At 50.8% G+C, this 71,070-nt stretch overlaps 2 protein-coding genes across 2 annotated transcripts in view; both read left to right on the top strand.

The window, feature by feature from the left end:
* The first annotated feature begins 1,596 nt into the window (after positions 1–1,596).
* On the top strand, positions 1,597–45,383 carry LOC145353724 (high affinity cGMP-specific 3',5'-cyclic phosphodiesterase 9A-like). The gene is made up of 17 exons (XM_080204491.1): positions 1,597–1,665; positions 4,440–4,510; positions 8,092–8,169; positions 9,581–9,621; positions 20,126–20,180; positions 24,879–24,949; positions 25,640–25,721; positions 26,931–27,012; positions 27,885–27,959; positions 30,828–30,914; positions 32,167–32,271; positions 33,855–33,937; positions 34,898–35,054; positions 36,069–36,182; positions 41,188–41,292; positions 42,172–42,300; positions 45,249–45,383. The coding sequence occupies exons 1-17, from the start codon at positions 1,597–1,599 to the stop codon at positions 45,381–45,383; spliced, it is 1,539 nt and encodes a 512-aa protein (XP_080060617.1).
* A 24,567-nt stretch (positions 45,384–69,950) lies between these two features.
* LOC145354070 (B-cell receptor CD22-like) overlaps positions 69,951–71,070 on the top strand; it is a 64,959-nt gene continuing 63,839 nt past the window's right edge. The window contains exon 1 of the mRNA XM_080205204.1: positions 69,951–70,096. Within this exon, the coding sequence (XP_080061330.1) occupies positions 70,092–70,096 (5 nt within the window). The 5' untranslated portion in view covers positions 69,951–70,091. The remainder of the gene's footprint in view (positions 70,097–71,070) is intronic.

Genomic DNA, 71,070 nt, shown 5'->3' on the forward strand with positions numbered 1-71,070 from the left:
CATGGTGATGGGAGTATTGCCCAGGAAACTCCAAACAAATGGAAGCCTTTGTAGGTACTAAATCTCCCATAATGGTGCTCATGGCTACAGCATTCGCTATTCTGACACTATGCTCTGACCAAGCGAATGACTGTTCCCGACTTGAAATAAGCCTCAGGCATTCCCACCATCTCATGTCCAACATGGAGGAGGTGTGTTACATGACTTCCTCCGCAGCCCCAGCTGCATGGCAATCTTGTCTGTTGGAACTGAATTCCGGCAGTTACTGTGTGACCTCTCAACGTGAGCGAACTCTGGGCAACTGCCTGCGCTGTCTCCCATCAAGCTGGTGCCAGCAGTAAACTCTGACCCCCAGCAAACGTGACGGAAACATGGAGCTCATGTCCACCCCCGCTGACCAACTCAGTCTACGTGACACGTCCTGCTGTGGGAAATCAACTCTGCAGGAGCAATACTGTGGACTCCTAGTTTGGTTTCTGGATAAGTGTCAAATTGATACTTGTGTTTCTATTATGGTCGCGCCCTGAACATTCTTTGCTTTTCCTTATTCTCTCCATTGATTGATCGAGTGTAAAAAGGGAGTGAACATTGCGAAACTCCCCTCCAGTGTTTGGGCATGTGTAAGAATAAATGCATCTTTTTATTTTCACCTTGCCTTGTGTTCAGCTGTGCAAGTTAAAGTTTATTTATTTGTGTCACAAGTAGGCTTACATTAACACTGCAGTGCAGTTACTGTGAAATTCCCCTTGTCGCCGCACTCTGGCACTTGTTTGGGTCAACGCACCCTAACCAGCACGTCTTTCAGACTGTGGGAGGAAACCACACAGACATGGGGAGAACACGCAGACTCCACACAGTCAGTGACCTGAGCCGAGAATTGAACCCAGATCCCTGGTGTTATTACCTGAGGATCAGCACATTTCCAAATTTAAAAGTTAGGGAAAATATGCTGATGTTTACAAGTGGTAGAAATAAGATTAAGGAAAACACTGCAGAGACAGCTGGGAATCCAGGGAAATTTAATGCAAACACTCCCCCATGTCTGTGACACATCACTGTCGCTGGGTCTAAATCCTGGAACTCCCTCCCTAACAGCACTATGGGTGCACCTACACCACATGGGGATGGCAGCAGGTTCGAGATGGCAGCTCCCCACCACCTTCTGAAGGGGGCAATTAGGGATGGGGAGTGAATGCTGGGCCTGGTCAGGGACGCCATCATAATTCAACCTCCAGTATTTTGTTCAGTATTATGATGTTTCACTCGAAGGGTAACAGTTAAAGTGGATTTAGTGAGATGCTGATTGCTAACAGAGTCTGGGATGCACACGGCCCTTTAGAGAACACTCGAACCGTCTTTTCAGATGGAGTGACTGATCTAATTGCCTCCTCCCCATTGCATTGATGGTGATGTTACTGAGGTAATCAGTCTGAGCCAATCTGTTGTGAAGGAGTGTTCTTCATTGAGGACTGTGCTTGAAAGACAGAGTGTGAGAGAGAGAGACACTCACACGATAATTCTCGCTCACTCTCCCAACTACCCAGAACATCAGACAATCTCAAATCTAAAACACAAGCTGATCTGCTGTTTGCAGTCATGGGCTCTGCTTCATCAGCTGCCCGTCCAAAAGTCATTCACCTGGACATTGACGGAAAGATCCAGAAGGTGAGTTCATTGTGCAGTTGTTGCTCTTTCTGTCTCGCTGCCCTCCTGACAACCTTGAGCAATGCCATGTAGGTTAATGATTGGACAGGAAGAAGGATGTTCATTAATGCCTTCATTGTTTGAACAAACAATCGCTGCTGTTCCTGGTACTGAGGACAGTTTCTGTCGATCTAGTTCCCACAACCCCAGAAGGACAAAGAGAGAGGCTTTACTCTGTATCTAACCCCGTGCTGTACCTGTCCTGGGAGTGTTTGATGGGGGGACAGTGTAGAGGGAGCTTTACTCTATATCTAACCCCGTGCTGTCCCTGTCCTGGGAGTGTTTGATGGGGGGACAGTGTAGAGGGAGCTTTACTCTATATCTAACCCCGTGCTGTCCCTGTCCTGGGAGTGTTTGATGGGGACAGTGTAGAGGGAGCTTTACTCTGTATCTAACCCCATGCTGTACTTGTCCTGGGAGTGTTTGATGGGGGGACAGTGTAGAGGGAGCTTTACTCTGTATCTAACCCCGTGCTGTCCCTGTCCTGGGAGTGTTTGATGGGGACAGTGTAGAGGGAGCATTACTCTGTATCTAACCCCGTGCTGTACCTGTCCTGGGAGTGTTTGATGGGGGGACAGTGTAGAGGGAGCTTTACTCTGTATCTAACCCTGTGCTGTACCTGTCCTGGGAGTGTTTGATGAGGACAGCGTTTGTGTTTAGTTTTGTATCTAAAGATGGAAAGTTTGAAGCAGAGATTCACCTGTAACTGGTTGACCTTCACTCAGGTCAATGACAGGGATGTTGATCCTCTCCCCGCTGACGTCACCTCAGTAATCAGCAGTTTTAAAACACTTGGTGCTCACACAATACAGATTTTAATCAGCTTCATGGAAAGGGCTTGTGATTAGTCATAAATAGAAACCGTCTTAAGGTGAAAGCTCATCTCAGGCTAAACCAACCAGATCAGTGATCAGCAATCACAACAAGCGCTGAGGATTCAATCATTTTACAGTGCACTCCCTGCACACTTACTAATGAAGTCAGTTACTGTCATGGCGTACTCGTTCAGGCTGGTCGCAGAGTTTTTAAATACTGACCAGTTCACTGACTCCAAGCAGCCCCGATTCCTCAGACCAACACTGCACGACTCTCTTTGATGGATTCTCCTGCTTCAGTTTTTGTTTGTAAGCCGGGAGCAGGAGCACAACCTTGTGGTCTGATTTACCAAAGTGTGGGCGAGTGATAGAGTGGTAGGCATGTTTGATATTTATGTTGTAATGGCCTTGGATGTTTGGGCCTCTGGTGGAACGGGAGGTGTGTTGGTGGTAACTTGGTAGTACACTCTTGAGCTTAGCCTGATTGAAGTCCCCAGCCACGATGAACAAGACCTCAGGATGTTTCATCTCAAGGCTACTTGGAGTGGTGTATATTTTGTCCAGCAGAATCTTCACATCCACATGGGGTGGGATGTAAACTGCCATCAGGATAACGGAGGTGAACTCCCGCGGAAGGTAGCAGGGGTGGCATTTTTGGCATCAAGTATTCTAGGCATGGGGAGCAGAAACGAGGCACCACGAGGTATTGATTCGGAAGCAGATGCCGTCTCCCCTAGCCGTGCCTCAGGCCAATGTGCGGACCATTCAATGATTCACTAATCCCCTTTAGGGAAGCAAATCTACCGTCCTTACCCAAATCTGGCCTACATGTGACGATAGTAGTCATGACGTGGATATGCCGGCTGGACTTAAACCTGGTGTTGTCAGACTTTTTACTACATGTGACTCCAGAGCTATAGCAATGAGGTTGACTCTCAACTGCCCTCAGGCAACCAGGGATGGGTAATAAATGCTGGCCCAACCTGTGACGCCAATATCCCATGAATTAATTAAAAAAAAACAATGTCCAGGTTTGGGTTGACAAGTGGCAAGTAACATTCGCACCACGCAAATGTCAGGCAATGACCATCACCAACATGCGACACGAACCATCACCCCTTAACATTCAGTGGCATTACCATCACTGAAAGCTCCCCAGATTAACGTCCTGGGGGTTACCACTGTCCAGAAACTGAACTGGACCCAGCCATATAAATACTGTGGCTCCCAGAGCAGGTCAGAGGCTGGGAATCCTGCGGGGAGTAACTCACCTCCTGACTCCCAAAGCCTGACACCGTCTACAAGGCACAAGTCAGGAGTGTGATGGAATACTCCCCACTTGCCTGGATGGGTGCAGCTCCAACAACACTCGAGAAGCTCAACACCATCCAGGACAAAGCAGCCCCGCTCGATCGACACGCTAACCACAAACACTCACTCCCTCCACCACCAATGCACAGTGACAGCCGTGTGTACCATCTACAAGATGCACTGCAGCAACTCGCCAAGGCTCCTTCGGCAGCACCTTCCAAACCCACCACCTCTACCATCTAGAAGGACAAGGGCAGCAGATGCCTGGGAACACCCCCCACCTGGAGGTTCCCCTCCGAGTCACTCACCATCCTGACTTGGAAATATATCGGCCATTCCTTCACTGTTGCTGGGGTCAGAATCCTAGAACTCCCTCCCTAACAGCACTGTGGGTGTATCTACACCACACGGGGATGGCGGCTCACTCACCACCTTCTCAATGGGCAATTAGGAATGGGGTGGGGGGGGCAGGTAGATAGTGGGTCCGGTCGGCGATGGCTAAATAGAACATATAATCAACTGGCTGAGCAAGGCAGCCAGGTTCGGGAATTTCTGTGTGACCGTTTTCTCCTGTGAATGGCTTTAACATCATTTTCTGGATTGTTCCAGGTGATCTTCAGCAGCCTCTCAAGCCCCTCTGACGTGCGGGAGACCCTGTCTGTAGCAGCTGGTGCACTGAGGTCAGTCCAGCTTCCATTCATCAACTTACCCAATGTGTAGAAGCCTCTGGAAATGTGACCTCTCAGGCAAAGGATTCCACGTGCCCCAGCATGACTCATGGGACTGCAGCCCCCGTCATGCCCGGGGACTGATACCGCATCCTTCTTTCCAACACATTCCTCTCCCTATCTCTGTAACCTCCTCCAACCCCTACACCCCTCCCTATCTCTGTAACCTCCTCCAGCCCCTACACCCCTCCCTATCTCTGTAACCTCCTCCAGCCCTTACAATCTTCCCTGTCTCTGTAACCTCCGACAGTCCCGACAACCCTCCCTATCTCTGTAACCTCCTCCATCTCCTACAACCCTCCCTATCACTGTATCCTCCTCCAATCCCAAGAACGCTCCCTATCTCTATAACATCCTACAACCTCCACTGAAGAAGTGCTGCACTGTCAGAGGGTCAGTATTGAGGGAGTGCCGCACTGTCAGAGGGTCAGTGCTGAATGAGTGCCGCACTGTCAGAGGGTCAGTGCTGAGGGAGTGCTGCACTGTCAGAGGGTCAGTGCTGAATGAGTGCCGCACTGTCAGAGGGTCAGTGCTGAGGGAATGCCGCACTGTCAGAGGGTCAGTGCTGAGGGAGTGCCGCACTGTCGGAGGGTCAGTGCTGAGGGAGTGCTACACTGTCAGAGGGTCAGTACTGAGGGAGCGCCGCACTGTCAGAGGGTCAGTGCTGAGGGAGTGCCGCACTGTCAGAGGGTCAGTGCTGAGGGAGTGCCGCACTGTCAGAGGGTCAGTACTGAGGGAGCGCCGCATTGTCAGAGGGTCAGTGCTGAGGGAGTGCCGCACTGTCAGAGGGTCAGTGCTGAGGGAGTGCCGCACTGTCAGAGGGTCAGTACTGAGGGAGTGCCGCACTGTCAGAGGGTCAGTGCTGAGGGAGTGCCGCACTGTCAGAGGGTCAGTGCTGAGGGAGTGCCGCACTGTCAGAGGGTCAGTGCTGAGGGAGTGCTGCACTGTCAGAGGGTCAGTGCTGAATGAGTGCCGCACTGTCAGAGGGTCAGTACTGAGGGAGCGCCGCACTGTCAGAGGGTCAGTGCTGAGGGAATGCCGCACTGTCAGAGGGTCAGTGCTGAGGGAGTGCCGCACTGTCAGAGGGTCAGTACTGAGGGAGGGCTTCAGTGTCAGAGGGTCAGTGCTGAGGGAGTGCTGCACTGTTAGAGGGTCAGTGCTGAGGGAGTGCCGCACTGTCAGAGGGTCAGTACTGAGGGAGTGCTGCAGTGTCAGAGGGTCAGTGCTGAAGGAGTGCCGCACTGTCAGAGGGTCAGTGCTGAGGGAGTGCTGCACTGTCAGCGGGTCAGTACTGAGGGAGTGCTGCACTGTCAGAGGGTCAGTGCTGAGGGAGCATCACACTGTCAGAGGGTCAGTACTGAGGGAGTGCTGCACTGTCAGAGGGTCGGTACTGAGGGAGTGCCGCACTGTCAGAGGGTCAGTACTGAGGGAGTGCTGCACTGTTGGAGATATTGCCTTTCAGGATGAGACATTACTAGTGTGGCATGATTGCACAGCAGTTGGCATTGCTGCCTCACATCGCCAGGTACCCAAGTTTGATTCCCGAGTTTGGTCACTGTCTGTGCAGAGTTTGCACGTTCTTCCCATGTCTGCATGGGTTTCCTCTGGGTGCTCCAGGTTTCCTCCAACAGTCTGAAAGTCAGGTTAGGGACATTGGCATGCTAAATTCTCCTTCAGTGTACCCGAACAGGTGGTGGAGTGTAGTAACTTGGGGGATTTTCACAGCAACTTCATTGCAGTGTTAATGTAAACCTGCTTGTGACACTAATAAATAGGCGTTACAACTTTTACACCGAGGTTCTGTCTCAGGGTGGGTGTAAAAGAATCCTTGGCCACTATTTGGAAGGTAGTGTGTGTTGTGGTTGGGGGGGGAGGAATAATTAACCCTGAGGCCAATATTAATCGACAACCTAATCGACTGAAAAACAGCTGTTCTGGAACAGCATTACTTTGGGATCTTGCTGTGCATTGTTTTGCTGCCACATTCTCAACATCACAACAGTGACCCCACTTCAGACACAGTGGCTGTAAGGGTCTGTGGGATGTTGCGAAGGGGTGGCGGGTGCTAGGGGAATGCATAGAACATAGAACATTCCAGCGCAGTACAGGCCCTTCGGCCCTCGATGTTGCGCCGACCAGTGGAACCAATCTAATGACCCTCTAACCTAAACTATTCCAATATTATCCATATGCCTAGCCACTGACCATTTGAACGCCCTTAAAGTTGGCGAGTCCACAACTGCTGCAGGCAGGGCATTCCACGCCCTTACTACCCTCTGAGTAAAGAACCTACCTCTGACATCCGTCCTATAACTACCACCCCTTAATTTAAAGCTATGTCCCCTCGTGTTAGCCGTCACCGTCCGAGGAAAAAGGCTCTCACTGTCCACCCTATCCAATCCTCTGATCATCTTCTCTGCCTCAATTAGGTCACCTCGTAACCTTCTTCTCTCCAATGAAAATAACCTCAAGTCCCTCAGCCTTTCCTCATGAGACCTTCCCACCATACCAGGCAACATCCTGGTAAACCTCCTCTGCACCCTTTCCAATGCCTCCACATCTTTCTTATAATGCGGCAACCAGAACTGTACGCAATACTCCAAGTGCGGCCGCACCAGAGTTTTGTACAGTTGTAACATGACCTCATGGCTCCGAAATTCAATCCCTTTACCAATAAAAGCTAACAAACCGTACGCCTTCTTAACAACCTTATCAACCTGGGTGCCAACTTTCAGGGAGCTATGCACATGTACCCCGAGATCTCTCTGCTCGTCAACACTGCTAAGAGTCCCTCCATTCGCCCTACTCCTGTTACTCTTTCCAAAGTGAATCACCTCACACTTTTCTGTATTAAACTCCATTTGCCACCTCTTGGCCCAGCTCTGCAGCTTATCTATGTGCCTTTGCAAACTATAACATGCATCCTCACTGTCTACAACTCCTCCGACTTTGGTGTCGTCAGCAAATTTACTAATCCATCCTTCAACACCCTCATCTAGGTCATTTATAAAAATGACAAACAGCAGTGGCCCCAAAACAGATCCTTGAGGTACACCACTTGTAACTGAACTCCAGGTTGAATATTTCCCATCAACCACCACCCTCTGTCTTCTATCAGCTAGCCAATTCCTGATCCAAACTGCTAAATCACCCTCAATCCCATGCATCTGCAATTTCTGCAGTAGCCTACCATGGGGAACCTTATCAAACGCTTTGCTAAAATCCGTATTCACCATGTCAACTGCCTTACCCTTATCCACCTCTTTGGTCACCTTCTCAAAAAACTCGATAAGGTTTGTGAGGCATGACCTATCCTTCACAAAACTGTGTTGACTATCCCTAATCAATTTATTTCTCTCCAGATGATTATAAATCCTATCCCTTATAATTCTTTCCAAAACTTTGCCCACAACAAAAGTAAAGCTCACTGGTCTATAATTCCCAGGATGGCCTCTACTCCCCTTCTTGAACAAGGGGACAACATTTGCTATTCCTCCAGGATCTCTCTCTCAGTTCTCGCCTTGTTCCAACAGGGGGGAGGTGGTCTCCTTGGTCGATCAGGTGGGAAACCCTGTCAGCATTAACCCCGAGATGCCGGCCAACTCCGAGAGGTGAGTGTTACCATGGAAACAGACTCGTGGGGTATGGAGTGTTGGAAGATCAAAGCAGATATCTAGCCAATTCCTCTTAGGAATGTTAGCTCAGAATGGAGTCACCGATAGAGGGAAGAGTGTACATGGGGGTGTGGGACGGGGAGAGTGTACATGGCAGGGTGGGAGGGGGAGAGTGTACATGGCGGGGTGGGAGGGGGAGGGTGTACATGGGGGTGTGGGAGGGGGAGAGTGTACGGGGGGGGTGGGAGGGGGAGAGGGTACATGGGGGGGGTGGGAGGGGGAGAGGGTACATGGGGGTGTGGGGGGGGAGAGTGTACGGGGGGGGTGGGAGGGGGAGAGGGTACATGGGGGGGGTGGGAGGGGGAGAGGGTACATGGGGGTGTGGGGGGGGAGAGGGTACATGGGGGTGTAGGGGGAGAGGGTACATGGGGGTGTGGGGGGGGAGAGGGTACATGGGGGTGTGGGGGGGGAGAGGGTACATGGGGGTGTGGGAGGGGGAGAGTGTACATGGGGATGTGGGAGGGGGAGAGGGTACATGGGGTGTGGGAGGGGGAGAATGAACATGGGGGTTGGGAAGGGGAGAGGGTACATGGGGGTGTGGGGGGGGAGAGGGTACATGGGGGTGTGGGAGGGGGAGAGTGTACATGGGGATGTGGGACGGGGGAGAGGGTACATGGAGCGTGGGAGGGGGAGAGTGTGTACATGGGGGCATGGGACAGGGAGAGTGTACATGGGGGTTGGGGGGTAGTGTATATGGAGTGTGGGAGGGGGAGATGTGCCTGGGGGCATGGGAGGGGGAGAGTGTACATGGGGGCGTGGGAGGGGGCAAGTGTGCATGGGGGCATGGGAGGGGGAGAGTATGTACATGAAGGTGTGGGGGGAGTGTGAATGGGGGTGTGGGATGGGGGAGTGTACGTGGGTGTGTGGGAGAGGGGGAGTGTGTACATGGGGGTGTGGGAGGGGGAGAGGGTACATGGAGGTGTGGGAGGGGGAGATGTGCATGGGAGTGTGGAAGAGGGAGAGTGTGTACATGGGGGTACGGGAGGGGGAGCATGGACATGGGGGTGAGGGAGGGGGAATGGGAGGACAGAGTCAGTGATGAGGAAGAAGGTACATGGGGGTGTGGGAGGGGGTTAATTGGGTGGGGGGAGTGAAAGATGGGGGAGAGGGTGTGTGCATGGGGGTCAATGGGCAGACTCAGTGATGGGGGAGAGGATAGCTGGGGGTGTGGGAGGGGTAGATGGGTGGATAGAGTCAGTGATGGGAGAGAGTGCACATGGGTGTGTGGGAGGGGGAGAGGGTACATAGAGGTGTGGGGGGGGAGATGTACATGGGAGTGTGGGATGAGGTTAAATTGCATTGAGTGATTTTTTTGCGAAAGCACTAATTCCATCGCTATTTTTTGCAGTTTTCCATATAAGGTCATCGTTGTAAGTGAGGGGGAAGCTGGTAAGAGATATTCACTCAATATAAACTGTTCGACAGTGTGCAGATTGAGCAGACAACACCAATCTGAACCTGAGCAGAATGATTAGTAGAAGTGAAGCTTCGACCTGAGGTTGATTAGGGTCATAAACGAGACTCACACTGCCCGACTAGAGAGAGAACTGCACTGTACCAGGGTCGGTGCTGAAGGAGGGCCGGACTGCCAGAGGGTCAGTGCTGAGGGAGTGCCACGCTGCCAGAGGGTCAGCGCTGAGGGAGTGCCGCACTGTCAGAGGACCAGTGCAGAGGGAGTGCCGCACTGTCAGAGGGTCAGTGCATAGGGACTGCCGCACTGTCAGAGGGTCAGTGATGAGGGAGTGCCGCTCTGTCAGAGGACCAGTGCAGAGGGAGTGCCGCACTGTCAGAGGACCAGTGCAGAGGGAGTGCTGCACTGCCAGAGGGTCAGTGCTGAGGGAGGGCCGCACTGCCAGAGGGTCAGTGCTGAGGGAGTGCCGCACTGTCAGAGGACCAGTGCAGAGGGAGTGCCGCACTGTCAGAGGGTCAGTGCTGAGGGAGTGCCGCACTGTCAGAGGACCAGTGCAGAGGGAGTGCCGCACTGTCAGAGGGTCAGTGCTGAGGGAGGGCTGCAATTCCAGAGGGTCAGTGCTGAGGGAGTGCCGCACTGTCAGAGGACCAGTGCTGAGCGAGTGCCACACTGTCAGAGGGCCAGTGCTGAGGAAGTGCCGCACTGTCAGAGGGTCAGTGCTGAGGGAGTGCCGCACTGTCAGAGGACCAGTACTGAGGGAGTGCCGCACTGTCAGAGGGTCAGTGCTGAGGGAGTGCCGCACTGTCAGAGGACCAGTACTGAGGGAGTGCCGCACTGTCAGAGGACCAGTGCAGAGGGAGTGCTGCACTGTCAGAGGACCAGTGCTGTGGGAGTGCCGCACTGTCAGAGGGTCAGTGCAGAGGGAGTGCCGCACTGTCAGAGGGTCAGTGCTGAGGGAGTGCTGCACAGTCAGAGGGTCAGTACTGAGGGAGTGCCGTACTGTCAGAGGGACAGTGCTGAGGGAGTGCCGCACTGTCAGAGGGTCAGTGCTGAGGGAGTGCCGCACTGTCAGAGGGTCAGTGCTGAGGGAGTGCCACACTGTCAGAGGGTCAGTACTGAGGGAGTGCCGCACTGTCAGAGGGTCAGTGCAGAGGGAGTGCCGCACTGTCAGAGGACCAGTGCAGAGGGAGTGCCGCACTGCCAGAGGGTCAGTGCTGAGGGAGGGGCCGCACTGCCAGAGGGTCAGTGCTGAGGGAGTGCCACGCTGCCAGAGGGTCAGTGCTGAGGGAGTGCCGCACTGTCAGAGGACCAGTGCAGAGGGAGTGACGCACTGTCAGAGGGTCAGTGCAGAGGGACTGCCGCACTGTCAGAGGGTCAGTGCTGAGGGAGTGCCGCACTGTCAGAGGACCAGTGCAGAGGGAGTGCCGCACTGGCAGAGGACCAGTTCAGAGGGAGTGCTGCACTGCCAGAGGGTCAGTGCTGAGGGAGGGCCGCACTGCCAGAGGGTCAGTGCTGAGGGAGTGCCGCACTGTCAGAGGACCAGTGCAGAGGGAGTGCCGCACTGTCAGAGGGTCAGTGCTGAGGGAGGGCTGCACTGCCAGAGGGTCAGTGCTGAGGGAGTGCCGCACTGTCAGAGGACCAGTGCTGAGGGAGTGCCGCACTGTCAGAGGGTCAGTGCTGAGGGAGTGCCGTACTGTCAGAGGGACAGTGCTGAGGGAGTGCCGCACTGTCAGAGGGTCAGTGCTGAGGGAGTGCTGCACTGTCAGAGGGACAGTGCTGATGGAGCGCCGCGCTGTCAGAGGGTCAGTGCTGAGGGAGTGCCGCACTGTCTGAGGGTCAGTGCTGAGGGAGTGCCGCACTGTCAGAGGGACAGTGCTGAGGGAGTGCCGCACTGTCAGAGGGTCAGTGCTGAGGGAGTGCCGCACTGTCAGAGGGTCAGTACTGAGGGAGTGCCGCACTGTCAGAGGACCAGTGCAGAGGGAGTGCCGCACTGCCAGAGGGTCAGTGCTGAGGGAGGGCCGCACTGCCAGAGGGTCAGTGCTGAGGGAGTGCCGCACTGTCAGAGGACCAGTGCAGAGGGAGTGCCGCACTGTCAGAGGGTCAGTGCTGAGGGAGGGCTGCACTGCCAGAGGGTCAGTGCTGAGGGAGTGCCGCACTGTCAGGGGGTCAGTGCTGAGGGAGTGCCGCACTGTCAGAGGACCAGTGCAGAGGGAGTGCCGCACTGTCAGAGGACCAGTGCAGAGGGAGTGCCGCACTGTCAGAGGGTCAGTGCTGAGGGAGGGCTGCACTGCCAGAGGGTCAGTGCTGAGGGAGTGCCGCGCTGTCAGAGGACCAGTGCAGAGGGAGTGCCGCACTGCCAGAGGGTCAGTGCTGAGGGAGGGCCGCACTGCCAGAGGGTCAGTGCTGAGGGAGTGCCACGCTGCCAGAGGGTCAGTGCTGAGGGAGTGCCGCACTGTCAGAGGACCAGTGCAGAGGGAGTGACGCACTGTCAGAGGGTCAGTGCAGAGGGACTGCCGCACTGTCAGAGGGTCAGTGCTGAGGGAGTGCCGCACTGTCAGAGGACCAGTGCAGAGGGAGTGCCGCACTGTCAGACGACCAGTTCAGAGGGAGTGCTGCACTGCCAGAGGGTCAGTGCTGAGGGAGGGCTGCACTGCCAGAGGGTCAGTGCTGAGGGAGTGCCGCACTGTCAGAGGACCAGTGCAGAGGGAGTGCCGCACTGTCAGAGGGTCAGTGCTGAGGGAGTGCCACACTGTCAGAAGACCAGTGCAGAGGGAGTGCCGCACTGTCAGAGGGTCAGTGCTGAGGGAGGGCTGCACTGCCAGAGGGTCAGTGCTGAGGGAGTGCCGCACTGTCAGAGGACCAGTGCTGAGGGAGTGCCGCACTGTCAGAGGGTCAGTGCTGAGGGAGTGCCGCACTGTCAGAGGACCAGTACTGAGGGAGTGCCGCACTGTCAGAGGACCAGTGCAGAGGGAGTGCTGCACTGTCAGAGGGCCAGTGCTGTGGGAGTGCCGCACTGTCAGAGGGTCAGTGCAGAGGGAGTGCCGCACTGTCAGAGGGTCAGTGCTGAGGGAGTGCTGCACAGTCAGAGGGACAGTGCTGAGGGAGTGCCGCACTGTCAGAGGGTCAGTGCTGAGGGAGTGCCGCACTGTCAGAGGGACAGTGCTGATGGAGCGCCGCACTGTCAGAGGGTCAGTGCTGAGGGAGCGCCGCACTGTCAGAGGGTCAGTGCTGAGGGAGTGCCGCACTGTCAGAGGGACAGTGCTGAGGGAGTGCCGCACTGTCAGAGGGTCAGTGCTGAGGGAGTGCCGCACTGTCAGGGGGTCAGTACTGAGGGAGTGCTGCACTGTCAGAGGGTCAGTGCAGAGGGGGTGCCACACTGTCAGAGGGTCAGTACTGAGGGAGTGCCGCACTGTCAGAGGTCAGTGCAGAGGGAGTGCCGCACTGTCAGAGGACCAGTGCAGAGGGAGTGCCGCACTGCCAGAGGGTCAGTGCTGAGGGAGGGCCGCACTGTCAGAGGGTCAGTGCTGAGGGAGTGCCACGCTGCCAGAGGGTCAGTGCTGAGGGAGTGCCGCACTGTCAGAGGGACAGTGCTGATGGAGCGCCGCACTGTCAGAGGGTCAGTGCTGAGGGAGCGCCGCACTGTCAGAGGGTCAGTGCTGAGGGAGTGCTGCACTGTCAGAGGGACAGTGCTGAGGGAGTGCCGCACTGTCAGAGGGTCAGTGCTGAGGGAGTGCCACACTGTCAGAGGGTCAGTACTGAGGGAGTGCCGCACTGTCAGAGGGTCAGTGCAGAGGGAGTGCCGCACTGTCAGAGGACCAGTGCAGAGGGAGTGCCGCACTGCCAGAGGGTCAGGGCTGAGGGAGGGCCGCACTGCCAGAGGGTCAGTGCTGAGGGAGTGCCACGCTGCCAGAGGGTCAGTGCTGAGGGAGTGCCGCACTGTCAGAGGACCAGTGCAGAGGGAGTGACGCACTGTCAGAGGGTCAGTGCAGAGGGACTGCCGCACTGTCAGAGGGTCAGTGCTGAGGGAGTGCCGCACTGTCAGAGGACCAGTGCAGAGGGAGTGCCGCACTGTCAGAGGACCAGTTCAGAGGGAGTGCTGCACTGCCAGAGGGTCAGTGCTGAGGAAGGGCCGCACTGCCAGAGGGTCAGTGCTGAGGGAGTGCCGCACTGTCAGAGGAGCAGTGCAGAGGGAGTGCCGCACTGTCAGAGGGTCAGTGCTGAGGGAGTGCCGCACTGTCAGAGGACCAGTGCAGAGGGAGTGCCGCACTGTCAGAGGGTCAGTGCTGAGGGAGGGCTGCACTGCCAGAGGGTCAGTGCTGAGGGAGTGCCGCACTGTCAGAGGACCAGTGCTGAGGGAGTGCCGCACTGTCAGAGGGTCAGTGCTGAGGGAGTGCCGCACTGTCAGAGGACCAGTGCAGAGGGAGTGCCGCACTGTCAGAGGACCAGTGCAGAGGGAGTGCTGCAATGTCAGAGGGCCAGTGCTGTGGGAGTGCCGCACTGACAGAGGGTCAGTGCAGAGGGAGTGCCGCACTGTCAGAGGGTCAGTGCTGAGGGAGTGCTGCACAGTCAGAGGGTCAGTGCTGAGGGAGTGCCGTACTGTCAGAGGGACAGTGCTGAGGGAGTGCCGCACTGTCAGAGGGTCAGTGCTGAGGGAGTGCTGCACTGTCAGAGGGACAGTGCTGAGGGAGTGCCGCACTGCCAGAGGGTCAGTGCAGAGGGAGTGCCGCACTGTCAGAGGGTCAGTGCTGAGGGAGGGCTGCACTGCCAGAGGGTCAGTGCTGAGGGAGTGCCGCACTGTCAGAGGACCAGTGCAGAGGGAGTGCCGCACTGTCAGAGGGTCAGTGCTGAGGGAGTGCCGCACTGTCAGAGGACCAGTGCAGAGGGAGTGCCGCACTGTCAGAGGGTCAGTGCTGAGGGAGGGCTGCACTGCCAGAGGGTCAGTGCTGAGGGAGTGCCGCACTGTCAGAGGACCAGTGCTGAGGGAGTGCCGCACTGTCAGAGGGTCAGTGCTGAGGGAGTGCCGCACTGTCAGAGGACCAGTGCAGAGGGAGTGCCGCACTGTCAGAGGACCAGTGCAGAGGGAGTGCTGCAATGTCAGAGGGCCAGTGCTGTGGGAGTGCCGCACTGACAGAGGGTCAGTGCAGAGGGAGTGCCGCACTGTCAGAGGGTCAGTGCTGAGGGAGTGCTGCACAGTCAGAGGGTCAGTACTGAGGGAGTGCCGTACTGTCAGAGGGACAGTGCTGAGGGAGTGCCGCACTGTCAGAGGGTCAGTGCTGAGGGAGTGCTGCACTGTCAGAGGGACAGTGCTGATGGAGCGCCGCACTGTCAGAGGGTCAGTGCTGAGGGAGTGCCGCACTGTCTGAGGGTCAGTGCTGAGGGAGTGCCGCACTGTCAGAGGGACAGTGCTGAGGGAGTGCCGCACTGTCAGAGGGTCAGTGCTGAGGGAGTGCCGCACTGTCAGAGGGTCAGTACTGAGGGAGTGCCGCACTGTCAGAGGACCAGTGCAGAGGGAGTGCCGCACTGCCAGAGGGTCAGTGCTGAGGGAGGGCCGCACTGCCAGAGGGTCAGTGCTGAGGGAGTGCCGCACTGTCAGAGGACCAGTGCAGAGGGAGTGCCGCACTGTCAGAGGGTCAGTGCTGAGGGAGGGCTGCACTGCCAGAGGGTCAGTGCTGAGGGAGTGCCGCACTGTCAGGGGGTCAGTGCTGAGGGAGTGCCGCACTGTCAGAGGACCAGTGCAGAGGGAGTGCCGCACTGTCAGAGGACCAGTGCAGAGGGAGTGCCGCACTGTCAGAGGGTCAGTGCTGAGGGAGGGCTGCACTGCCAGAGGGTCAGTGCTGAGGGAGTGCCGCGCTGTCAGAGGACCAGTGCAGAGGGAGTGCCGCACTGCCAGAGGGTCAGTGCTGAGGGAGGGCCGCACTGCCAGAGGGTCAGTGCTGAGGGAGTGCCACGCTGCCAGAGGGTCAGTGCTGAGGGAGTGCCGCACTGTCAGAGGACCAGTGCAGAGGGAGTGACGCACTGTCAGAGGGTCAGTGCAGAGGGACTGCCGCACTGTCAGAGGGTCAGTGCTGAGGGAGTGCCGCACTGTCAGAGGACCAGTGCAGAGGGAGTGCCGCACTGTCAGAGGACCAGTTCAGAGAGAGTGCTGCTCTGCCAGAGGGTCAGTGCTGAGGGAGGGCTGCACTGCCAGAGGGTCAGTGCTGAGGGAGTGCCGCACTGTCAGAGGACCAGTGCAGAGGGAGTGCCGCACTGTCAGAGGGTCAGTGCTGAGGGAGTGCCGCACTGTCAGAGGACCAGTGCAGAGGGAGTGCCGCACTGTCAGAGGATCAGTGCTGAGGGAGGGCTGCACTGCCAGAGGGTCAGTGCTGAGGGAGTGCCGCACTGTCAGAGGACCAGTGCTGAGGGAGTGCCGCACTGTCAGAGGGTCAGTGCTGAGGGAGTGCCGCACTGTCAGAGGACCAGTACTGAGGGAGTGCCGCAGTGTCAGAGGACCAGTGCAGAGGGAGTGCTGCACTGTCAGAGGGCCAGTGCTGTGGGAGTGCCGCACTGTCAGAGGGTCAGTGCAGAGGGAGTGCCGCACTGTCAGAGGGTCAGTGCTGAGGGAGTGCTGCACGGTCAGAGGGTCAGTACTGAGGGAGTGCCGTACTGTCAGAGGGACAGTGCTGAGGGAGTGCCGCACTGTCAGAGGGTCAGTGCTGAGGGAGTGCTGCACTGTCAGAGGGACAGTGCTGATGGAGCGCCGCACTGTCAGAGGGTCAGTGCTGAGGGAGTGCCGCACTGTCTGAGGGTCAGTGCTGAGGGAGTGCCGCACTGTCAGAGGGACAGTGCTGAGGGAGTGCCACACTGTCAGAGGGTCAGTGCTGAGGGAGTGCCGCACTGTCAGAGGGTCAGTACTGAGGGAGTGCCGCACTGTCAGAGGACCAGTGCAGAGGGAGTGCCGCACTGCCAGAGGGTCAGTGCTGAGGGAGGGCCGCACTGCCAGAGGGTCAGTGCTGAGGGAGTGCCGCACTGTCAGAGGACCAGTGCAGAGGGAGTGCCGCACTGTCAGAGGGTCAGTGCTGAGGGAGGGCTGCACTGCCAGAGGGTCAGTGCTGAGGGAGTGCCGCACTGTCAGGGGGTCAGTGCTGAGGGAGTGCCGCACTGTCAGAGGACCAGTGCAGAGGGAGTGCCGCACTGTCAGAGGACCAGTGCAGTGGGAGTGCCGCACTGTCAGAGGGTCAGTGCTGAGGGAGGGCTGCACTGCCAGAGGGTCAGTGCTGAGGGAGTGCCGCGCTGTCAGAGGACCAGTGCAAAGGGAGTGCCGCACTGTCAGAGGACCAGTGCAGAGGGAGTGCCGCACTGTCAGAGGGTCAGTGCAGAGGGAGTGCCGCACTGTCAGAGGACCAGTGCAGAGGGAGTGCCGCACTGTCAGAGGGTCAATGCAGAGGGAGTGCCGCACTGTCAGAGGACCAGTGCAGAGGGAGTGCCGCACTGTCAGAGGGTCAGTACTGAGGGAGTGCCGCACTGTCAGAGGGTCAGTGCTGAGGGAGTGCCGCACTGTCAGAGGGTCAGTGCTGAGGGAGTGCCGCACTGTCAGAGAGTCAGTGCTGAGGGAGTGCTGCACTGTTCATTCCTCGGCACTATATAAAGAATATGACACCGTAGAAAACTTGCAAAACATTTACAGAGAACAGCAGCTGTTTATTGGTCTCCAGGGGGACTGAGCAGGCCAGAGCTCATTTCTCTAGAAAAAAGAAGGCTGGGGGGGTGTGGTGGTGACCCAATCGAGTGCATTAAAATTCTGAAAGGTTTCGATTAGGTCAATGTGGAGATGTTTCCTCTTGTGTCGGGGAGGGACCAGAATGAGGGGGCCATCAATATGTGACAGTCACTAAATTTAAGTTTATGTTTCTTTATTAGTGCCACAAGTAGGCCTACATTAGTACTGTGAAAGTCTAGGGGATTGCCCCTCTCTGGTGCCTGTTGGGATACATTATGGGAGAATTTAGCAATCCACCTAACCAGCACGTGTTTCAGACTTTGGAAGGAAACAGGAGCATCCGGAGGAAACCCATGCAGACATGGGGACAACATGCATACTCCACACAGACAGTGACACAAGCTAGGATTCAAATTCGGGTACCTGGCGCTGTGACACCATGATGTGGATATGCCGGCGTTGGACTGGAGTAAACACAGTAAAAGTCTGACAACACCAGGTTTTAGTCCAACCGATTTATTTGATAGTAAACTCACAAGCTTTTGGGGTTAGCCCCTTTGTCAGGTGAATGGAGAGTTCTGGCCTCAGACAGAGCATATAAAGCACAGACAGTTTAGAGATTACTGATTAGAATGCAAATCTTTACACCTAACCTGCTGTTCAAGACCTGAAGTGGCTGACAGTGTGTGTGGAAGGAGCACTGATCACAGGTTACAGAGATGTGTATTGTCTCCAGACAGTACAGTAAGTGAGGTTTTGCAAACCCAGGCAAGTCACGGGGGTTACAGATAGTGCGACATGAACCCAAGATCCCTGTTGAGACCATCCTCATGTGTGCGGAACTTGGCTATCAGTCTCTGCTCAGCGACTCTGCGCTGTTGTGTGTCGTGAAGGCCGCCTTGGAGAATGCTTATCCGAAGATCAGAGGCCCCACCATCAGACTCACCATGGACTATTCCCCAGAATCAGTTGCATTCTTGGACACACGCATCTCCATCAAGGACGGTCACCTCAGCACCTCACTGTACCGCAAGCCCACAGACAATCTCACAATGCTCCACTTCTCCAGCTTCCACCCTAAACATGTTAAAGAAACCATTCCCTATGGACAAGCCCTCCGTATACACAGGATTTGCTCAGATGAGGAGGATCGTGACAGACACCTCCAGACGCTGAAAGATGCCCTCTTAAGAACAGGATATGGCGCTCGACTCATAGATCGACAGTTCCGATGCGCCACAGCAAAAAACCGCATCGAACTCCTCAGAAGACAAACACGGGACACAGTGGACAGAGTACCCTTCGTCGTCCAGCACTTCCCCAGAGCGGAGAAGCTACGACATCTTCTCCGGAGTCTTCAACATATCATTGATGAAGACGAACATCTCGCCAGGGCCATCCCCACACCCCCACTTCTTGCCTTCAGACAACCACACAACCTCAAACAGACCATTGTTCGCAGCAAACTACCCAGCCTTCAGGAGAACAGTGACCACAACACCACACAACCTTGCCACAGCAACCTCTGCAAGACATGCCGGATCATCGACATGGATACCATCATCACACGTGAGAATACCATCCACCAGGTACACGGTAAATACTCTTGCAACTCGGCCAACATTGTCTACCTGATACGTTGCAAGAAAGGATGTCCTGAAACATGGTACATTGGGGAGACCATGCAGACGCTACGACAACGGATGAATGAACATCGCTCAACAATCACCAGGCAAGACTGTTCCCTTCCTGTTGGCGAACACTTCAGTGGTCACGGGCATTCAGCCTCTGACCTTCGGGTAAGCATTCTCCAAGGCGGCCTTCACGACACACGACAGCGCAGAGTTGCTGAACAGAGACTGATAGCCAAGTTCCGCACACATGAGGACGGTCTCAACAGGGATCTTGGGTTCATGTCGCACTATCTGTAACCCCCGTGACTTGCCTGGGTTTGCAAAACCTCACTTGCTGTCCTGTCTGGAGACAATACACATCTCTTTAACCTGTGATCAGTGCTCCTTCCACACACATTGTCGGCCACTTCAGGATTTGAACAGCAGGTTAGGTGTAAAGATTTGCATTCTAATCAGTGATCTGTAAACTGTCTGTGCTTTATATGCTCTGTCTGAGGCCAGAACTCTCCATTCACCTGACGAAGGGGCTAACCCGAAAGCTTGTGAGTTTACTATCAAATAAATCGGTTGGACTAAAACCTGGTGTTGTCAGACTTTTTGCTGTGATACCATGCAGTGCCCTAATAAATCCAATGGGGAATTTAGGAGAAACGTCTTCTCCCAGAGAGTGGGGAGAATGTGGGAGACACTCCCACGGGGAGTGGGGAGAATGTGGGAGACACTTCCACGGGGGGTGGGGAGAATTTGTGACTCGGTCCCACGGGAAGTGGGGAGAATGTGCGATTCGCTCCCATAGGGAATGGTTGAGGTGAATAGTATCAATGCGTTTAAGGGGGGAAGCTGGATAAGTACATGGGGGGCGGGAAATTAATCGAAGGAGATGGTGATGGAAGGAGATGGAGAGGGGAGGTAGAGAGGAGGCTGGTGTGGGACAGGAACACCGGCACAGAGCAGAGAGGCTGAATGGCCTGTTTCTGTGGTTTCCAACCAGTGTGATTCTCACCCCTGACCACATTTGGTCAGTGCTGGGCTTCTGTTTCCTGTGTGCACCTAGTAAGTGATTGAGAAATTCTTCAGAGAGCGCGCCTATCTCTCTCTCTCTGTCTGTCTCCCCTCTCTAACCACAAGCATTTTTATGTCTCGGTTTCACAGGCCATGAGAAACTTCTGCAAAATCTTTTTGTCGAGATTGCCCAGCATCTTTGCAGGTAAGGACATCGAGCAACATTGGAACATCGGGGAACACAGAGGAATGTCCAGGCTCCCTGCCATCATCTTGTCCTCCAAAGTTCTTCACACAAACCTCATTCTCCCCCACACCCCATGGGAGCGAGTCCCACATTCTCCCCCACTCCCCGTGGGAGCGAGTCCCACATTCTCCCCCACTCCCCGTGGGAGCGAGTTCCACATTCTCCCCACTTCCCGCGGGAGCGAGTCCCACATTCTCCCCACTCCCCGTGGGAGCGAGTCCCACATTCTCCCCACTCCCCGTGGGAGCGAGTCCCACATTCTCCCCACTCCCCGTGGGAGCGAGTCCCACATTCTCCCCACTCCCCGTGGGAGCGAGTCCCACATTCTCCCCACTCCCCGTGGGAGCGAGTCCCACATTCTCCCCCACTCCCCGTGGGAGCGAGTCCCACATTCTCCCCACTCCCCGTGGGAGCGAGTCCCACATTCTCCCCCACCCCCCGTGGGAGCGAGTCCCACATTCTCCCCCACTCCCCGTGGGAGCGAGTCCCACATTCTCCCCACTCCCCGTGGGAGCGAGTCCCACATTCTCCCCCACTCCCCGTGGGAGCGAGTCCCACATTCTCCCCCACTCCCCGTGGGAGCGAGTTCCACATTCTCCCCACTTCCCGCGGGAGCGAGTTCCACATTCCCCCCACTCCCCGCGGGAGCAAGTCCCACATTCTCCCCACTCCCCGCGGGAGCGAGTCCCACATTCTCCCCACTCCCCGTGGGAGTGAGTCCCACATTCTCCCCACTCCCCGTGGGAGCGAATCCCACATTCTCCCCACTTCCCGTGGGAGCGAGTCCCACATTCTCCCCACTCCCCGTGGGACCGAGCCCCACATTCTCCCCACTCCTCATGGGACCGAGTCCCACATTCTCCCCACTCCCCGTGGGAGCAAGTCCCACATTCTCCCCCATTCCCTGTAGGAGTGAGCCCCACATTCTCCCCCTCCCCGTGGGAATGAGTCCCACATTCTCCCCACTCCCCGTGGGAGCGAGTCCCACATTCTCCCCACTCCCCGTGGGAACGAGTCCCATATTTTCCCCACTCTCTGGGAGAAGACATTTTTCCTAAATTCCCCATTGGATTTATTAGGGCACTGCATGGTGTCACAGCACCAGGGACCCAAGTTCGAATCCTAGCTTGTGTCACTGTCTGTGAGACCACCCTTCACCGGGTTACAGAGCCCTGTTTGCCCTGCACCTGTCCAATGGCCAGACCTGGAATATCCAGCCTCAGCAAGCTGCTCGACTATATCGTGCATCATCGGCCCACAGCCCTCCGGCAAGCGTCGACCAGTGTATCAATCGTCCAAACAGCCGTCCGGATAGTGGGATGGGTGTTCAGGATGGGGGAATAGAGGGGGCTGGAGTGCTGGTGTCGGAAAGGGGAATGAGGGCTTACACAGTGACGAAGCATGCCCTGGTTGAACATCTCGTCAGTGCTCACCGTCCTGAGAGTGCACGCCCCCCACCCCGCCATCACCCTGCTCACTTCCTCAGCAAGGACAGGAGGAAGGAGACACATCACCCCATCACCCTCCAATCTCCTAATCCGGAAAACCCTCTGGGCTGCAGAATTCCAAAGATTCCCAGCTCCTTGTCTCAGTTCAAAATGGCCGGCCCTTCCCCTAGGGACTGTCTACCTGCTCCAGTTGCAGATACTCTAGCCAGGCCTTGTTTGGGGACGGGGGAGGGGATGAGGGATTGGAGAAACAGCCTCTTGGCATCGAGCCTGTCGACCTCTCAGAGAATTTGGGTTCTTTCAGTGAGATCCACTCTTCATTCTCAACCCCAGAGAACACTGACACATTCTCCTCCATCTCTCCACACGGAATAACCCTCTTGGTGGGTGTAAAGGATCCCACAGCCACTCCTGGAAGAAGACTGGTGGGGTGGGGGGTAGGATTTCTTCCCAGGTGTCCTGGGCCAAATCTTTATCCTTCAAGCATCGGACATAAGATGATGAATGGGATGGATAGAATAGAGGTGGAAAGACTCTTCCCGCTCAAAAAAGACAATAGGACTAGGGGGCACAGCCTCAAGATAAAAGGGGGGCGGTTTAGAACGGAGTTGAGGAGGAACTTCTTCACTCAAAGGGTGGTGAATCTCTGGAATTCTCTGCCCGTTGAAGTGGTGGAGGCTGCCTCGCTAAATATTTTTAAGACGCGGGTTGATGGGTTTTTGATAAGAGAGGGGATTAAGGGTTATGGGGAGAGGGCGGGAAAGTGGAACTGAGCAGTGACAGATCAGCCATGATCTTATTGAATGGCGGGGCAGGCTCGAAGGGCTAGATGGCCTACTCCTGCTCCTATTTTTTATGTTCTTATAAGTCAACCATTCGGCCCATCGAATCTGCTCCGCCATTCAATGGGATCTTGGCTGATCTAATGTGATAATCCTAAACTCCACTTTCCCACTTTATTCCCATAAACCTCGATCCCCTGACTGATTAAACATCTATCTCAGCCTTGAATATACTTAACTGCCCAGCGTCTACAGCTCTCTGCGGTAAAGAATTCCACAGGTACACTTCCCTCTGAAAGAAGAAATTCCTCCTCATCTCTGTCTGAAATCAGGTGATCTTCTTACTCTGGGATTATTCCCTTTGATCCCAGACTCTCCCACAAGAGGAAATAATCTCTCAGCATTGACCCTGTCAAACCCTCTGAGAATCCGACATGTCTCAATAAGGTCGCCTCTCAGTCTTTTAAACTCTGATGAGTACAGGCCCAATCTACTCAACTACTCCTTGCAAGGACACTTTCTAGTTGTTGTGAAGTTTAATACAATGGATGGCCTCAGAAATTTGGGGGTTCAGGTGCGTAGATCTTTAAAATACCCCAAAAAGGTACAGAAAATAACCAAGGAGGCTAATGGAATGCTGGCCTTTATATCTGGAGGACTGGCACAGTGGTTAGCACTGTTGCCTCACAATGCCAAGGACCTGGATTCAAATCCAGCCTCGGGTCACTGTCTGAGTGAAATTTGTGAGTTCTCCCCGTGTCTGCCTGGATTTCCTCCAGGTGCTCCAGTTTCCTCAGGTTCGGTGGATTGGCCATATTAAATTGCACCTTGGTGTCCAAAGATTGTAGATGAGGGGGATTGGCCGCACTAAATATGTGAGGACACAGAAATAAGGTGCTCACACGGATGGTTGGTGCAGACTTGACGGGCCAAATGGCCTTTTTCTGCACTATAGGGACTCTGGAAAGATGCAGAAGTTAAGCTTACAAAACCCTGGTTCAACCCCACTCAGGAGTAGAATAAACAGATCTGAACAGTACACCTAAGCAAGGATACACTGGCCTTGGAGGGATTGCAGTGGAGGCTCACAAGATTTCAGGGCTTGAACTCTGAGCAGAGATTGTGCAAATCACACCAGTTTTCTCCAGAATTTAGAAGGTTAAGGGGTGATCTGATCAAAGTCTTCAAGCTACTAATAGGAAAAGACATGGTGGATAAAGACAGATTATCTCCACTGGTGGGTGATTCTAGAACTGGGGAACAAGGTCTAAACATTTGGGCCAGACCATTCAGGAGAGATGTTAGGAAGCAAGCTCGAGACATAAAGGGTGGTAGAGATTTGAGACTCTCTTCCACAATTGCAGTTGATGCCAGATAAGTTGCTATTTTTAAATCTGAGCTGGATAAATTTTTGTTAAGCAAAGGTATTAAGGGATATGGGCCAAAGGCTGGTATATGGAGTTAGGCCATAGTTCAACCATGATCTCACTGAATAGTGGAACAGGATCGATGAGCTGAATGGCCTCCTTCTGTTCCTGCATTCTTCTGTTCCTTCATACTCGGGATGAACCTAGTGAACCTTACAATCGTAGAATCCCTACAGTGCAGAAGGAGGCATTCGGCCCATCGAGCCTGCACCGACAACAATCCCACCCAGGCCCTATCCCCATAACCCTACATATTTACCTTTGCAGATCCCCCTGACACCAAGGTCAATTTATCATGGCCAATCAACCTAACTTCTATATCTTTTGGACTGTGGGGAGAAACCGGAGCACCCGAAGGAAACCCACGCAGACACAGGGAGAACATGCAGACTCCACACAATCAGTGACCCAAGCCGGAATCGAACCCGGGTCCCTGGCGCTGTGAGGCAGCAGTGCTAACCCACTGTGTCACCGTGCCCCCGGGAATTGAACCCGGGTCCCTGGCGCTGTGAGGCAGCAGTACTAACCCACTGCGTCACCGTGCCCCCGGGAATTGAACCCGGGTCCCTGGAGCTGTGAGACAGCAGTGCTAACCCACTGCGTCACCGTGCCCCCGGGAATTGAACCCGGGTCCCTGGCGCTGTGAGGCCGCAGTGCTAACCACTGTGCCACCGTGCCACCTTCTCTGGAGTACCTCCAATGCTTCCTTCGATAAGCGGAGCAAAACTCATTGCATAACTGGGGGGGCGGGGGGGGTCCCCAAATGGTCTGGATTTTTGTCACTTGGCTGTTTGTGCGATCTTGCTGCACGCAAATTGGCTGCTGAGTTTTCTGCGTGACCGCGGCAACCTCCTTTCAGGGGAAAAGGCGCCTTTGTGACTGGCGGGAGGTGAGAGGTTCTTTCGGAGATGGGAGGTCCACGAAAGAGAGACACGCACACACACACAAAGCCTTCCCTCACGTTCCTGCTTTCCAAGTTTTTCAATGTTTATTTTCCAGACTGTTGGGAGTTGAGGATTTCAGAACGGAACTCTCAAACAAGTTGGACACCCTGGAACGAAGAGTCGATGGTGAGTAGGGGACATCTCTGGCAGCTCCATCCAGGTGACATTTGCCACTTGCCCCTCACTGCTGGCAACCCTTGGGCCTTCTCAGTCCTGGCCCACTGGAGAGTGGCTATATAGGAGGAGGCCAGTCAGCCCCTTGAGCCTGCTAGCCCATCCTGCATGAATATGGTCGATTGCCTTCCTCAATCTCACTTTCCCAACCTCTCCCTCGGTGTCCCCAACTATCCGCCCTCTCAGTCCGGAATGTCCTGTGAGAGAACGTCCCCAGGTCTCTGGACTGGAGAATTCCAAAGAGATTCCCAAACCTCGGGGAGTGAAGATAGTTTCTCTTCAGCTCTGTCCAAAATGGCTGACCTTTATCCCTGGGACTGAGCCTCAGTCACCCTCACGGGGAGAGGGTGTGGAACTCTCCGGAGCTTTATCTCCCCCTTTGGTGCCGGGTCTTTCTCTCTGTGGGTTTTCTGTCTCTCCCAGGGTGGGGGTAATTTAATGTTGCCGTGAGGGACAGGATGAGAGAGACGGGTCCAGGCCTTGACCTCCCTACATTCTGGTGCAGGAATGAACGGGTCGGTGTGCTTTCCCGGAGCCCAGCCCCTCCCCCACACTGGCATAGGGGAGCACACCCTCGGGGGATGGAGGGGGCCATCACCACTGTGATTCGCGGGTCTCACTGGGATTCTTTCACCTCCGCAGTTGACCGTCGGAAGATGGTGGAGATCGAAAGGTGCAAGGAGGATATCAGGACTCTGAAGGAGGTGGCCAACAAGACCACAAGGTAAGAAAGGCACGGGGTTCTGACAGAGGGCACGGACTGCAGAGCTTTGCCCCTTTGGGTTTGTGCTAGCTTTCACATGGTTCTGGTGGGGGGGGTTAGATTCTGGGACTGGGACACCATTGGCTGTACGTTCCTCATTTCCCCTTTAGAATACTGTGTTCAATCACCATCTCAAACCCCCCGGAGCTGTTTCCAATGAAGAGAATGTCTCAGACAATGTTTCAGAGTCAACCACAACCAATCTCCCTCACTTTATCTCCCTCACTTTATCTGCCTCACTTTATCTCCCTCGCTCTATCTCCCTCGCTCTATCTCCCTCACTTTATCTCCCTCGCTTTATCTCCCTCGCTTTTTCTCTCTCTCTCTCGCTCTTTCTTGCATTCTGTCTTGCTTTTTCTCTTTTGCCCTTTTTTGCTCTCTCTCACTTGCTCTCTTTTCAGATAAGCCGTTAAATCAAAGTCTCCGTCTGCCCTCAGGTGGGCATACAACGACCCCCCAAACCACTGTTGTGCAGAATCAGTTTTACCATCTTCATTCTGACAAGATATATTGAACTCTGTCTCCCTCTCTCTGAATCCCTCTTTCTGTCTCCCTCTCTTTGTCTCCCTCTCTCTGTTTCACTGTGTCTGTCTCGCTGTGTCTTTGTCTCGCTCTGTCTGTCTCCCTGTCAGTCTCTCCCTCTCCGTCTAACTGTCTCTCTGTCTGACTCTCTGTGTCTCTCTCTGTCTTGCTATGTCTCTTTCTGTCTCTCTCTGTGTCTGTTTGTGTGTGTGTGTCTCTCACTCTCTCTCTGTCTCTCTCTCTATGATTCTCTCTATGTGTCTCTCTCTCTGTGTGTCTCTGTCTCTCTCTCTCTGTGTTTCTCTCTCTCTGTGCCTCTCTCTGTCTCTCTCTCTCTGTCTCCCCCTATGTGTGTGTGTGTGTCTCTCTCTCTCTGTGTCTATGTGTGTGTATGTGTGTGTGTGTGAGTGTGTCTCTCTGTCTCTCTCTCTGTCTCTATCTCTGTGTGTCTCTCTCTGTGTGTGTCTCTCTCTCTGTGTCTCTCTCGCTGTGTCTCTCTCTCTCTCTGTATCTCTCTCTCTCTCTGTCTCTCTCTCTCTCTGTTTCTCTCTCTCTCTGTCTCTCTCGCTGTGTGTGTCTCTCTCTCTGTGTCTCTGTGTGTGTGTGTGTCTCTCTCTCGCTCTGTGTCTCTTTCTCTTGCTCCCACAGGTTGGGTTATTTGTGTGATTGTCCTCCTCCAAACAGTAACAAAAGGCTGACTCCGAGACGCGATGTCCCGACCTATCCTAAGGTAGGACCGCTTCCTTCAAGAACCCTTTGCGTTGATTGAAACCCCCCCTATGAAAAGGAACAAAGAGGTTGAGGGACCAGGACGACCTGAGGAGGGCAAAGATGGGATCGAACCTACAGAAAAAGTAGATAATGGAGCAGAGTAGAGTTGCTGCTCAGAATATTGGTCAGAGTATGAAAAAAGAACTATGATAAGCGGGAGGAATCAGTGTTTGAGCGAAGCTAGCAAAAATATAACAGGAGACAGTCAGAATTTCTATCAGAATACAAAATGTAAAAGAGAAAAATGAACACCAGTCAGACTGTCATTATTGAGGGAGTGCCGCACTGTCAGAGGGTCAGTGCTGAGGGAGTGCCGCACTGTCAGGGGGTCAGTACTGAGGGAGTGCAGCACTGTCAGAGGGTCAGTACTGAGGGAGTGCCGCACTGTCAGAGGGTCAGTACTGAGGGAGTGCCGCACTGTCAGGGGGTCAGTACTGAGGGAGTGCAGCACTGTCAGAGGGTCAGTACTGAGGGAGTGCCGCACTGTCAGAGGGTCAGTACTGAGGGAGTGCCGCACTGTCAGAGGGTCAGTACTGAGGGAGTGCCGCACTGTCAGAGGGTCAGTACTGAGGGAGTGCCGCACTGTCAGAGGGTCAGTGCTGAGGGAGTGCCGCACTGTCAGAGGGTCAGTGCTGAGGGAGTGCCGCACTGTCAGAGGGTCAGTGCTGAGGGAGTGCCGCACTGTCAGAGGGTCAGTGCTGAGGGAGTGCTGCACTGACCGGAAGGTACTTTGCCACTAGAAGCTTTTCTTGGGGATTGAAGCAGGGTCTGGGGCAGTAGGCTATCAGAGGTGTGTGTTGTGTACTAATGTGGGATCTTTCTTTGCCACAGTATACCCTGTCACAGGAAACTATCGAAGCTCTCAAACAGCCGACGTTTGATGTGTGGCAGTGGGCTCCTAATGAGGTAAGGGTCCGAACAAAACTGCTTCAGAACATTGGAATGATCACCGCTAACACAGAGGTCAGAACCTCCACTCAGATGGAGCCCTAACAAAGATAGAAACCCTACAGTGCAGAAGGAGGCCCTTCGGCCCATCGAGTCTGCACTGACCACAATCCCACCCAGGCTCTACCCCCATATCCCTACACATTATACCCGCTAATCCCTCTAACCTACACATCTCAGGACTCTGAGGGGCAATTTTTAGCATGGCCAATCAACCTAACCTGCACATCTTTGGACTGTGGAAGGAAACTGGAGTACCCGGAGGAAACCCACGCAGACACAAGGAGATTGTGCAAAGTCCACATAGACAGTGACCCAAGTCGGGATTCGAACCCAGGATCCTGAAGCTGTGGAGCAGCAGTGCTAACCACTGTGCTACCGTGCCACCCTTAGATTCTCAATGTTAAATTTGTGGAGAATAGTAAGAGCAGAACAGAGGGAGATTACACAGTCGCTCTCTTGCCATTCGATTCCTGCCAGAATCATTGTACAATGGATTTCAAGAGTAGAGGTAATGAAGTTTAAATTTATTGATTAGTGTCACAAGTAGGCTTACATTAACACGACAATGAAGTTACTGTGACAATCCCCGAGTCACCACGCTCTGGCACCTGTTCGTGTACACTGAGGGAAAATTTACCATGGTCAATGCACCTAACCAGCACGTCTTTCAGACAGTGGAAGATATAATGTGGCCTATCGATCACGCAAACCAGCCTTCCACCCATCAACTCTGTCGACACTTCCCGCTGCCTTGGAAAAGCAGCCAGCATAATCAAGGACCCCACACATTCCGGACATTCTCTCTTCCACCTTATTCCTTCGGGAAAAAGATACAAAAGCCAGAGGTCACGTACCAACCGACTCAAGAACAGCTTCTTCCCTGCTGCTGTCAGACTTTTGAATGGACCTACCTCGCATTAAATTGACCTTTCTCTACACCCTAGATATGACTGTAACCCTACATTCTGCACCCTCTCCTTTCCTTCTCTATGAATAGTATGTTTGTTTGTATAGCGCACAAGAAACAATACTTTTCACTGTATCCCAGTACATGTGGCAATAATAAATCAAATCAAAAAGTTCAGAGGCTGGGAATCCTGCGGAGAGTAACTCACCTCCTGACTCCCCAAAGCCTGTCCACCATCTACAAGGACACAAGTCAGGAGTGTGATGGAATACTCCCCACTTGCCTGGATGGGTGCAGCTCCAACAACACTCGAGAAGCTCGACACCATCCAGGACAAAGCAGCCCCGCTTGATCGACACGCTAACCCCAAACACTCACTCCCTCCACCCCCGACGCACAGTGACAGCCGTGTGTACCATCTACAAGATGCACTGCAGCAACTCACCAAAGATCTTTAGACAGCACCTTCCAAACCCACCACCTCTACCACCTAGAAGGACAAGATACCTGGGAACACCCCCCACCTGGAAGTTCCCCATTGAGTCCCAATTGGGCATGTTTGCCCACATCCTTCCATACCCATCTTACCCATGTGACAGTCTAAATGCATTTTAGGACAAAATTGTACCTGCCCCTATTACAACCTCTGGCAGCTTGTTCCAGACACTCACCACCCTCTGTGTGAAAAAATTGCCCCTCTGGGCACTTTTATACCTGTCCCCTCTCACCTTAAACCCATGCCCTCTAGTTTTAGACTCCCCCATCTTTGGGGAAAAGATATTGACTATCTAGCTGATCTGTGCCCTTCATTATTTTACAGATCTCTTTAAGGTCACCCCTCAGCCTCCATCGCTTCAGGGAAAAAAGTCCCAGTCTGTCCAGCCTCTCTTTATAACTCAAACCATCAAGTTCTGATAGCATTCCAGCAAATCTTTTCTGCGCTTTGTCTAGTTTGGCAACGTAAGCCTTAAGCGGTAATGTGAGGTCTCTGCCAATGGTCAACCAATCAGCCCCCTCTCTTCTGGACAATAGGAGATCAGATATAGTACGCCATTCTGCCCTTGAGCATGTTGCCTCCTCCAGTACAATTGTCACTGATCCCCTACCTCAGTCCACTTTACTGCCCTCTTCTTCCTCGCCAACAATCCATTAATCTTCCAGTCCGGAATATTCTTCGTGATGGATTGACCTCAGCTCTCGGAGCTGGAGAATTCCAAAGATTCACAACTCCTCAGCGCGAAGACATTTCTCCTCATCCTTCCCCTGGAGACTGTTTCCCTCTCTCCCTCCCCTTCCCCTTCCCCTCCCTCCCCGCACCACACCGCCCCCCCCCCCGCCCCCCCCCCCAACCCCCAACAGTTCCAGACCTCCAGTTGGGGGTGCTGACGGGGGGGGGGAACAGCCTCTCAGCATCTAGCCTGTTGAACCCTCTGAGAATTTTAGATGTTTTTGTGAGAACCCCTCTCATTCTTCTAAACCTCACAGAACATCCAAACACTCCTTATAGGGCAATCCCAGGAATCATTAAATAGTGCTTTATGGTAGAATTTTCAAGTTTATGAGTTTATTTATTAGTGTCAGGAGTAGGCTGACATTAACAATGCAATGGAGTTACTGTGAAAATCCGCTAGTCGCCATACTCCAGCGGCTGTTCAGGTACACTGAGGGAGAATTTAGCACCTAACCAGCATGTCTTTTGGACTGTAGGGGGAAACCGGAGCACCCGGATGAAACCCACACGGACACAAGAAGAATGTGCAAACTCCATACAAACAGCGACCCAAGCCGGGAATCGAACCCAGGTCCCTGGTGCCGTGAGACAGCAGTGCTAACTACTGTGCCACCGTGCCAGCCATGTCACCTGCTGAAGGATCGTGGTTAAAGATGAACATTTTTTGATTTTTTTCTTCCCACAGATGCTGAGTTGCATCGAGTACATGTACCATGACCTTGGGTTGGTTCAGGAGTTCAGCATGAACGCAATCACCCTGAAACGCTGGCTGGTACGTATCAGTGACCCTAAGCCTGCCCATAACCTTAACCCTAACCCAAAGTGTAAAACTCTGATCCTCACCCTACCCCTCATCGCTAACATTAACCATAAAACCCTAACCCAAATCCTAACCCTCATTCTAACAATGAAGTCTGGCTCAAATGTATTCCCACCGGGAGCAGGGAGAATGTGGGACTCGCTCCCATGGGACGTGGTGAGAATGTAGGACTCGCTCCAATGGGGAGCGGGGAGAATGTGAGACTAGCTCCCATGGGGAATGGTGAGAATGCAGGACTCACTCCCACGGGGAGTGGGGGAGAATGTGAGACTTGATCCCACAGGGAGTGGGGGAGAATGTGGGACTAGCTCCCACAGGGAGTGGGGGGGATGTGAGACTCGCTCCCATGTCAGGTGGGGTGAATTTGGGACTCGTTCCCATGAGGGGTGGGGAAGATGTGGAACTCGTTTCCATGGGGTGTGGGGGGAGAATGTGGGACTCGCTCCCACGGGGAGTGGGGAGAATATGGGACTCACTCCCATGGGGGCTGGGGTGAATGTGGGACTCATTTACATGGGGCGTGGGGGGAGAATGTAGATGAGGGCATGCAGTACCTTGTCAAAGGCCTTGCTAAAGTCCATGTAGACAGCATCAACTACACTGCCCTCATCTACCTTCTTGGTTACCCCTTCAAAAAACTCAATCAAATTTGTGAGACATGATTTTCCACTCACAAAGCCATGCTGACTGTCCCTAATCAGTCCTTGTGTCTCTAAATGCCTGCAGGTCTTGCCTCTCAAAATACCTTCCAACAACTTACTCACCACCGATGTGAGGCTAACCGGCCTGTAGTTCCCAGACTTTTCCCTGCAACCTTTTTATAAACAATATTTGTGTCTCTCCAATCTTCACCTGTGTACTATCGATGATTCAAATATCTCGGCCGTGGGACCCCCATTTCCTCTCTAGCCTCCCACAATGTCATGGGGTACACTTCATCAGGATTAGGGGATTTATCTATCTTGATGTGCTTTAAGACTTCCAGTATCTGTTTTCTCTATAGTATATATTATTGTATTTGAGGGGGGAAGCTGGATAAACACGTGGGGGAGAAAGGAATAGAAGGAGATGGAGGTGAGATGAAGTTGGGGGGTGTTGCTGGTGGGAGGAGGCTGATGTGGAAGGGGAATACCAGTATGGAGCAGAGGGCTGAATGCCATATTCCTATGCTACGGACTGGATCTTGTTTTGTTCTCTCTTGTAGCTGTGCATTCAGGAGAATTACCGGGACAATCCCTTCCACAATTTCAGGCACTGTTTCTGTGTGACACAGATGATGCATGGGATGATCCACCTGTGTAACCTCAAGGTGAGTGTTGCAGGGTTGAATCAGACCTGAAACTACCTCTGTCCCAGCCCCACCAGCTCCACCCCCGCTCACTCCCCCACACCCCCTACCCCGGCTTTCATTTCAGATCACAGTGTCGGGCAGCCCATCTCAGAAACTGCCATGGAACTGACCTTCACCTTGCTGAATAATGAGACGTTCTGTCGAAGCTTTGCACCTTGCACTCATCAGGACAAAAGCAAGAATGTCAAAGTTCAAAGGGAGCAACAATTCATACTGCATGGAACAAGGATGCTGCCTCGTTATTTTAGGGTCGTGGACCAGAAGCCCAAGTTATATCACAAAACCAGACTGAACCCTAGCAATGTTTCTATTTTGACATCAGTGTGAGGAAAGGATGTATCACCCCAGGAGTAAATCTACTGACCAATTAAGGATCTTTTACAGTAAAACAAACTTTATTTAATAACATAGTTTAACTATAAGTCTAACAAATGAAGCAGCTTAATTGTTAACAGTTGAATAATATTTGAAAATGGAAAGGAAACAACTTTAATTTCCAATTTATCATTATTTCAATTCCAAATAAGCAACATATTAAAAGTCACTTTAAATACAGTTAGCAACTATAAATATATTGAGTGTAGACAGTCCTGAAGCTTTCAGAAGAGATTTTGAGTTTCAGAAGCTTGCAAAATCCTAAGTTCAACCAGACTTCAGCTGCAAACTAAACTGCTTTCTCCCAATCCTTTTTCTTTCTGCTACAGACTCAGGAGTGCACATAAACCAACCACATCATCACGTGACCCTATCAATTTCTCTCCTCAGAAATCCCAGAAGAACCTAAGTAAACAAAAGTTCATTAATCCAACTCAACATCATCACTTGCAAAGCTGAAATGAGTCCTGCTCTCCCAAAACCAAAGTGTGCATTCCCACCAGACAAATCACTACCTATAGCATAAAGCTGAATTCCTAAACATTTCCCTGAAACACAAAATAATACATATGCATCCATATAAATCACACTGATATTGTCATGGTTGGCAAGTTGACTGTGATAGGCCAAAGTGTTGCCATGGAAAATGCACCCAAAAAGATATTGTTCCCCACCACCTGCCCCCATGTTTTTGTGCAATTCAAGAACAGCACAATGCCTGGACTTGTTCCTTTTGTTTTCTGAGGAAGTGTCACTGTGTCTGAATATGGGAATGTTTTTAGCGAGTGCAAGTGTATTACCTTGCCATGTCTGATAACCTGAAGGTGGTTGTTCAGCCGAATCTCGGCATGCTCAGGATTGCTCAGTAAGATCTGTTTGATCACAGAACCATATCTACCATTCGGGATTAGGCCCTGGACTCAAGGGCATGGACTGAACAGATACAGTCAGGATCCTGCCTACTGTGAACTGTCGAAGGGGCACATGTGCACCGTGACGGATGGTTGGCATGGCGATCTGTGTCCTTTATTCATGTGATCTGGATATTTGTTCCTCTCGAGATTTGGTGTTCTCGTGAATCATTACCTCGTGAAGGTAGGACATCATGTCCCCAGTTTCTACAATCCTCGAGTTTGTTATGCCCACTTGCGGTTCTCTGTCCTCAGGACCAGCTGAGCATGATGGACATCGTTATCCTGATGACATCAGCGGTATGTCATGACTTGGACCATCCTGGCTACAACAACACGTGAGTGCAACTTCCCGTAGTTACACAGCATTCCCGCATGCCAGCGAAGGTCAGTAACGGGCTTTGATCTGATTTGATCGATTACTGTCACCTGTTCGTATACAGTGAAAAGTATTGTTTCCTGCATGCTATGGTGGCACTTCACTACGATGGTTAGCACTGCTGCCTCATAGTGCCAGGGACCTCAGTTCGAATCCCAGCTTGGGTCAGTCTGTGCGAAGTTTGCATGTTTTCCTGTGTCTGTGTGGGTTTCCTCCGGTTTCCTCCCATAGCCCAAAGATGTGTAGGTTAGGTGGATTGACCATACTAAATTGACCCGCGTGTCAGGGGGATTAGCAAGGTCAAAATGCAGGGTTACAGGAAGACAGCCTGGATGGGATTGTGGTCAATGCAAACTTTATGGACTGACTGGCCTCCTTCTGCACTGAAGGGATTCTATGGATTCTGTACAGACCAAGTATACTGTTCATAGAGTACATCGGGGAGAAGGAAAGGAGAGAGTGCAGAACGTAGTGCGAAAGTCACAGCGAGGGTGTAGAGAAAGATCAACTTAATGCGAGGTAGGTCCATTCAAAAGTCTGACAGCAGCAGGGAAGAAGCTGTTCTTGAGTCGGTCGGTACGGGACCTCAGACTTTTGTATCTTTTTCCTGACGGAAGAAGGTGGAAGAGAGAATGTCCGGGGTGTGTGGGGTCCTTAATTATGCTGACTGCTTTTCCCGAGGCAGCGGGAAGTGTAGACAGAGTCAGTGGATGGGAGGCTGGTTTGTGTGATGGCAGTTCCTTGTAGCCTTGGGCAGAGCAGGAGCCCAGACCAAGCTGTGATACAACCAGAAAGAATGCTTTCTATGGTGCATCTGAAGATGTTGAATGGGAGAACAGGCTGGAAGGGCCAAATGGCCCACTCCTGTTTCAAGTTTCCACAATGGACAGACTGAAACACCTCTCACTTTCTGGAACAGATATCAGATTAATGCCAGCACGGAGCTTGCAGTTCGCTATAACAACATTTCCCCACTGGAGAACCATCACTGCGCTGTAGCCTTTCAAATCCTCTCTGACCCAGAGAGTAACATCTTCGGGAACACAGACCCTGACGTCTTCAGGAAGATTCGAGAGGTAGGGTGGGTCACTGAGAGTGGACAGAATTGTAATGTGTCAAGGTGTGGATGGAGTACACTTCACCAGAAACCTAGTCCTAAATAAGCTAGTCCTCCTGTTCCTGTGTAACAGGCTCGAGGGGCTGAATGGGGCCTCCTCCTTTCTCTTTCTTCACAAACAGGAGGAGGCCATTCAGCCCCTCGAGCCTGTTACACAGGAACAGGAGGAGGCCCCATTCAGCCCCTCGAGCCTGTTACACAGGAACAGGAGGAGGCCCCATTCAGCCCCTCGAGTCTGTTACACAGGAACAGGAGGAGGCCCCATTCAGCCCCTTGAGCCTGTTACACAGGAACAGGAGGAGGCCCCATTCAGCCCCTCGAGCCTGTTACACAGGAACAGGAGGAGGCCCCATTCAGCCCCTTGAGCCTGTTACACAGGAACAGGAGGAGGCCCCATTCAGCCCCTCGAGCCTGTTACACAGGAACAGGAGGAGGCCCCATTCAGCCCCTCGTGTCTGTTACACAGGAACAGGAGGAGGCCCCATTCAGCCCCTCGAGCCTGTTACACAGGAACAGGAGGAGGCCATTCAGCCCCTCAAACCTGTTACACAGGAACAGGAGGAGGCCCCATTCAGCCCCTCGAGTCTGTTACACAGGAACAGGAGGAGGCCCCATTCAGCTCCTTGAGCCTGTTACACAGGAACAGGAGGAGGCCATTCAGCCCCTCGAGCCTGTTACACAGGAACAGGAGGAGGCCCCATTCAGCTCCATGAGCCTGTTACACAGGAACAGGAGGAGGCCCCATTCAGCTCCATGAGCCTGTTACACAGGAACAGGAGGAGGCCCCATTCAGCTCCATGAGCCTGTTACACAGGAACAGGAGGAGGCCCCATTCAGTGTCCTCGAGCCTGTTACACAGGGATAGTTCCTGTTCCCCTCAGTGTAACACCATTGAGTTCGCTGACATCTAAGCTCCTCTTATCTGCTTCTGACTCTGTTTGTGTTACCAATACCTGGCTTTCTCCTGATTTAGGGAATGTTTGATCTGATCTTGGCAACGGACATGGCCAGACATGGAGAAATCATGCAGGAATTTGGTCGTTGTGTGAACTGCTTTGATTATCAGAACAAAGAACATCTCCGATTGGTAAGTGAGGGAGCATCGAGACTGTCAACCCCTCCGAAAATTTTATACCTGTCACTCAACTGACCCTTGAGCAGTGACACCCTCTTGGTTTGCTCATCAGCTTGCCTCATCAGCATCCAAAGAACCAGAGCAGGCCATTCAGCCCCTTTGAGCCTGCTCTCTGTAACAGGTCTTTGGAGGCAGAACTCCCTTCAGCAAAATCCCTTTATTTACAACTCCGACAGCAGTACACAGAGTGCTATCAGTCAGCAATCTACCTTTGCGAGTGCCAGAGGAACTGACAACGCTGGTTAAATACAAGGAAAAGATTCCCTGATTGGCCCATCATTTGACTCCTTAATAAGGGAGCTCATATTCCAATAGGCCAACCTCAATGGCCTGATTGAAGTCGTTACACTCTCAATGAGATCACGGCTGATTGTCTTCTTAGCTTCATTACCCTCCCACTTTCCCCATATCCTTTGACATTTTGAACATGTAGAAACCTTCCTACATTGTCAGTGACCAAAACTTTCATGGAACCCTCCCTGGCCAAAAAATTCCCCAGGTTCCCTGCCCTCTTGAGTGAAGAAGTTTCTTCTCATCTCAGTCCTATCAGGGCCTACTCCATATGCTGAGACTGTGACCCGTGCTTCCCATTCCCCTCTCATAGAAACATAGAAAAATATAGCACAATATAGGCCCTTCAGCCCACAAAGTTGTGCCGAACATGTCCCTACCTTAGAGATTACTAGGCTTACCTATAATCCTCTATCTTACTAAGTTCCATGTACTTGTCTAAAAGTCTCTTAAAAAACCCTATTGAATCTGCCTCCACCACCGTTGCCGGCAGCCGATTCCACCCACCCACCACTGTCTGAGTGAAAAACTTACCCCTGACATCTCCTATGTACCTACTCCACAGCACCTTAAACCTGTGTCCCCTTTTGGTAACTATGTCAGCCCTGGGAAAAAGCCTCTGACTATTCACTCGATCAGTACCTCTCAACATCTTATACACCTCTATCAGGTCAACCCTCATCCTTCGTCTCTCCAAGGAGAAAAGGCCAAGCTCCCTCAACCTATCCTCATAAGGCATGCTCCCCAATCCAGGCAACATCCTTGTAAATCTCCTCTGCATCCTTTCTACGGCTTCCACATCCTTCTTGTTCACTCTGTGTTTCTCTCTCCACAGATGTTGGCCAGCCTGCTGAGTCTTTCCAGTACTTTCTGTTTTTAATCCTCTGGGTTTGAATCCCGCCAGGGCAGATGGTGGAATCTGTATTCAATAAAAATTTGGAATTTTTAAAAATTTATTTGTGGGTCATGGGCATCACTGGCTGGCCAGCATTTATTGCCCATCCCTAATTGCCCACGTCAACCACATCGCTGTGGCTCTGGAGTCACATGTAGGCCAGACCAGGTAAGGACGGCAGATTTCCTTCCCTAAAGGGAACCAGATGGGTTTTTCCGAAAATCAACAATGGTTTCACGGTCATCAGTAGACACTTACTTCCAGATTTCTTTTATTGAATTCAAATTTCACCATCTGCTGTGACGGGATTTGAACCCAGGTCCCCCAGAACATTAGCCCAGTTTCTGGGTTAATTGCCTAGCAATAATACCACCAGGCCATTGCCTGGTTAAGGACTTACTGATGACCATGAAACCATTGCTGATTGTCGTTAAAAACCCATCTGGTTCCCTTTAAGAAAGAAAACCTGCCATCCTTACTCGGTCTGGCCTACATGTGACTCTAGAACCATAGCAACTGCCTCTGAAATGACAGAGTGAGGTACCCCATTCAAGGGCAATTAAGGATGGATAATAAATGCTTTCACAGTCCAATAAGCCCAGATCCCAAAAATAAAATCCAGAAGCGATCAAACGTTCGGCTCTTCTTTTAAATTTGGGGCCTGGTTTCTCATTGTCCCAATGAGGAACTTCACTCCTCGTACTCCTCTCCCCTGTATGGTTGGTGTCTGACAACACCAGGTTTTAGTCCAACCGATTTATTTGATAATAGACTCACAAGCTTTCGGGGTTAGCCCCTTCGTCAGGTGAATGGAGAGTTCTGGCCTCAGACAGAGCATATAAAGCACAGACAGTTTACAGATTTCTGATTAGAATGCGAATCCTTACACCTAACCTGCTGTTCAAGACCTGAAGTGGCTGACAATGTGTGTGGAAGGAGCACTGATCACAGGTTACAGAGATGTGTATTGTCTCCAGACAGTACAGTAAGTGAGGTTTTGCAAACCCAGGCAAATCACGGGGGTTACAGATAGTGCGACATGAACCCAAGATCCATGTTGAGACCATCCTCATGTGTGCGGAACTTGGCTATCAGTCTCTGTTCAGCAACTCTGCGCTGTCGTGTGTCGTGAAGGCCGCCTCGGAGAATGCTTACCCGAAGGTCAGAGGCTGAATGCACGTGACCACTGAAGTGTTCGCCAACAGGAAGGGAACAGTCTTGCCTGGTGATTGTCGAGCGATGTTCATTCATCTGTTGTCGTAGCGTCTGCATGGTCTCCCCAATGTACCATGCTTCGGGACATCCTTTCTTGCAACGTATCAGGTAGACAATGTTGGCCGAGTTGCAAGAGTATTTACCAAAGTTGGAGGTGTGGTAGATTGTGAGGAAGGGTGTCATAGTCTGCAGGGAGACTTAGATAGGTTGCAGAGCTGGGCCGAGAGGTGGCGGATGGAATTTAATGCGGAGAAGTGTGAGGTAATTCACTTTGGTAGGAGCAACAGATGTGTCGAGTATAGGGCTAACGGGAGGACTTTGAATAGTGTGGATGAACAGAGGGATCTAGGTGTGTGTGTACATAGATCCCTGAAAGTTGGGAATCAAGTAGATAAGGTTGTCAAGAAGGCGTACGGTGTCTTGGCGTTTATTGGTAGGGGGATTGAATTTAGGAGTCGCAGTGTAATGTTGCAACTGTACACTACTCTAGTGCGGCCGCACTTGGAGTACTGTGTGCAGTTCTGGTCCCCGCATTACAAGAAGGATGTGGAGGCGTTGGAGAGGGTGCAGAGGAGGTTTACTAGGATGTTGCCTGGTATGGTGGGGAGGTCCTATGAGGAGAGACTGAGGGATCTAGGGTTGTTTTCGTTGGGAAGAAGGCGGCTAAGAGGGGATCTTATTGAAACATATAAGATGATTAGGGGTTTAGATAGGGTGGATAGTGATAGCCTTTTTCCTCGGATGGAGAAAGCTAGCACGAGGGGGCATGACTTTAAATTAAGGGGGGGTAGCTACAGGACGGATGTCAGGGGTAGGTTCTTTACCCAGCGGGTGGTGAGGGATTGGAATGCCCTGCCTGCTGCAGTTGTAGATGCGTCTAGTTTGGGGGCGTTCAAGAGATCTCTGGATAGGTTTATGGACGAAAAGGGATTGGTATAGGCTAGTGGGTCATTGTTTTTGTAACTGGTCGGCGCAACATCGTGGGCCGAAGGGCCTGTTCTGCGCTGTAATGTTCTATGTTCTATGTTCTATGTACCTGGTGGATGGTATTCTCACATGTGATGATGGTATCCGTGTCGATGATCCGGCATGTCTTGCAGAGGTTGCTGTGGCAGGGTTGTGTGGTATTGTGGTCACAGTTCTCCTGAAGGCTGGGTAGTTTGCTGCGAACAATGGTCTGTTTGAGGTTGCGTGGTTGTCTGAAGGCAAGAAGTGGGGGTGTGGGGATGGCCCTGGCGAGATGTTCGTCTTCATCAATGATATGTTGAAGACTCCGGAGAAGATGTCGTAGTGGACAGAGTATCCTTCGTCGTCCAGTACTTCCCCGGGGCGGAGAAGCTACGACATCTTCTCCGGAGTCTTCAACATATCATTGATGAAGACGAACATCTCGCCAGGGCCATCCCCACACCACCACTTCTTGCCTTCAGACAACCACACAATCTCAAACAGACTATTGTTCGCAGCAAACTACCCAGCCTTCAGGAGAACAGTGACCACAACACCACACAACACAGCCACAGCAACCTCTGCAAGACATGCTGGATCATCGACACGGATACCATCATCACACGTGAGAATGCCATCCACCAGGTACACGGTAAATACTCTTGCAACTCGGCCAACATTGTCTACCTGATACGTTGCAAGAAAGGATGTCCCGAAGCATGGTACATTGGGGAGACCATGCAGACGCTACGACAACGGATGAATGAACATCGCTCGACAGTCACCAGGCAAGACTGTTCCCTTCCTGTTAGCGAACACTTCAGTGGTCACGGACATTCAGCCTCTGACCTTCGGGTAAGCATTCTCCAAGGCGGCCTTCACGACACACGACAGCGCAGAGTTGCTGAACAGAGACTGATAGCCAAGTTCCGCACACATGAGGACGGTCTCAACATGGATCTTGGGTTCATGTCGCACTATCTGTAACCCCCGTGACTTGCCTGGGTTTGCAAAACCTCACTTACTGTACTGTCTGGAGACAATACACATCTCTTTAACCTGTGATCAGTGCTCCTTCCACACACATTGTCAGCCACTTCAGGTCTTGAACAGCAGGTTAGGTGTAAGGATTCGCATTCTAATCAGAAATCTGTAAACTGTCTGTGCTTTATCTGCTCTGTCTGAGGCCAGAACTCTCCATTCACCTGACGAAGGGGCTGACCCCGAAAGCTTGTGAGTCTATTATCAAATAAATAGGTTGGACTAAAACCTGGTGTTGTCAGACTTTTTACTGTGTTTACGCCAGTCCAACGCCGGCATATCCACATCATGGTTGGTGTCCACAGGGATCATGACCTCTGGATCCTCTTCATCTTGCCCCCACCTCAAATCCCTCTCCAGCCCGACTGGGCAGGTACTGTAGCCGTTTCAACTCGCTCTTGGCTGCAGGGATAAGTATCTGACATCCACCCAACCCCCCACCCCTGCCCCGCCACCCTCACCCCCACCACCCCCCCAAACCCTGGCCAGACATTCAATGTGGTTCCCCTTCCACCTGACAAGGGGACAGTCCTTCACCGCCTCTGACTGAGATTTCTCCCTCACCAGTTGAAACAGATGCTGATCAAGTGTTGCGATATCTCCAACGAGGTGAGACCGATGGAGGTTTCGGAACCATGGGTGGACTGCCTCCTGCAGGAGTACTTCATGCAGGTGAGGTCGGGAGTGGGGTGGGGGGAAAGGGTGTCATCATGTCTCACAGCTTCCATTGTCTGCTTCAGGTGTTCAATTGATCTCGGCACCGCTCGGAGGTGACGGGACTTTCAGAGGGTTGTGTTTCAAAAATCGTCAGCCACCTCATCTGTCGCAGCTCAGCTTGGAGCAGCTTCTGTGTTTGTTTGCTTGAAAAAATTACCCTACATTAAGCAATCAGGCACAGTGAGCAGAGACGATTTGCCAGACCTGTGTAAATTAACATGCAACAATGGAACAATGCAATATGACATGTTGCAATTTGATATAAAACAAATTTGTGATTAGGTGATCATTCTGGTGGATCTGGTACGGTGTGTACTGTTTAAAAGACACACTGTACGGGACGAAAGGTAAAGTGGTGCAGCGGGCAAGGCAGAATCCATGCGTCTTTGCAAGATATCCAACCCACGGTCTCTGAGACACAGGGATGTGCGTTCGACTCCAATTGCAGATATTACAGCGGCATTATCCAGGCAAAAACTTTCCCTGCGACAGTACTGAGGGAGTGCGGCACTGTCAGAGGGTCAGTGCTGAGGGAGTGCGGCACTGTCAGAGGGTCAGTGCTGAGGGAGTGCCGCACTGTCAGAGGGTCAGTACTGATGGAGTGCCGCACTGTCAGAGAGTCAGTACTGAGGGAGTGCTGCACTGTCAGAGGGTCAGTACTGAGGGAGTGCTGCACTGTCAGAGGGTCAGTGCTAAGGGAGTGCTGCAGTGTCAGAGGGTCAGTGCTGAGGGAGTGCCGCACTGTCAGAGGGTCAGTGCTGAGGGAGTGATGCACTGTCAGAGTTTTAGTAACACAGCCACATTTTTCTGAAGCGAATACATTTCTTTCTGCAGAGTGACAGGGAGAAGTCGGAGGGTTTGCCAGTCTCCTCATTGATGGACAGAGACACTGTCACCAAACCCAACGTGCAAATTGGATTCATCCAATTGATTCTCATTCCCATGTTTGAGGCGATGGCAAAGGTAAAAATAAAACTATAGCCCAGTTTAGATCCTTTATGAAAGGCAGAGTCAGTAGCAAGGGAGTATGCACATGTACTACCCCCCCCATCACTGTAATCTCCTCCAGCCCTTACACCTCTCCCTATTTCTGCAACTTCTTCCAGTGCCTACATCCCTCCCTATCTCTGTAACCTCCTCCAGCCCCTACACCCCCTCCCTATCTCTGTAACCTCCTCCAGCCCCTACACCCCCTCCCTATCTCTGTAACCTCCTCCAGCCCCTACACCCCTCCCTACCTCTGTAACCTCCTCCACCCCCTCCTTATCTCTGTAACGTCCTCCAGCCCCTACACCCCCTCCCTATCTCTGTAACCTCCTCCAGCCCCTACACCCCTCCCTATCTCTGTAACCTCCTCCAGCCCCTACACCCCCTCCCTATCTCTGTAACCTCCTCCAGCCCCTACTCCCCCTCCCTATCTCTGTAACCTCCTCCAGCCCCTACACCCCCTCCCTATCCCTGTAACCTCCTCCAGCCCCCTACACCCCTCCCTATCTCTGTAACCTTGTCCAGCCCCTACACCCCTCCCTATCTCTGTAACCTCGTCCAGCCCCTACACCCTTCCGAGATTTCTGCGTTCGTTCAATTCCGGCCTCTTGAGCATCCTCCAATTCCCATCACTCTGCCATTGGCTGCTTTCAGCTGCCTGGCGGGCCCTAAGCTCTGGACTTCCTGAGAACCTCTCTCCCCCACTCTCTGTCCCTTTCTCTGTCTCTCCCTCTCTCTCTCTGTCTCCCTCTCTCTGCCTCTCTCTCTCTGTCTCTGTCTCTCTCTCTATGTTGCTCGCACTGTCTCTCTCCATCTCTCTCACTCTGTCTCTGTCTCTCTCTCTCTGTCTCTCACTCTGTCTCTCTTCATCTCTCTCACTCCATCTCTCTCTCTCTGTCTCTGTCTCTCTCTGTCTCTCTCACTCCATCTTTCCCTCTCTCTGTGTCTCTCTCTCTCTGTCTCTCTCTGTCTCTTTCTCGCTCTGTCTTTCTCTCTCTGTCTCTCTGTCTCTGTGTTTCTCTTTGTCTCTTTCACTCCATCTTTCCCTCTCTCTGTGTCTCTCCCTCTCTGTATCTCTCTCTCCCTCTTTTTGTCTTTCTCTCTCTATGTTCCTCTCTCTGTCTCTCTCTCTCTCTCTGTCTCTGTCTCTCTGCCTCTGTCTGTCTACCTCTCTCTCTCTGTGTCTCTCTCTGTGTGTGTCTCTCTCTCTGTCTCTTTCACTCTGTTTCTCTCTCTCTCTGTGTCTCTCTCTCTCTCCCTCTCTGTCTCTCTCTTTCTCTCTCTCTCTGTCTGTCTCTCTCTCTGTCTGTCTCTTTCTGTCTGTCTGTCTCTCTCTCTGTCTGTCTCTTTCTGTCTTTCTCTCACTCCCTCTCTCTCTCTGTCTCTCTTACTCTGTCACACTCCTCCTTTAAAATGTTCTTTGAAAACTGACCTCTTTCTCCGAGATTTTAATGACCATGTCCCGAATATCTCCTCGTGTCTTGGCCTCACCTTTTCTCAGGCCTGGCCTGGTTGAATGTTCCAGAGGTTTTGTGTTAGCTATGAGGAGACAAAAGTGGTTTTCACTTAAACATCGGAGACTGAGGGGTGAGCTGATAGAAGTCTACAAAATGCTGAAGGGCACAGATAGAATGGATAGCCAGAGTCTTTTTCCCACGGTGGAAATGCCAATTACTAGGGGACGTAGAATCATAGAATCCCTACAGTGCAGAAGGAGGCTATTCAGCCCATCAAGTCTACACTGACCACAATCCCATCCAGGATCCAGTCCCGTAACCCACACTTATTTACCCTACTAATCCCCCTGACATGAAGGGTCAATTTGACATGGCCAACTCACCTAATCAGCATGTCTTTTGGACTGTGGGAGGAAACCGGAGCATCCGGAGGAAATCCACGCAGACACGAGAAGGATGTGCAAACTCCACACAGATGAGACCCAAGCTAGGAATCGAACCCGGGTCTCTGGAGCTGTGAGGCAGCAGTGCTAACCACTCTGCTACTGTGTCACTCCAAGTTTTTGGCAAAAGGGGGAAAGTTTAAAGGAGATGTGAGGGGCAGCACAGTGGCACAGTGGTTAGCGCTGCTGCCTCACAGTGCCAGGGACCTGAGTTCAATTCAACCAGAACTAGAGCCCGAATTCAACCAGAACTAGAGGGTACAGCCTCAAAAGAAGGAGGCGGGGTGCAGTTTAGATTGGAGTTGAGGAGGAACTTCTTCACTCAAAGGGTGGTGAATCTCTGGAATTCTCTGCCCGTTGAAGTGGTGGAGGCTACCTCGCTAAATATATTTAAGACGTGGGTTGATGGGTTTTTGATAAGAGAGGGGATTAAGGGTTATGGGGAGAGGGCAGGAATGTGGAACTGAGCCATGACAGATCAGCCATGATCTTATTGAATGGCGGGGCAGGCTCGAAGGGCTAGTTGGCCTACTCCTGCTCCTATTTCTTATGTTCTTATGTTCAATTCCTGGCTTGGCTCACTGTCTGTGTGGAATTTGCACACTTTCTTCATGTCCCTCAGTGCACCCGATCGAGCACAGGAGTGTGGTGACTCGGGGATTTTCACAGTAACTTCATTGCAGTGTTAATGTAAGTGCCTGGAATGCGGTCCCAGAGGAGGTGGTAGAAGCAGATACAATAACAATGTTTAGGAGGAACCGTGACAGCTACATGGATAGGCAGTGAATAGGCAGCAAATAGAGAGAGAGGGAGGCAAAAAGTTTTTAGAAAGGCTTCATGTGTCAGTACAGGCTTGTTGGGCCGAAGGGCCTGTTCCTGTGCTGTACTGTTCTCTGTTTTTTGTTATTGAATTGAGATTTGAATGCTCTGGGATTCTGAGTGGAATTGTTGACGGGCGGCTGTGCGGCGGAGGGGGTGCTGGGGTGCAATCTCTGACTGATACCCTGCTGTTATTGTCTCGCAGTTATTCACACAGATTGACGTGGTGATGATCCAGCCCTTGAGGGAGTCCCGAGACCGTTACAAGGAGCTGAAGAAATCCGAGGAAATCACGAGCAAAGTAACGCCGGAATTATGTTCACACTCTAGCATGGAGTAATTCTCATTCCAACCTATCACATCGATTAGAGGAGGGAGTGAAAGAAAGGAGTGGATAGGGGCGACCTGATAGAAGTCTACGAGATTATGAGAGGCATGGACAGAGTGGATAGTCAGAAGCTTTCTCCCAGGGTGGAAGAGTCAATTACTAGGGTGTGCAGGTCTAAGGTGCGAGGGACAATGTTCTAAGGAGATGTATGAGGCAAGTTTTTTACACAGAGGGTGGTGGGTGCCTGGATTTTGTTGCTGGGGGAGGTAGTAGAAGTGGATACGGTAGTGAGTTTTAAGGGGAGTCTGGACAAATACATGAATAGGATGGGAATAGAGGGATATGGCCCCCAGAAGGGTCGGGGGTTTTAGTTCAGTCGGGCAGCATGGTCGGTGCAGGCTTGGAGGGGCCGAAGGGCCTGTTCCTGAGCTGGAATTTTCTTTGTTTTTTTTTGTTCTTTGGGTGGGAGATGATGTTGCCAACACTATCCTTGGATCAGACAGTTCTGTGTCAGTTGGATGGGGCAGCAGGATCAGTGACACTAGTCATATCCAGGAAAGACATCGGTTAATCAGGAATAAATCAGCATGTTAAGCTGGCGGAGGGGATGATATTTCTAGAATTGTAGAGCAGAGAGATTCAGTTCAACATCTATAGAAACTGAGCACAGTTCCAGTCTCCATATCCCTTGGTTAGACCCACACTCGGAGCACTGTGCACAGTTCCAGTCTCCATATCCCTCGGTTAGACCCACACTCGGAGCACTGTGCACAGTTCCAGTCTCCATATCCCTTGGTTAGACCCACACTCGGAGCACTGTGCACAGTTGTGGTTTTCATATCCCTCGATTAGACCACATTCAGAGCACTGTACGCAGTTCCGGTCTCCATATCCCTCGGTTAAGCCGCAACTGGAACATTTCAATGCAGACAAATTGAAGCTGCTTCCTGAACTCTGCTGCCTTTGTGCAAGGGATGCTTTCTCCTTCCTGCCCCTGCCCTTATATTCTGCGATTCAGATCATGGGGCCCAGGATTGGAAATCTTTCGGTTAGGTTAAATAATCAATTTGCATGAACCCATTGCGACCTTCGAACTCCATCACCCTGAGGATCTCGCAGTAGAAACATCAGGGAATATCAGTGAGCAAAAGCTTTGTCTTCCTTCTCAAATTAACTGTTCCCTTCTCTGCATCGGATGTTAGGGGTGGCGGGAGGAGGAACCAGTGGTGATTCTGAAAGTCAGAGACTGTCCAATCAGCCATGTCTCCACCAGACCTTCACCTTCACACTGATCATTCCCATCAGACCAGGAACCATCCCCCATCAACAACTACCTGCCTTTGGAACTGAAATTAAGATGCACAGCTAGTTTCTTCTACGTTGTTTTTTGCCGGGGGAGGGGGGGGCAAACACACAGACAGGATGGGCTGAAAGGCCTCTTCCACAACCGTCACTTTTCTGTGCTTCCTTAGAGCAAAAAGGACAGCTTCGATTAGCAATGGGACGCGGGCCAGGAGAGCATTCTGATCAACACGGTACAGCACGGACTCCAAAGTCACTAAGGCCACCCGTGGAAGGGACTCTCTCTGAGATACCCCGGGGTTGACAACTGAACTATTGCCCCAAGCAACGTTGCATCATATTCTCAAATTGTTTCTTTCAAGACGTGGGAGTCAGAAAGCATCAGGTTCAAACCCAGTAAAGAGAAGGAAACTCTGTACCTAACCCCGTGCTGTACCTTCCTGGGAGTGTTTGTTGGGGGACAGTGTAGAGGGAGATTTACTCTGTATCTAACCCCATGCTGTACCTTCCTGGGAGTGTTTGATGGGGGACAGTGTAGAGGAAGCTTTACTCTGTATCTAACCCCGTGCTGTACCTGTCCTGGGAGTGTTTGATGGGGTACAGTGTAGAGGGAGCTTTACTCTGTATCTAACCCCATACAGTACTTGTCAGATATGAAAATATCTGCAGAAAATACCAATCCATTCTTCTCATTCTCTTCTCCTGTGACAATCCCCCCTTCATTCCTGGAATCAGTCCGGTAATGCTCTGCAACATTCCCTCTGTGGGAGGTATAGCCTTCCTTTGGAAAGTTGACCAAATCTGGACACAGTGCTCCAGGTGTGATCTGGCCAGAGACCTCAGCAGAGAGGTGGAGACTTGCTCACTCTCACAGTGCGCTCCACACTCAGGTCAATGAAGCTCCCAGCTCCCAAGCTGAGATGTTTGCTGTTTGTAGGTGGGACCTTTGCTGTTTGTAATATATATAAATGATTTGAAGGAAAATGCAACTGGATTGATTAGTAAGTTTGCGGATGGCACAAAGGTTGCTGGATATGCAGATAGCAGTGAGGACCATCAGAGGATACAGCAGAACATGGATTGGTTGGAGACCAACCAGAGAGATGGCAGATGGAGTTTAATCCGGACAAATATGAGGTAATGCATTTTGTAAGGTCTAACACAGATCGGAAATATACAATAAATGGCAGAACCCTTTAGAGTATTGATAGGCAGAGGGATCTGGGTGTACAGGTACACAGGGCACTGAAAGTGGCAATGCAGGTGGAGAAGGTAGTCAGGAAGGCATACGGCATGCTTGCCTTCATCGGCTGGGGCATTGAGTTTAAAAATTGGCAAGTCATGTTGCAGCTTTATAGAACCTTAGTGAGGCTGCACTTGGAATATAGAGTTCAATTCTGGTCGCCACACTACCAGAAGGATGTGGACACTTTGGAGAGGGTACAGAAAAGATTTACCAGGATGTTGCCTGGTATGGAGGGCATTAGCTATGAGGAGAGATTGGAGAAACTCGGTTTGTTCTCACTGCAACAATGGAGGTTGAGGGAGAGACCTGATAGAAGTCTACAAGACTATGAGAGGCATGGACAGAGTGGATAGTCAGAAGCTTTTTCCCCAGGGTGGAAGAGTCAATTACTCAGGGGCACAGGTTTAAGGTGCGAGGGGCAAGGTTTAAAGGAGATGGACAAGGCAGATTTTTTACACAGAGGGGGGTGGGTGCCTGGAACTCGCTGCCGGGGGAGAGAGTGGAAGTGGATCCGATAGTGAGTTTTAAGGGGCATCTTGACAAACACATAAATAGGATGGGAATAGAGGGATATGGTCCCCGGAAGGGTTGGGGGTTTTAGTTCAGTTGGGCAGCATGGTCAGTGCAGGCTTGGAGGGGCCGAAGGGCCTGTTCCTGTGCTGGAATTCTCTTTGTTCTTTGTTAGTGTGCGACAATGATAGGTCCTATAAAACTGTAGATTTGACAATATGTCAATGTTTGTTCCTACAGCAATCATATTCTCCATTAAAGATGGACTCCATCTGATTGCTGAAAGCCCTTCTTCATTGCCTGTCAGCTCCTGCACAGCCAACAGACATTCTGCCTCCACTCAACTCAAGGTAGATGGTGCAGAAGTGTTTGCAGAGCTGTTTATGTGTGTACCAGTCTGTGGTGAAATCTCACAGGACAGGAGGAGACTATTCAGCCCATCGTTGGTGTGCCAGATCTATGAAAGATCTGTCCAATTAGTTCCTGCTCTCTTTCCCACTATTCACTGGGGGTGGCACGGTGCCACAGTGGTTCACACTGCTGCCTCACAGTGCCAGGGACCTGGGTTTCATTCCCGGCTTGGATCACTGTCTGTGTGGAGTTTGCACATTCTCCCCTTGTGGGTTTCCTCTGGGTGCTCCGGTTTCTTCCCACAGTCCAAAGATGTAAGAACATAAGAAATAGGAGCAGGAGTAGGCCATCTAGCCCTTCGAGCCTGCCCCGCCATTCAATAAGATCATGGCTGATCTGTCGCTGCTCAGTTCCACATTCCCGCCCTCTCCCCATAACCCTTAATCCCCTCTCTTATCAAAAACCCATCAACCCGCGTCTTAAAAATATTGAGTGAGGTAGCCTCCACCACTTCAACGGGCAGAGAATTCCAGAGATTCACCACCCTTTGAGTGAAGAAGTTCCTCCTCAACTCCGTTCTAAACCGCCCCCCTTTAAGTTGATTGGCCATGACAAATTGACCCTTAGTGTCCAAAGATAGAATTATAGAATCCCTTCATTAACCCTCCAACAGTGTGGCACTCCCTCAGCACTGACCCTCTGACAGTGCGGCACTCCCTCAGCACTGACCCTCTGACAGTGCGGCACTCCCTCAGCACTGACCCTCTGACAGTGTGGCACTCCCTCAGCACTGACCCTCTGACAGTTCGGCACTCCCTCAGTACTGCCCCTCTGACAGTGCGGCACTCCCTCAGCACTGACCCTCTGACAGTGCAGCACTCCCTCAGCACTGACCCTCTGACAATGAGGCACTCCCTCAGCACTGACCCTCTGACAGTGCGGCACTCCCTCAGTACTGACCCTCTGACAGTGCGGCAGTCCCTCAGCACTGACCCTCTGACAGTGAGGCACTCCCTCAGCACTGACCCTCTGACAAAGAGGCACTCCCTCAGCACTGACCCTCTGACAGTGCAGCACTCCCTCAATACTGACCCTTTGACAGTGCGGCACTCCCTCAGTACTGACCCTCTGACAGTGCGGCATTCCCTCAGTACTGACCCTCTGACAGTGCGGCACTCCCTCATGTACTGACCCTCTGACAGTGCGGCACTCCCTCAGCACTGACCCTCTGACAGTGCGGCACTCCCTCAGCACTGACCCTCTGACAGTGCGTCACTCCCTCAGTGCTGACCCTCTGACAGCGCGGCACTCCCTCAGCACTGACCCTCTGACAGTGTGGCACTCCCTCAGCGCTGACCCTCTGACAGTGCGGCACTCCCTCAGTACTGACCCTCTGACAGTGCGGCACTCCCTCAGCGCTGACCCTCTGACAGTGCGGCACTCCCTCAGCACTGACCCTCTGACAGTGCGGCACTCCCTCAGCACTGACCCTCTGACAGTGCAGCGCTCCCTCAGCACTGACCCTCTGACAGTGCGGCACTCCCTCAGCACTGATCCTTCAGTGCAAAAGGAGACCATTTGGCCCATCACGTCTGTACCGACCACAATCCCACTCATGCCCTATCCCAATAACCCCATGTACTTTACCCTAGCCAGCCCCCTTTACACTAAAGGGCAATTTAATATGGCCAATCCCCCTAACCTGCACATCTTTGGACTGTGGGAGGAAACCGGAACACCTGAGAGGACATGCAGATTCCACACAGACAGCGACACTAGCCGGGAATCGAACCCGGGTCCCTGGCGCTTCAGGCAGCAGTGCCAACCACTGTGCCATTGTGCAGGTGTGTTGATTATGGGGATAATCCGTGTTAAATTGCCCCTTAGTATCAAGGGGACTAGCAGGGTAAATACGTCGGTTAAGGGGTTAAGGCTCAGGGGTGTTGTTGTCAGTGCAGGCTTGATGGGCGGAATGGCCTCTTTCGACACTGTGGGGATTCTATTATTCTATGATCCCTGTAAATTTCCCCCTTCCAGTATTTCTCCAATTGCCCCTTTTGGAAGTTCCCATTGAATCTGCTTCCACCGTCCTTTCAGGCAGCGCCTTCCAGATCACAACCCGCTGCGGACATGAGAGTTTCTGATGGACAATATTGTTCTCAGAACAATGAATAAACCCTGCAAGGATTCTCAGCTGAGGTAACAGGACAAAAATAGAGAGGTTATTGCTGAACAGTTAGTAACTGACTTGATCAGCTCCTGGTTTGAGTGTCATGTCCATTTCTGAGCCTCTCGTACTTTCAAGATGTCAGAATGTTGAACAGGAATGTGGGGGAGATTTACTAGAAAGTTCCTGGGGATGACAGGGTTTCAGTCCAGGCGGAGAGACGGGGAGAAGCTGGGGTGGTTCCCCTCGGAGCAGAGAAGGTTCAGGGGGAGATTGAATCGAGGTGTTCAGAATCACGAGGGGGAGGGAGGGGGGGTTTGGATGGAGTGAATGAGGAGAAAGTGTTTCCAGTGACAGGAGGCTCGGTAACCAGAGGGGACACAGATTGGAGAGAATCGGGAAAAGAACCACGGGGGGGGGAGAGATGAGGAGAATTTTATTTTGGACACACAGCGAGTTGTTGTGATCAGGAAGGCACTGCCTGAAAGCACTCCCCCAATACTGACCGTCTGACAGTGTGGCACTGCCCCAGTACTGACCTTCTGACAGTGTGGCACTCCCCCAGTACTGACCCTCTGACAGTGTGGCACTCCCCCAGTACTGACCCTCTGACAGTGTGGCACTCCCTCAGTACTTCACTAGAGGGGCCATTGTATGAAACAGGGTCTTACCCCTCTCCCAGCTTAGCGACTGAGTGGTGAGGGGACTGGACAGAGGCTACAGACCTAGGACTTGTGTTTGTTTGCTGTGTTGTGTACCAGGGAAAAACTTCGTACCACAAAGCCACATCAGGTGCTTCCTGAAGAGTCTCGGTTTAGATGAAGGCATTGACAAAATTCTTGTCATTCATGCTGTTGGTTTTCTGCAAGATATTTATAATAGCAAGATACCTCACAGGATACGAAAGGGGAAATGTGATTAATACGGAAAGTGACAGCTGAATAATCACACTCAACCTCATCAATAGAATGCATGTTTTTGTAATCGATTAAGGAGTGTGGGTGTCACTGGCCAGGCCCAGTATTTACCCCCCCATTCCTAATTGCCCCTTGAGAAGGGGGTGGGTGAGCCACCATATTGAACCCGCTGCAGTCCCCATGTGGTGTAGGTACACCCACAGTGCTGTTAGGGAGGGAGTGCCAGAATTTTGACCCCAGCGACAGTGAAGGAACGGCCGATATATTTCCAAGTCGGGGTGGTGAGTGACTCAGAGGGGAACCTCCAGGTGGGGGGTGTTCCCAGGTATCTGCTGCCCTTGTCCTTCTAGATGGTAGAGGTGGTGGGTTTGGAAGGTGCTGCCTAAGGACATCATACAGATGAAGGTCAACTCACTTTTCAAGTTTGCAGATGATACCACCATGGTGGGCCAGATCTCAAACAATGATGAGACAGAGTGTAGGAATGAGATAGAGAACCTGGTGAACTGGTGTCATGATAGTCTCTCCCTGAATGTCAACAAAATGAAGGAGATCATCATCAACTTCAGGAAGCATAGTGGAGAATATGTCCCCAGCTGTGTAAATGGGGACAAAGTAGAAATGGTTGAAAGCTTCAAGTTTTTAGATGTCCAGATCACCAACAACCTGTCCTGGTCCCCGATGCTGACACTATAGTTAAGAAAGCCCACCAACCCCTCTACTTTCTCAGAAGACTAAGGAAATTTGGCATGTAAGCTACGACTCGCACCAACTTTTACAGATGCACTATAGGAAGCATTCTTTCTGGTTGTATCACAGCTTGGTATGGGCTCCTGCTGTGCCCAAGACCGCAAGAAACTACAAAAGGCCGTGAATATAGCCCAATCCATCACACAAACCAGCCTCCCATCCATTGACTCTGTCTACACTTCCCGCTGCCTTGGGAAAAGCAGCCAGTATAATTAAGGATTCCACGCACCCCGGACATTCTCTCTTCCACCTTCTTCCGTCAGGAAAAGGACACAAAAGTCTGAGGTCACGTATCAACCAACTCAAGAGCAGCTTCTTCCCTGCTGCTGTCAGACTTTTGAATGGACCTACCTTATATTAAGTTGATCTTTCTCTACACCCTAGCCATGACTGTAACATTACGTTCTGCTCTCTCTCATTTCCTTCTCTATCAACGGTATGCTTTGTCTGTATATCGCGCAAGAAACAATACTTTCCACTGTATCCCTATACATGTGACAATAATAAATCAAATCAAATCCAATCAAAGGAGCCTTGATGAGTTGTTGCACTGTATCTTGTAGATGATACACATGGCTGTTATGGTGCATCGGTGATGAAGCCTGCTCTGCCATTCAGTGAGATCTGGGCTACTCTGTTTGTATTGAGTTCCACAATCCCAATCTTCCCTTCCCTCCCCCCAAGAATCTTCAGTTCCCCCCTGAAAAGTATTCAGACTTGGTCTTCTGAGGCACAGAGCCCCAGAGTCGCTCAGCCGTATATTGTTAAGTACAACAGGGTTTATTTGGAATCACGAGCTTTTGGAGCACTGGGGAAGCTCATGCTACTAAATAAAGCTGTTGGACTTTAATCTGGTGTTGTGAGACTCCTTACTGTGCCTACCGCAATCCATGTCGGTATCGCCACATCACACATTGTTAAGGCAGAATGAGATTGGTTCTCGATTAATGAGGAGGATGAAAGCTCATTAGGGTGTGAAAGGTTATCGTGGGTTCAATGGGAAGGTAGAGTTGAGGTTCCAACCAGATCATCCACGGTGCTATTGAATGGGGGGTAGCAGGCTGGAGGGACTGAGTGGCCATCGCCTGCTCCTAATTTCAGTGTTGAATTCTTCATTATTAGTTATCAGTCATTGTTGCAGATTATTGCACTTTACTCCAAAAGACCGTAACGCACAGGAGCAGAATTAGGCCACTCGGCCCATCGAGTCTGCTCCGCCATTCAATCATGGCTGACATTTTTCTCATCCCATTCTCCTGCCTTTTCCCCATAACCCTTAATCCCCTTATTAACCAAGAACCTATCTATCTCTGTCTTAAAGACACTCAGTGACCCGGCCTCCTCTGCGGCAAAGAGTTCCACACATTCCCCACTCTGGCTGAAGAAATTCCTCCTCATCTCTGTTTTAAATGATCATCCCTTTTGCCTGAGGTTGTGCCCTCTGCTTTTCCTACAAATGGAAACATCCTCTCCATGTCCACTCTATCCAGGCCTCGCAGTGTCCTGTAAGTTTCAATAAGATCCCCCTCTCATTCTTCTACTCTATGACATTCTACTGAATTTAGCCTCACGTCAATCTAGAACCTTCAGAACCATTACTTGTTTGTGCTTTACAAAGGGGTGAATTTTCCCATTCCGTCCACCACGGGAATCGGAGTAGGCGAGGGGCAGACCATGGAAAGGCCCATTGACCCCGGGCGGGATTTTCCAGTTTCGGGCTGAGAATCCAGCCCAGCGTGTTGAAGTCAATCCTATTATGATTGGCTATTCGATAAATGTTTATTCAGCATTGAGCTGTTGACTAAACCTACCTCTACACATTTCTTAATCTAATGCAGGGTGACGCCTGGTTCCAGAAAACTATCCTAGGCACATTGAAAAAAATCACTGCCTTACTGCTATCTACTTTACCTCCTTATCCCAATTTATTGCAAGCTTACTGTGGAGAGTGACTCACCTCCTGACTCCCCTAAAGGCTGTCCACCATCTACAAGGACACAAGGAGTGTGATGAAATACTCTCTAATAAAAGCAAATTAAAGTAAAATCTAAGTAAAATCTAAGTAAAAGCGGACACTGGAATCTGAAACCAAAAGAGAAAATGCTGGAAGATCTTAGCAGATCTGGCAGCATCTGTAAGGAGAGAAAAGTGCTGATGTTACGAATCCAGATGACCCTTTGGAAGGATGGAATATTCTCCACTTGTCTGGATGGGTGCGGCTCCAACAACACTCGACAAGCTTGACACCATCCAGGACAAAGCAGCCCAGCTTGATTGACACGCTAACCACAAACACTCACTCCCGCCACCCCCGACGCACAGTGACAGCCGTGTGTACCATCTACAAGATGCACTGCAGCAACTCACCAAGGCTCCTTAGGCAGCACCTTCCAAACCCACCACCTCTACCATCTAGAAGGACAAGGGCAGCAGATACCTGGGAACCCCACCACCCGTAAATTCCTCTCTGAGATACTCACAATCCCAACTCAGAAATATATCGGCCATTCCTTCAAAACCTCCTGGAATTAAATGGGAGGTCATTTATTGGTGCAGATTTGATGGGCTGAAGGGCCTATTCAACACTGCATGATCCTATGATTCTCGAACAGCGTTGTGGGTGTCCCTCCACTAGACAGACTGTAGTGGGTTCTACAAGGCGGTTCACCCACCACCTTCTAGGGGCAATTAGAGACAGGCAGTAAATGCTGGGGGATTTGCAAAATACTACAGATGCTGGAATCTGAATAAAAATCGAAAATGCTGGAAAATCCCAGCAGGTCTGACAGCTTCTGTGGAGAGGGAATACAGCCAAAGTTTTGGGTTGCAATTGCCCTTCATCAGAGCCATTATCAATAATTGCTGGGCCTGGCCTAGCCAGCGACACCCATATCCCATGAATAAATTTTTTAAAAACCTCCCGTTCAAACCCAGCAGCCTTTCCTGATTATTGACCCAAAACACTAATTCTGTTTCTTTCCACCTGGGTTTCTCCACCTCTTTCAGCATCCCAATTTCTGCCTTTACTCCCTGCTCGTTCAATTGCTGTCTTGATACAATCTGCCGCTTCACTGCCGCTGCCTGTGGGATCTGTACACAACTCCCAGCCTCACAACATGTTCCCATCTCTTAATTCTGCCCATGACCTCTTTGCTGTCTGTTTCCCTCTTGGTGTGGCCGCTCTCATCCTCGCAAGATTTTTTTCTGCATCGCACAGGGCTAGTCCCCCTTTACCTTTCCTGCAGTATGTAACCTGGGCTCCCAGTGCTGTCTATCTCACAGTATTTCATCAGTATCTTTCATGCCTGCAATTTCTTACTGATTGTCCCAGGGTTAGCACAGTGACTGTTTATCTGGGTCAGACAAACTAATATGTCTTTCTGCTCGAAGGCTGAACAGAACTCGATCCGTCCAAAGTTCTGGTAAAAACAATGGACCCAGTATCAGTAATTCGCAGATGAATAACCAGATCCCGCTTTCTACTCAAAGGCTTAAACACAGACCTGTCCATCTCAAATTTGTGGCTGACAATTACTCTAGTATGAGTTGCTGCTTGTGGAGAGAGTTCCAAATTTCACCAACCCTTTCTCAGAAGAATAGTTTCCTCCTCTCACTGCTGAAAAATCTGAATCTCAATTTTGTCCAACCCACGTAACAACAACCCCCCCCCCACCCCCCACCCCCCAAAAGCAGTTATAGAATCATAGAATCCCTACAGTGCAGAAGGAGGCCATTCGGCCCATCAGGTCTGCACTGACTTTCCAACAGAGCATCTTACCCAGACCTACCCCTCGCCCTATGCCAGAACCCCATGTATTAATCCCGCTAATCAACCCAACCTACACACCTTGGGATACTAAGAGATAATTTAGTATGGCCATTCCACCTAACCTGCACACCTTTGGACTGTGAGAAGAAACCGGAGCACCTAAAGGAAACACAGGGAGAACATGCAAACTTCACACAGACAGTGACCGAAGGCTGGAATTTAACCCGGGTCCCTGGCACTGGGAGGCAGCAGTGCTAACCATTGTGCCACCCAGTCAGTTTGTAGCGCACTCAGAATTACACTGGCACAGTGTTAGCACTGTGGCCTCACAGTACCAGGGACCCGGGTTCAATTCCGGGCTTGGGTCACTGTGTGGAGCCTGCACATTCTCTGTGTGGGTTTCCTTTGGATGCTCTGGTCTCCTCCCACAGTCTGAAAGACGTGCTAAATTGGCCATGCTAAATTCTCTCTCAGTGTAACCCGAACAGGTGCCGCAGTGTGGCGACTAGTGGATTTTCACAGTATCTTCATTGCAGCGGTAATGTAACACTAATAAATAAACTCGGTCCTTCAGAAGAAACAGGTTTTTTTTAAAATTCATTCCCTGATGTCTCTCTCTGGTTGGCCGCTCCTAGCATTTACATCCCCCCCAGCCCTAATTGCCCCTTGAGAAGGGGGTGGATGAGCCGCCATCTTGAACCCGCTGCAGTCCCCGTGTGGTGTAGGTACACCCACAGTGCTGTTAGGGAGGGAGTCCCAGGATTCTGACCCCAGCGACAGTGAAGGAACGGCCGATATATTTCCCAGTCGGGATGGTGAGTGACTCGGGGGGGAACCTCCAGGTGGGGGGTGTTCCCAGGTATCTGCTGCCCTTGTCCTTCTAGATGGTAGAGGTGGTGGGTTTGGAAGGTGCTGCCTAAGGAGCCTTGGTGAGTTGCTGCAGTGCATCTTGTAGATGGTACACACGGCTGTCACTGTGCGTCGGGGGTGGAGGGAGTGAGTGTTTGTGGTTAGTGTGTCGATGGAGCGGGGCTGCTTTGGCCTGGATGGTGTCGAGCTTCTCGAGTGTTGTTGGAGCTGCTCCCATCCAGGCAAGTGGGGAGTATTCCAGCACACTCCTGACTTGTGTCCTTGTAGATGGTGGACAGGCTTTGGGGAGTCAGGAGGTGAGTTACTCTCCGCAGAATTCCCAGCCTCTGACCTGCTCTGGGAGTCACAGTATTTATATGGCTGGGTCCCAGTTCAGTTTCTGGTCAATGGTAACCCCCAGGATGTTGATAGTGGGGGGATTCAGTGATGGTAACCCCCAGGATGTTGATAGTGGGGGGGATTCAGTGATGGTAACCCCCAGGATGTTGATAGTGGGGGGGATTCAGTGATGGTAACCCCCAGGATGTTGATTGTGGAAGGGGATTCAGTGATGGTAACCCCCAGGATGTTGATAGCGGGGGGGATTCAGTGATGGTAACCCCCAGGATGTTGATAGTGGGGGGATTCAGTGATGGTAACCCCCAGGATGTTGATAGTGGGGGGAGGAGGAATTCAGTGATGGTGACCCCTAGGATGTTGATAGTGGGGAGATTCAGTGATGGTAACCCCCAGGATGTTGATAGTGGGGGGGATTCAGTGATGGTAACCCCTAGAATGCTGATAGTGGGGAGATTCAGTGATGGTAACCCCCAGGATGTTGATAGTGGGGGGGATTCAGTGATGGTAACCCCCAGGGCGTTGATTGTGGAAGGGGATTCAGTGATGGTAACCCCCAGGATGCTGATAGTGAGGGGTGGGGGGGGGATTCAGTGATGGTAACACCCAGAATGTTGATAGTGGGGGATTCAGTGATGGTGACCCCCAGGAAATTGACTGTGGCCGGGTTAGAGGATTGTTTAAACAGCAAGAAGCAGGGAATTGGGGTAGTGGATGGAAGCTCTGATTGCTGGCATCCAACAAGGAAATGTGCTTTATCCAAAAACATTCAGCAACATAGGTGTTGGCATAGCAAGCCACACATTCAAATAAGTCCATAAATAAGTCCATGTTGCAGGGATGGGCCTCTTTGTAAAGAGAGTAGGAGGAAGTTGTGGCATTACAAAGAGGTATTGATAGGCTCAGTAAATGGGAATATTGTGGCAAGTGGATTTTAATGTCACCCTCCAGCAGGTCAACAGCACTAGGCAAATAAAGGAGAGACCGGGGGAATTCCTGAACTGTGAAAACATTCGACACAGCAGAGGGCCAAAGAGATTTATCAGGTTTGGTGCAGAGGTCAATAAAACGCCAGGGACAGGGACAAAAAAAAATCATTTGAACATTTGAGTTACCCTCGGTTCCTCAAACATGCTCCCCACATTCAGCAAGATCACCAGGGATCAAATGTAACCTCGATTCCACATTCCTCTTTTCATTTGATTTGATTTATTGTTGGAAGTATTGTTTCTTGCACAGTATACAAACCCCTTTCACCCCCTCGTTAATCGAGAATCTATCTGCGCTGCCTCGGAAATGTTCAAAACCTCTGCTCCCACAGCCTTGTGAGGATGGGGCACTGCTGCCTCACAGCACCAGGGACCCAGGTTCGATTTCCAGCTCGGGTTGCTGTCTGTGTGGAGGCTGCACGTTCTCCCCATGTCTGCGTGGGTTTCCTCCAGGTGCTCTGGTTTCCTCCCACAGTTCGAAAGATGTGCTAGTTAGAGGGATTTGTTGTGCTAAATTCCTCCTCAGTGTACCCAAACAGGCGCCGGAGTGTGGTGACTAGCGGATTTTCACAGTAACTTCTTTGCAGTGTTAATGTTAGCCGACTTGTGACTAATAAATCAACTTTAGGAAGAGAGTTCCGAAAGCTCCAACCCCGCCACCCGAGAGAAAACATTTCCGCCCATCTCCATCTGAAATGGGCCACCACTTATTTTTAAACAGAGACCTCCCCCCACCCCAGTTCCAGATTCTCCCACAAGAGGGAACATTCTCTCCGCTCCCACCTTGTCAACAACCACCCCCACACCCCTCAGGATCTGAGAGGTTTCCATCGAGTCGTCCCTCACTCTTCCAAACTCCAGCGGATACAAACCGAACCTCCCCGACCTCTCCTCATAAAACATCCCGCCTGTTCCTGGTGTTCGCCTGGGAAATCTTCTCCGAGCCGCTTCCAACATACGGACATCTCCCCTTCAATAAGGAGACCCATACTGTACACAATACTCCAGATGTGAGCTCACCAATACAGTACACAATGCTCTTTGTAAAATACAAGGCTCATGGTACATCTGGGTGACCCACCTTGGGCCAAAGGGCCTCTTGTTGTGTTGGAAAACTCTATGACTAGAATAACAAGGGGCTAGAAGTTGTGCTTCAGTCTGTACAAAGCCCCTGGTTAGACCACACCTGGAGTCACTGAGCCCCGCGCCTTAGGAATAACCCCATAGGGAGTGCGGTGCCCATTTACCAGAACGAGGCTGGCACTGCAAGGGCGAAGTTACGAGGAGAGATTAAAGTCAAAGCAGGCTTGTTCTCTCTAGAATTTAGAAGGATGGAGAGGTGGCAGGGGATTTGATTAAAGCTAAAGAGAGCAGATAGGGGTTGATAGAGAGCAACTATTTATACTTGTTGGGGAGAATCTAAGATTAGGGAGCAGTGTCTAGAAAAGAGAAGTGGAAACTTCCTGGGTGAAATTAGGAAAGAGTTTGACACTTTAGATGATGGGAGAAATTTTGAATTCTGTTCCCCAAATGGAAATCGATAGTTGATCAAGTTATTAATTTTAGATCTGTGAGATTGAGAGATCTTTGTTAACCAATGGTATTACTGGATATTGGGTCAGAGTTTGGGTTACAAATCAGTCATGATCTCATTGAACAGCAAGGCAAGTCTGAGGGGCTGAATGGCCTCCTTCTCTTCCAATCTTCCTATAATCCCTCCAGTCTTGGGGGAGGGGGCTCTACTTGAGGGGTTGAAGATGATGAAACTACTCAAAGAATAGTACAGCACAGGAGCAGGCCCTTTGGCCCACCAAGCCTGTGCAGACGCATGAAGCCTTTCTAAACTACAGACTTCAATGTCAACAAAACAAAGGAGATTGTCATCGACTTCAGGAAGCGTAGTGGAGGATATGCTCCTGTCTACATCAACAGGGGTGAATTAGAAATGATGGATAGTTTCAAGTTTTTCCATGTCCAGATCATCAACAACCTGTCCTGGTCCCCTCATGCTGACACTATAGTTAAGAAAGCCCACCAACGCCTCTATTTTCTCAGGAGGCTAAGGAAATGTCTGGTGCGACTCTCACCAACTTTAACAGATGCACAATAGAAAGCATTCTTTCTGGTTGTATCACAGCTTGATACAGGTCTTGGTCTGTTCAAGACCGCAAGGAACTGCAAAGGGTCGTCAGTGAAGCCCAATGCATCACGCAAACCAGCCTCCCATCCATTGACTCTGTCTACATTTCCCGCTGCCTCGGGAAAGCAGCCAGCATAATGAAGAACTCCACGCCCGGACATTCTCTCTTCCACCTTCTTCTGTCGGGAAAAAGATACAAAAGTCTGAGGTCATGTACCAAGTGACTCAAGAACAGCTTCTTCCCTGCTGCTGTCAGACTTTTGAATGGACCTACCTCGCACGAAGTTGATCTTTCTCTACATCCTAGCTATTACTGACACACAATATTCTGCACTCTCTCCTTTCCTCCTCTATGAACGGTATGCTTTGTGTAGCGCGCAAGCAACAATATTTTTCACTGCATCCCAATACATGTGACAATAATAAATCAAGTCTAATTAAATCCAAATCAAACCTTTTGTATCTACGCAGTCTGTATCCCTCTATTCCCTTCCCATTCATGTATCTGCCAAGATGCCTCTTAAACATAGAACATAGAACATTACAGCGCAATAGAGGCCCTTTGGCCCTCAATGTTGCCTCACAGCACCAGGGACCCGGGTTTGATTCCCGAGGGCACAGTGGCACAGTGGTTAGCACTGCTGCCTCACAGCGCCAGGGACCCGGGTTCGATTCCTAGGGGCACAGTGACACAGTGGTTAGCACTGCTGCCTCACAGCGCCAGGGACCCAGGTTCGATTCCCGGGGGCACAGTGACACAGTGGTTAGCACTGCTGCCTCACAGCACCAGGGACCCGGGTTTGATTCCCAGGGGCATGGTGGCACAGTGGTTAGCACTGCTGTCTCACAGCTCCAGGGAATTCAATTTAAAGCCCATCTAACCTACATATTCCAATATCATCCATATGTTTATCCCATGACTATTTAAATGCCCTTAATGTTGGTGAGTCCACTACTGTTACAGGCAGGGCATCCCACGCCCTTACTACTCTGCGTAAAGAACCTTTTTCTGACACCTGTATCTATCACTCCTCAATTTGAAGCTATGTCCCCTTGTGTTAGCCATCTCCATCCGAGGAAAGAGGCTCTCACTGTCCACCTAACCTAATCCTCTGATCATCTTATGTGCCTCTATTAAGTCACCTCTTAACCTTCTTCTCTCTAACAAAAACAGCCTCAAGTCCCTCAGCCTTTCTCCATAAGACTTTCCCATCATACTGGACAACATCCTGGTAAATCTCCTCTGCACCCTTTCCAATGCTTCCATATGCTTCCTATAATGCAGCAATCAGAACTGTAAGCAATACTCCAAGTGTGGCCGCACCAGAGTTTTGTACAGCTGCAACATGACCTCATAGCTCCTAAACTCAATCCCTCTACCAATAAAAGCTACACACCGTTCACCTTCTTAACAACGTTATCAACCTGGGTGCCAACTTTCAGGAATCTATGCACATGGACACCGAGATCTCTCTGCTCATCCACACTACCAAGTATCTTACCATTAGCCCAGTACTCTGTATTCCTGTTACTCCTTCCAAAGTGAATCACTTCACACTTTTTCGCATTAAACTCCATTTGCCACCTCTCACCCAGCTCTGCAGCTTATCTATGTCCCTCTGTAACCTACAACATCCAACCGCACTGTCCACAACTCCACCGACTTTAGCGTCATCCGCAAATTTACTAACCCATCCTTCTACCCCCTCAATCCAGGTCATTTATAAAAATGACAAACAGCAGTGGCCCCAAAACAGATCCTTGAGGTACACTACCTGTAACTGAACTCCAGGATGAACATTTCCCATCAACTGCCACCTCTGTTTTCTTACAGCTAGCTAATTTCTGATCCAAACTGCTAAATCACCCTCAATCCCATGCCTCTGTATCTTCTGCAATAGCTTACTGTGGGAATCTTATCAAACGCTTTCCTGAAATCCATATACACCACATCAACTGCTTTACCCTCATCCACCTCTTTGGTCACCTTCTCAAAGAACTCAATAAGGTTTGTGAGGCATGACCTACCTTTCACAAAACCGTGTTGACTATCCCTAATCAAATTATTATTTTCTAGATGATTATAAATCCTATCTCTTATAATCCTTTCCAAAACTTTGCCCACAACAGAAGTAAGGTTCACTGGTCTATAATTACCAGGATTGTCTCTACTCCCCTTCTTGAACAAAGGAATAACATTTGCTATCCTCCAGTCTTTTGGCACTACTTCTGTAGACAATGACAACATAAAGGTCAAAGCCAAAGGCTTTGCAATCTCCTCCCTAGCCTTCCAGAGAATCCTAGGATAAATCCCATCCGGCCCAGGGGACTTATCTATTTTCACACTTCCCAGAATTGCTAACACCTCCTCCTTATGAACCTCAATCCCATTTAGTCTAATAGCCTGTATCTCAGTATTCTCCTTGGTAACATTATCTTTTTCCTGTGTGAATACTGACGAAAAATATTCATTTAGCGCCTCTCCGATCTCTTCAGACTGCATGCACAACTTCCCACTACTGTCCTTGACTGGCCCTAATCTTACCCTAGTCATTCTTTTATTCCTGACACACCTATAGAAAGCTTTAGAGTTTTCCTTGATCCTACCTGCCAAAGACTTCTCATGTCCCCTCCCGGCTCTTCTTATCTCTCTCTTTAGGTCCTTCCTGGCTAACTTGTAACTCTCAACTGCCCTAACTGAGCCTTCACGTCTCATTTTTACATAAATCTCCTTCTTCCTCTTTACAAGCGATTCAACTTCTTTAATAAACCACAGTTCCCTTGCTCAACAACTTCCTCCCTGGTTGACAGGTACATACTTATCAAGGACATGCAGCAGCTGTTCCTTGAACAAGCTCCACATTTCAATTGTGCCCATCCCCTGCAGTTTCCTTCCATATCCTATGCATCCTAAGTCTTGCCTAATCGCATTGTAATTTCCTTTCCCCCAGCGATAACTCTTGCCCTGCAGTATATACCTATCCCTTTCCATCTCTAATGCAAATGTAATCAAATTGTGGTCACTATCACCAAAGTGCTCGCCTACCTCCAAATCTAACCCCTGGCCTGGCTCATTACCCAGTACCAAATCCAATGTGGCCTCGCCTCTTGTTGGCCTAACTACATGCTGTGTCAGGAAATCCTCCTGCACACATTGGACAAAAACGGACCCATCTAAAGTACTTGAACTATAGCTTTTCCAATCAATATTTGTAAAGTTAAAGTCCCCCATAACAACTACCCTGTTACTTGCGCTCCTATCCAGAATCATCTTTGCAATCCTTTCCTCTACATCCCTATTGTTGCTATTGCTATTGTAACTGCTTCTCTCACCTCCCCTGGCAGTGCATTCCAGGCATTTACCACCCACCCTCTGTGCAAAAAACATGCCTCTCACACCTCCTTTAAACTTTCCCCCTTTTACCTTAAACCTATGCCCCCTAGTAATTGACATTGCTACCCTGGGAAAAAGAGTCCACCTCTTCATTTTGTCCATGCCCCTCATCATTTTGTAAACTTTTTAAGAACTATGTAACCCCTTAACACTCTTCATCCAAGAAAAACCAAACAATCTTAGTTGGAAGTTTTCCAATTGGTCCCTTCTGGCCTCAACAGTATTTTCTGAGAGGGATGGGGAGTCTTTGGAAAGTCAAAGGGATGTCGAGTAAGTGGGAGGCTTTCAAAAGTGTGTTAACCAGGGTTCAGGGTAAACACATTCCTCTTAGAGTGAAGGGCAAGTAGGAAACCCTGGATAACTCAGGGTATTGAGGCCCTGGTCAAAAAGAAAAAGGAGGCAAATGACATGCATAGGCAGCTGGGATCGGATGAATCCCTTAAGAGTATAGAGGGGTAGGAGTAGAGTTAAGAGAGAAATCAGAAGGGCAAAAAGGGGACACAAGAATGCTTTGGCAGATAAAGCAAAGGAGAATCCAAAGAGCTTCTACAAATACATAAAGGCCAAAAGAATAACTAGGGAGAGAGTAGGGCCTCTTAAGGATCAACAAGGTCGATGTGCAGATCCACAAGAGATGGGTGAGACGGGATGTAAAAGAGTTGAGGGAGTTGCACTACAGGTTAAGGAGAATATCCCAGCTGTAATCCGGGAGGGCACCTTGGAGGATTCATACAGCGAGGCAATATGGGTAGAGCTCAGGAATAGGAAAGGTGTAGTCACAATGTTAGGGGTTTACTATAGGCCACCCAACTGCCGGCGGGAGATTGAGGAACAGATATGGCAAGATGTAAAAGTAACAGGGTTGTTGTGGTGGGAGATTTTAACTTCCCCTATATTGACTGAGACTCACTTAGTGCTAGGATGTGGATGAGGCAGAGTTTGTAAGAAGCATCCAGGAAGGCTTCCTGAAACAGTATGTAAATCGTCCAACTGGGGAAGGGGTCACACAGGACCTGGTATTGGGAAATGAGGCCAGCCAGGTGGTCGATGTTTCAGAAGGGGAGCAGTTCGGGAGCAGTGACCACAATTCAGTAAGCTTTACGTTAAGTCCTCACGTTAAGGTGCTAAATTGGGGAAAGGCTAATTACATCAATATTAGGCAGGAACTGAAGAATGTAGATAGGAGGCAAATGTTTGAGGGGAAATCAACATCTGGTATGTGGGAGCTTTTCAAGTGTAAATTGATAGGGATTCAGGACCGGCACATTCCTGTAAAGATGAAGGATAAAAATGGCAAGTTTTGGGAACCTTGGATAACGAGAGATATTGTGAGCCTAGTCAAAGAGAAAAAGGAAGCATTTGTCAAAGTTAGGAGGCTGGGAACACACAAAGCAAGTATGGAATACAAGGAAAGTGGAAAGAAACTTAAGCAAGGATTAAGGAGGGCTAAAAGGGTTCGTGAAAAAGAGTTGGCCAGCAGGATTAGAGAACATCCCAAGGATTTTTATACATATGTAAAGAGCAAGAAGGTAGCCAGGGAGAGGGTTGACCCACTCAAAGACAAGGGAGGGAATCTGTGTGTGGAGCCAGAGGAAATGGGTGAGATATTAAATGAGTACTTTGCGTCAGTATTCACCAAAGAGAAGGACTTGGTGGATAATGACTCTGGGAAAGGGTGTGTAGATAGTTTGAGTGATGTTGAGATCAAAAAGTAGAAGGTATTGGGGTTCTTGGCAAACATTAAGGTAGACAAGTTCCCAGGGCCTGATGGGATATACCCCAGAGTACTGAGAGAGGCAAAGGAGGAAATTGCTGGGGCCTTGAGAGAAACCTTTGTACTCTCACTGGCTATAGTGGAGGTCATGATGTGGAGATGATGGGGGTAAACACAGTAAGAAGTCTCACAACACCAGGTTAAAGCCCAACCAGTTTATTTGATAGTAAACCCACAAGCTTTCAGAAACGCTGTTCCTTCATCAGGTGTGTGCAAAGTTCTGAAAGCTTGTGGGTTTACTATCAAATAAACTGATTGGACTTTAACCTGGTGTTGTGAGACTTCTTACTATAGGGGAGGTCCCAGAGGATTGGAGAATAGCCAATGTTGTTCCTTTGTTTAAGAAGGGTAGCAAGAATAATCCAAGTAATTACAGACTGGTGAACCTTCTATCAGTAGTAGGGAAATTATTGGAGAAGATTCTTCGAGACAGGATTTATTCCCACTTGGAAATAAGTGAGCGTATTAGCGAGAGGCAACATGGTTTTGTGAAGGGGAGGTCGTGTCTCACTAACTTGATCGAGTGTTTTGAGGAAGTGACAAAGATGATTGATGAGGGTCAGGCAGTGGATGTTGTCTACATGGACTTCAGTAAGGCCTTTGACAAGGTCCCTCATGGCAGACTGGTGCAGAAGGTGAAGTCGCACGGGATCAGAGGTGAGCTGGCAAGGTGGGTACAAAACTGGCTCGGTCACAGAGACAGAGGGTAGCAGTGGAAGGGTGTGTTTCTGAATGGAGGGCTGTGATAAGTGGTGTTCCTCAGGGATCAGTGCTGGGACCTTTGCTGTTTGTAATATATATAAATGATTTAGAAGAAAATGTAACTGGTTTGATTAGTAAGTTTGCGGACGACACAAAGGTTAATGGATTTGCAGATAGCGATGAGGACCATCAGAGGATACAGCAGGATATCGATCAGTTGGAGACTTGGGCGGAGAGATGGCAGATGGAGTTTAATCCGGACAGATGTGAGGTCCTACGGTTTGGAAGGTCTAATACAGATAGGAAATATACAGTAAATGGCAGAACCCTTAGGAGTATTGATAGGCAGAGGGATCTGGGTGTACAGGTACGCAGGTCACTGAAAGTGGCAATACAAATGGAGAAGGTAGTCAAGAATGCATACGGCATGCTTGTCTTCATTGGCCGGGGCATTGAGTTTAAAAATTGGCAAGTCATGTTGCAGCTTTATAGAACCTTAGTTAGTTTGCATTTGGAATATCGTGTTAAGTTTTGGTCCTATACTACCAGAAAGATGTGGAAGCTTTGAAGAGGGTACAGAAAAGATTTACCAGGATGTTGCCTGGTATGGAGGACATTAGCTATGAGAAGAGGTTGGGAAATTTGGTTTGTTCTTACTGGAGAGACGGAGGTTGAGAGGCGTCCTGATAAAAGCCTATAAGATTATGAGGGACAGAGTGCAGAGTCAGAAGCTTTTTCCCAGGTGGAAGAGTCAATTACTCGGGGACACAGGTTTGAGGTGCGAGGGGCAAGGTTTAAAGGAGATGGACAAGGCAGATTTTTTACACAGAGAGTAGTGGGTGCCTGGATTACCTTGCTGGGGGAGGGAGCGGAAGCGGTAGTGACTTTTAAGGGGCGTCTTGACAACTAAATGAATAGGATGGGAATAGAGGGATATGGTCCCCGGAAGGGTAGGGAGTTTTAGTTCAGTCGGGCAGAATGGTCAGTTCAGGCTTGGAGGGGCCGAAGGGCCTGTTCCTGTGCTGTAATTTTCTTTGTTCTTTGTTCTAGGCAGGTCCTCTAGCAGAGATATTTGAATCATCGATGGTCACCGGTAAGGTGTGCGAAGGTTGGAGAGGGGAAAATGTTGTGCCTTTTAAAAAGGCTGCAGGGAAAAGCCTGGGAACTACAGGCCAGTGAGCCTCACATCTGTGGTGGGTAAGTTGTTGGAAGATATTCTGAGAGACAGGATCTACAGGCATTTAGAGACACAAGGACTGATTAGGGACAGTCAGCATGGCTTTGTGAGTGGAAAATCATGTCTCACAAATTTGATTGAGTTTTTTGAAGGGGTACCAAGAAGGTAGATGAGGGCAGTGCAGTTGATGTTGTCTATATGGACTTTGACAAGGTACCGCATGGTAGGTTGTTGCATAATGTTAAATTTCACAGGATCCAGGGTGAGGTATCTAAATGGATACAAAATTGGCTTCTTGACAGAAGCCAGAGGGTGGTCGTAGAGAGTTGATTATCAAACTGGAGGCCTGTGACCAACAGTGTGCCTCAGGGATCAGTGCTGGGCCCACTGTTATTTGTCATTTGTATCAATGATTTGGATGAGAATATAGGAGGCAGGGTTAGTAAGTTTGCAGATGACACTAAGATTGGTGGCATAGTGGACAGTGACGAAGGTTATCTCGGATTGCAACAGGATCTTAATCAATTGGGCCGGGGGCTGACGAATGGCGGATGGAGTTTAATTTAGATAAATGCGAGGTTTTGGGAGATAGAACCAGGGCAGGACTTACTCAGTTAATGGTAGGGCGTTACGGAGAGTTACAGAACAAAGAGATCTAGGGGTACATGTTGATAGCCTCTTGAAAGTGGAGTCACAGGTGGACAGAATGGGGAAGAAGGCATTCAGCATGCTTGGTTTCATCGGTCAGAACATTGAATACAGGAGTTGGAATGTCTTGTTGAAGTTGTACAAGACATTGATAAGGCCACACTTGGAATACTGTGTGCAATTTTGGTCACCCTATTATAGAAAGGAAATGATTAAACTAGAAAGAGTGCAGAAAAGATTTACTAGGGTGCTCCTGGGACTCAATGGATTGAGTTATAAGGAGAGGCTGGATGGACTGGGACTTTTTTCTCTGGAGCGTGGAAGGCTGAGGGGTGATCTTATAGAGGTCTATTAAATAATGAGGGGCATAGATCAGCTAGATAGTCAATATCTTTTCTCAAAAGTAAGGGAGTCTAAAACTAGAGACTGGAACATCGGAGGCTGAGGGGCGACCTGGTAGAAGTCAACAAAATGTTGAGGGGCACAGGTAGAATGGATAGTCGCAGTCTTTTTCCCAGGGTGGAAATGTTAATTACTGGGAGACACAGGTTGAAGGTAAAAGGGGGAAAGTTTAAAGGAGATGTGAGAGGCAAGTTTTTTACACAGAGGGTGAAGTGCCTGGAATGAGGTGCCGAAGGAGGTGGTAGAAGCAGATACAATAACACCATTTAAGAGACATCTTGACAAATACATGAGTAGGCAGGGAATAGACAGATACGGACCATGTAGAGACAAAGTCTTCAGTTTAGAACGGCACCCGGTGTCAGTACAGGCTTGCTGGGCCGAAGGGCCTGTTCCTTTGCTGTACTGTTCTTTGTTCTTTGCAACAAAGCTGGGTGGATAGAGTTAAGATTAGTTTATTTATTCCAGTTGTTTTAACTTTAACTAACCATGTCTTCTGAAGGATTTTTAAAGTTTATTTGTTACACATAGGTTACATTAACACTGCAATGAAGTTACTGTGAAATACCCCTAGTCACCACACCCCGGTGACTGTCCGGGTACACTGAAGGAGAATTAAGCATGGCCAATGTACCTAACCACCACGCCTTTCGGACTGTGGGAGGAAACCAGAGCACCTGGAGGAAACCCACGCAGACACGGGGAGAACATGCAGACTCCACACAGACAATGACTCAAGCCGGGAATCGAACCTGCGTCCCTGGCATTGTGGGTGCTGACCAATGTGCCACCCAGACAGAGATCAAACAGGCCCTGACTGCATCTCCTCCTGTGGCTAATGGGTGGGTAATGGAGGGGAGTGGCTGATGGAAGGAGTTAACAACTTAGAACTTAGAACACTACAGCACAAACTGTTTCAGAACTTGTCAAGAAATGTTTACTACAGATGATCTTGTGGAAAGTATGAGTCACGGACACGGCAAAATGTGACTGTGGTTAACTTCTCAATCTGATTCTTACTCTAAATGCACCTCGCCTGCACACCGGTGAAAGTAACAGCCACTAGTAAAGATATTTAAATCAGTAACTTCCTCCTCCTACTTCACCACCTCCTCCTTTCGCCACTAAACTCACAGCCTGATGTTCAGCCTCAAACAACAACCGCACATCTCAAAGTGAAGCTCCAACTCAGTGCTGTCTGAGTTTGGAGCAGTGGGAGGCAGCGGGATGTGTACAGCCCTCTCTCACCGGTGAAGACATCGGCATCATTCCGGGCATGGGGTGAGTCACAGGCCCACAGTTTATCTGTGGTCCATGCACTGGTGCGAGAAAGAGCGAGTGAAGAGAAAGTGTTTCCAGTGACAGGAGGCTCGGTAACCAGAGGGGACACAGATTGGAGTGAATCAGGAAAAGAACCAGAGGGGGTGAGAGATGAGGAGAATTTTATTTTGGACACACAGCGAGTTGTTGTGATCTGGAAGGCGCTGCCTGAAAGGGCGGTGGAAGCAGATTCAATAGAAACTTTCAAAAGGGGCAATTGGGGAAATACTGGAAGGGGGAAAGTTTACAGAGAGAGTGGGGAGAGAGAGTGGAAACTAATTGGAGAGATCTTTCAAAGAGCTAGCACCGGAACAGTGGGCTGAATATCTTCTCGATGTGTCGTATCTTACAACCATTCTACGATCCTATGATATGACCTGATTTAATTTTGCCCCCACTCTCCCAGTTCATCCCCTCACCCTATCCGAGAGGGTGACCCCATCTCTGGTTCCCTCTTGCTCTCTGTCTCGTCTGTCCCGCGTGTTGGACTGTGGAATGCATGGTGTTACAGCTGATCGCTATCACTTTCTTTTTGTTCTGTTTCTCTGTCCCTCTTCTTCCGAGTGAATTGACAAGTTTTAAATATTGGCGCACACACAAAAACATCAGTCTTAACATCAACACAGATCAACATTCACCAGGGTCAGTACTGAGGGAGTGCCGCACTGTCAGAGAGTCAGTACTGAGGGAGTGCCGCACTGTCAGAGGGTCAATACTGAGGGAGCGCCGCACTGTCAGAGAGTCAGTACTGAGGGAGTGCCGCACTGTCAGAGGGTCAGTACTGAGGGAGTGCCGTACTGTCAGAGAGTCAGTGCTGAGGGAGTGCCGCACTGTCAGAGAGTCAGTACTGAGGGAGCGCCGCACTGTCAGAGAGTCAGTACTGAGGGAGTGCCGCACTGTCAGAGAGTCAGTACTGAGGGAGCGCCGCACTGTCA

Source organism: Carcharhinus amblyrhynchos, chromosome 16, assembly GCF_965287045.1.
Source record: "Carcharhinus amblyrhynchos chromosome 16, sCarAmb.v2.hapA, whole genome shotgun sequence".
In the NCBI taxonomy this organism is placed as follows: Eukaryota; Metazoa; Chordata; class Chondrichthyes; order Carcharhiniformes; family Carcharhinidae; genus Carcharhinus; species Carcharhinus amblyrhynchos.

Excerpts from the sequence above, each read along its gene's own strand:
- LOC145353724 (XM_080204491.1), top strand. The coding sequence starts at position 1,597 with ATGGGCTCTGCTTCATCAGCTGCCCGTCCAAAAGTCATTCACCTGGAC. Across the intron at positions 4,511-8,091 it reads GTAGCAGCTGGTGCACTGAG|GGGGGAGGTGGTCTCCTTGG; the intron begins GTCAGTCCAGCT and ends TTGTTCCAACAG. Across the intron at positions 9,622-20,125 it reads TGTAAGTGAGGGGGAAGCTG|GCCATGAGAAACTTCTGCAA; the intron begins GTAAGAGATATT and ends TCGGTTTCACAG.